The sequence below is a fragment of the Lupinus angustifolius genome, chromosome LG02, assembly GCF_001865875.1.
Source record: "Lupinus angustifolius cultivar Tanjil chromosome LG02, LupAngTanjil_v1.0, whole genome shotgun sequence".
Classification (NCBI taxonomy): domain Eukaryota; kingdom Viridiplantae; phylum Streptophyta; class Magnoliopsida; order Fabales; family Fabaceae; genus Lupinus; species Lupinus angustifolius.
Genome location: NC_032010.1, coordinates 11,508,476 through 11,580,564, shown reverse-complemented (window position 1 = coordinate 11,580,564; position 72,089 = coordinate 11,508,476). Strand labels below are relative to the sequence as shown.

General features: G+C 36.2%; 3 protein-coding genes and 1 pseudogene across 6 annotated transcripts in view; 2 read left to right on the top strand and 2 right to left on the bottom strand.

Moving 5' to 3' along the window:
• The window catches only part of LOC109335842 (crossover junction endonuclease MUS81), an 11,249-nt gene extending 10,463 nt beyond the window's left edge, over positions 1-786 (bottom strand). The window contains exon 1 of one of the 2 annotated variants that reach the window (XM_019572068.1): positions 489-786. In XM_019572068.1, coding sequence (XP_019427613.1) covers positions 489-676 — 188 coding nt within the window. In that variant the 5' untranslated portion in view covers positions 677-786. Of the gene's footprint in view, positions 312-488 lie in introns of those variants that run through there. The other variant, XM_019572075.1, reaches the window with a different exon arrangement.
• On the top strand, positions 19,801-27,752 carry LOC109326857 (annotated as a pseudogene).
• LOC109328979 lies at positions 35,559-36,354 on the top strand. Its single transcript, XM_019562636.1, has 2 exons — positions 35,559-35,910; positions 36,222-36,354. The coding sequence occupies exons 1-2, from the start codon at positions 35,592-35,594 to the stop codon at positions 36,236-36,238; spliced, it is 336 nt and encodes a 111-aa protein (XP_019418181.1). The 5' UTR covers positions 35,559-35,591; the 3' UTR covers positions 36,239-36,354.
• Positions 39,419-59,571, bottom strand: LOC109335827 (alpha-N-acetylglucosaminidase). 3 transcript variants are annotated; one of them, XM_019572038.1, is made up of 19 exons: positions 59,260-59,571; positions 58,462-58,535; positions 56,964-57,172; positions 56,300-56,421; positions 55,753-55,838; positions 54,901-54,995; positions 54,609-54,690; positions 53,449-53,555; positions 53,281-53,311; positions 52,499-52,616; positions 51,837-51,887; positions 50,924-51,033; positions 50,720-50,822; positions 50,195-50,293; positions 48,818-48,928; positions 48,102-48,346; positions 46,613-46,850; positions 39,950-40,028; positions 39,419-39,858 (listed from the first exon to the last, which is right to left on the bottom strand). In XM_019572038.1, the coding sequence occupies exons 1-19, from the start codon at positions 59,467-59,469 to the stop codon at positions 39,620-39,622; spliced, it is 2,409 nt and encodes an 802-aa protein (XP_019427583.1). In that variant the 5' UTR covers positions 59,470-59,571; the 3' UTR covers positions 39,419-39,619. The 3 variants fall into 3 exon arrangements, with proteins under 3 accessions (XP_019427583.1, XP_019427600.1, XP_019427591.1); XM_019572055.1 differs by lacking the exon at positions 56,964-57,172 and having other exon boundaries at positions 59,260-59,371; XM_019572046.1 differs by lacking the exons at positions 53,281-53,311; positions 53,449-53,555.

Here is a 72,089-nt window from a genome sequence, read left to right as displayed (position 1 = left end):
TTCTAATTTTTCAGGGACTAAGGAGTAAGGACCCATTTGGCTTATAGAAAGAGTGACTCTAAGATACTATAAAAATATGTTTCTACAAAAAGTGTTTTTTAGAAACTGAAAAATATAGTTTTTCATAACAGATGAGTTTCAGGTAATTTTTTCAACTTTTAAATCAACTAACATGTAAACCTGAGAGCAATCACTTTTTTCCTGCGTATAGAAAGCTTAAACAAAAGTTCTGGAATTAGATTATGGGCAATTTTTTATTAGACAAACACTCACAGTAAACCAATGAGTAAACACCCAGTTAGACTTTTACAATAAACCAATGGGTAAACAAATAAAAGTACCTATTACAATAAAATTGCAGCATTCAAAATCCACATATGCCAATGCCACAAAAAAAAAAGCAAAATTACAAAATCAGAAAAATTAAATTTTTACATACTTTTCAATAAATAAATAAAAGTACAATGTGGGAAAAATTTACTACATACTTGACCTGAGAGAAATCTTTGATGGTTAGAATTGGGTTTTTGGAGTTACAAACATTTAAGTGAGCCTTAGAGAGTGCCATTTCTATGTTATCCGAAATCCCTTTAGGCTTCTGTGCCATTTCCTTCCATTTGTTCCACATGTATGATGCCAGTTCCTGATTCTCTGGGCAATGAACCCGGTTCTCCATTGGGTTAAGATTTTCCAGAAAAAATCACTTTTTTGAAATCAAAATGAAAACTTTTCGATGTTTTTGTTTTGGGTTTATGATGGTTTGGTTTGGGATTGTGTAGAAAAGATCATTCAAGTGGTTGCAGAATCATGAACTATACCGCGCTAGGTGAGATACAGTTTCAAATCAAGCTTGTTTTCTGTGTGTTTCCATGATGGGCTTGGGCTTTTACAATGGGCCTAAGTTTTATCACCAAGGTTATTTTCTTTTTGATAAAATAGGAAATAAAGTAAAGGCTTATGGGAAATTATATCAATTACAGAAAAACATTAGAAGAAAGAGCAATTACTTTAGTAAGGTAATCTGCACATAAAGTTTCTAGCTCATGGCATAATTGTTAGATGAAGAATGGAATGTTTATGGGTTGTCAAATTTAATTCCAATCTTCTTTGTTATTGTTTGAGTTATGATTTTGCATTGTACCTATCTTTTGTTGCATATGTTCAATTTAGATTGTCAAGCATTAGGATGAAGATTGAGAGCAATATCTTGAATTTTGACCTAGAGATGAGGAGGGATGATGGTCATGAATATGTTGAGGTTTTATTTGTTATTTTGATAGACATCATTGAATCACATCTCAACCAATGTCTTATATATTGACGTAATCCACTAGAGTGTAAAGATGTCTCATATCCAATCATGTATCATATTAGAAAGAGATGTTTCCTCCTCCGATTTGAAGTTTGAAACCATCTCTCAAAACTTGTAAAGCCTTTTATATAATATTATTACATGATTGGGAGTCATTCTTTTTAAGGCAATTAGGAATAATGTGATCCTCAAATGTTTTGCTAAAAACAACTGAACATGATACTTGTCATAATTATGATGTAGAGCCCAAACAAGTTTTCCTATAAGTGATGTGTTATACTTTATTGTCGCTCTAGGCCCAAGCCTCCATTTGATTTGTTTGTAGTGATTTTTCCAACTCACCATATGCATGTCTTTCTAGTCGGCCTTTCCCAAATTAAAATCTTGAACGCAATTATCAACTATTAAGGAAATATACTGTGATAGTCAAGCCAATTGCATGTAGTATATGGGTATGGAAGATGTGAACACTCAATTTTGATCGAGGGTAATTTAATTGATAAGTAAAATTATTTTTGAAGTGAGAATAAGGGGGGAAATTATTTTGAAAGCGAGTTGGGCCTCTTTGGCCCAACCAAAAACCCTAATTCCCCACCCATTTATATAAGCGTAACTTAGAAACTAAGAGAACCCTAATCAGAAAATTGAAAAAGGAGGCAACCCTTATTTTGTAAAGAGAGAGAGAGAGAGAGAGAGAGAGCAAGAGAAGAGAAAACACTCAAAGGATTCCCTTGTTCTTCTTCTACACATTCTTAAAGATTCATTTTCGTTTTTTCATCATCTTGTTTATGTTGTTAACGTTTATTATTGGATGTATGTTTATATCTTTCTTAAATAAGAGTACATTGGTTTTTTTTGTTTACTATCAAGAAACAAGAAGCAGTGGTGGTACACCGCTGCCACAGTGATTACTGGACGGAGGCCAGAGAGGACTGCACGTCTCTAGCATCACAGCCACCTGGACTGTACTATCCAGGGGTGACAAGCCGTCACCCGCGGTCAGGCCACCGCTGTTGGCGGCGGCGGCAACAACGTTCCAACAACCCTTTCCTACAAAAGGGGTTACCTCCATGGTAACCCCTAACCCTAAACCCCAGTTTAATTTAACTCTAAACTCCAAATTGACTTTAGAAACCCAATTCCCAGATTGATTTTGAAACTTAATCCCCAAATTGATTTTGAAACCTAATCCCCAAATTGATTTTAAAAACAAATCCCAATTTAATTTTACTCTAACCCTAAACCCCCATATTAATTTAACCTAAACCTCAAATCAATTTCAAACCCTATACCCTAAATCCCCAATTTGTTTATTTTCATTTATTATTATTATTTATTTAATAACTGTTTACACTTCTGTTGTTTTTTTATTTTGATTTTTTTTTATTTTTTATTATGTTTTGTTATTTTGTTTTATAATAAATATTATTTGTTTATTTAGTAGTGTATGTATATATATATGAATGCAATAAAAAAATACTTTTAAAATGATGTGAAGTAATTCCACTATAGGCCAAGAGTTTTATCACATTACTTCATGTCATCTAAAATGAGGTAAAGTAACCTCATTATAGGTCCGGTGTCTTGTCATGTTACCTTATCTTCATAAATAAATTTTGAAATAAGTTTAAAGGTGATGTGTGAAAATGCAATAATAATTTTTTTTTTAAAAATGATATGAAGTAGTTCCATTATATGTCAAGTGTCTTGTCGCATTACTTCATGTCGTCTAAAATGAGGTAAAGTAACCCCACTATAGGCCTGATACATTGTCGTGTTACCTTATCTTCATAAATAAATTTAAAGGTGGCGTGTAAAATGCAATAAATAAAAAATATTTTAAAAATAATATGAAGTAGTTTCACTATATGCTGAGTGTCTTGTCACGCTACTTCATGTCATCTGAAACGAGGTAAGGTAACTTAACTATAGGTCTTGTATCTTATCGTGTTACCTTATCTTTTAAAATAATTTTTTTGAATAATTTTAAAAGTGAGGTGAAGTGGTTTCACTATAGGTTGAGCGCCTTGTCGCGCTACTTTATGTCGTCTAGACACAGTGAAGTGACTCCACTATAGGACTAGTACATTGTCGTGCCACCTTGCCTTGTTAATTTTTATATGGATAAAATAAAAAAATAAAAATATACCGACTAATCAACTATTTTCTGAAAGAACTACGTAGCCTTAATTTCTCTATTGTAGTTAGAGATATGTAGGAGCAGGTTTTATCTTGTCAGGCACAAAAAATAAAAATTGTTCTTTGGTGTTTTTTTTATGTGTTTTGTTTAATAATGTGTGAAAGGTAAAATTAATATTTTGAATAAAATATCCACGCAATCGATCTTGATACCGTTCTTTACAACGGGCAGTATGAGGTGCCTAACACCTTCCTCATCCGTAATCAACTCCCGAACTAGATTTCTATTTTTGAGCGAATCAAATATCATTTTCAAAAATTGGTTTTTCATGTTTTCCCACTTAAAAAACATTGATGGCGACTCCATTGCATTTATTTGCACATTTCTCGTCGCGCCTAGGAAAGAGGGGTAGCGACAGCATGATGACTCCACCGGGGATAGCTAAGAGTCAGGCATGTTAAGATTAATTGCATGAATATTTAGTTTATTATTTTAATTTTATCATTTCATTTTTGTTTTTGTTATTTGTTTTAAACTATTCATTTGTAAATAATCAATGTATATAAAATTTGTGTTTTATTGTCGCGTATAGGTTCTGGGGTTATTATTGGTTTTTATGCATTTGTGTTATCAAGATTTGTACACTCCCTCACACACTTCACTATCATGCATGGTTACTTTTGGCCGTCTATCGGGCCTATTTACCTAATGTTAGGGATACATTGGCTTGTCGTCATTGGGCCTTCGTGCACATTTCAATATTGCGTTGGTGTATCACTCAGATCATTACTGGGTATTATGGATACGACTAATATGGTGTCTTGTACATCTTCGTGTCGTATTTATGGTATATGGGTCGTCAACTTCCATTAGTGACAGCAATCCCGTGACCTAGAGGAAGTCTAGAACCACCAAATTCTGCATATATCGGACATTAGTACTTCGCCTTAGGGTTGGCCATTTAGACCTAAAGAAACCATGTAAGATGAACCACCTTTGTATAGGACACGAGAGTATACATTTTTTTACTGTATTATAGTATTCGGCAAGGAGTCGGGAAAACTTTTATCCCACAATCATAAGTGACTCGCCGTCACACAAGCCTAAGTGAATTAAGGTATCACTACACTTTGGTAACATTATGTCACGACGGAAGGCTTTTAAAATATATTCATTCCATCCACATGCATACCATGCATTCATAAAAAAAAAAAAAAAAAACCTTTTACTTCATGTGTTTGCATATCATACATTCAAAAAATGAAGAAAAAAAATCGCTTTATGCATATCATGCATTCAAATTTTTGTATGTAGTATCATTCTCATACATATCATGCATTAAAAAAATATGTGTTGTAAAAAATACTTACATGCATGTTATATATAAAAAAATTGAAATTTTTTGCTCGACATGCATATGCATCACTCATTGATCAAGTCAATACATGCATCACTTACACGTGTGTAGAGAAAAACTGACATTGTCTTATATTTTTTTAGGATCCTTAACCGACAATGTCTTGTTCTGCACAGTCAGAGGTCATGGATATGCATCCCAGTGTTAGTAATGCTAACGTGAAGAACAGAGTGAAGGCGGATTTTAAGGTTGCCAGACTAGGTAACATTCGGGTAATAGCTGAAAAGATTCTTTCTGAGGTTCAAGTTTAGTTCCTAGAATAGTATGGGAGGCTGTATGATCTGTTATTCGTTGACGTCAATGTTGCGACCCTTAATGCACTAACTCAATTCTGGAATAATGACTTGGGGGTTTTCGAGTTGCCTCATCTAGACACAGTCTCGGTGATCGAAGAGTATCAACATCTACTTTTAGTTTGTAGAGGTCAGGGATATATGTTCCAGGGGGAGAATCTCCAATTAATGCAGTCAAGAAAATCATCGGGTTGGTTTCTACTGATGATGTTGAGAAAGGGTTTCATCAGGGTTGGCAGCAGAGTACACTTGAAAGGCATTTACAAAGGTCAATAGGACAAAAAAACTGGGCATTCGTTAAACCTACGTTGGTACTTCTTGTTTATGGCTTGGTACTATTCCCATCAGTTCCTGATATGATTGGGCGGAAAACTCTAGGGGATTCTACAAGGTATCGAAATGGAGAGTCGACCCTGCACCGACAATCTTAGTGGATACATTCATTGCACTATCCAACTGCCACCAAAAGGGGTTTCGAAAAATCCGTTGTTGTGCTCACTTATTGTATGTGTGGATGGAGGAAGAATACTCAGAGGAAGAATTCTCAAAGAAAGAGGATGTCATTGTTCTAGATGATTATAATGGACTATTTGATTTTGTATAAAAAAGGTAGAGAGAAAAAAAAATGGAATATTGTAATCTCTCTCCTTTCAAAAAATAATAAATGAAAAAAAACATTGAATGAAGTCCATTTTACCTGTTTTGTTTCCCTAAAAATCCCTGCAATTCTCCCTTGTAATGATCTGTTGTAACACAAATTTCAAAGTCAAACCGGGCATAACGTAGGCCTCAATATAGCATTACTAGTAGGAAGCTAAAAAAATGCAATCATATTATGAAGCCCTTTGTGCTCTTTCTATGATTGTCATTAACTGCAACACGATCTAATGGCGTTATAACCTTAGAAAACGATTGCGGGATGGTCGTCAAGCGTTATGGGAACATTTCATCGTTGGATAAAAGGAACTAATCTTATATGAGTTAATCTTAAGAAAACAATGACTTAATGAATTTTAGAAAAAAAAAATGCAGGACTTTCACTAAGAACCATTGTGCATACTCGGAGTCACTCATATAACACCAAATCACGAGTAAGGATGGACACTAACTTCAAAAGCACTAAGAGAAATTTTGGGTTGGAAATTGACGAGGTCAAAGGGAAGATGGATGAAATGGCTCAGGCGTATAAAAGGATGGAAGACTCGTTGAAGGACATCAAGAATGTTCTTGCCCTTCTAGAAGCCAACCAAGAAGGAGCAAACGCTGGAAGTCAACAAGGGAATGCTACCCCTATTACGGAAGGATATCGTCCCATTGGAAATGTCTGGCAGGATGGAGAAGGCTCCAATGTGCCTCGTTTTGAACAGCCTCAAAGGCCCGTATTCGGCCCACCAAATGAGGAAGGGAACAAGACGTATGAGGAGTGAATGTCGAAGGTAGAAGAACAACTAAAGACTATTCGGGGGGCCGATGCCCATGGGACCCTCCGAATTGAAGAATTATGTCATGCCACTAATGTAGTGATCCCGAAGGATTTCAGGGTACCAGATTTCTCCAAGTACGATGGAAGTGGCAACCCACGATTCCATCTAGTAAGTTATGCTACATAGGTGGCCATGTGGTCAAAGGAGGACGATTTCCTCATTTGTTTTTTCCACGAGAGTCTGACTGGCTCGACTCTGGAATGGTACTTAGAGCTGGATTTGAGTCACATCTCTAGATGGATTGTTCATGGATCAATATAAGTTTAATGTGGAATTACCGTAAGACTCGTGAGCAACTTGGGGCAATACAGAAGAAGAAGGTGGAGTCCTTTAGAGAGTATGCAATAATGTTGAGGGGTTTGGCAGTCCAAGTGCAACCCAAAATGGCCATACCAGAAATGTGCTCATATTTTATGGAGACCTTGAGGGGCCCTTACATCGAAATAATGGCAGGGTTGCATACAAAGATTTCCGAGAGTTGATAGATGCATGTGACAGGATTGAGATGTTGAAAAAGGCTGGAAAGTTATCAGTAGGTGAGGAGGATGGAAACAATACTAAAAAGAATGTGTTGTCGAGGAAAAAGGAGAACGAGGTGAATCGGTTACATCAACAACAATGGAGGTCCCAACGCACATCTTATAATCAAACACCAGTCTACCAAGTAAACAATGTCTCTCAACCCTATAATTACACTCACCCTCAATACACCAACCATCCTCGCCGTATATATCTAACCATATCAACCTTCTATACCAATCAAACCGTCATGCACCCACCAACACACAAGCCCAAACAAATCGCCACCAAAACACATTTTTCCCTAACCTACCCCATTTTCCAAAACTTGCTATATCCAATGCTGAACTTTTCTGCCAACTAGTTGATCGTTGCCTATTAGCACCATAGCCCGTCCGGCCTTTTGAGGGCAACTTGCCTTCTTGGTACGCTGCAAACCGCACATGTAGCTATCATATGGATGTGGCGGGATACTTCATTAAGGACTGTGGGCAGTTTAAATTGGCGGTAAGGAAACTCATGGCATGTGGGAAGCTTGAGTTTAAGGATGATGCTCGACCAAATATTAGTAAGAATCCGATCTCAAACCACAATCAGGGGGTAAATGTTATCGATGTGGATAAATTGCTAGTAAGGAGGGTGTGTGACTTGAGAATGTCAATGCAACACCTTTTTGATGTTTTGAGGAGGACTGACTATAACATAGTAGCACCAACCACAAATGTGTGTGATGAGAGGGGTTGTGACCCCGAATCTCATTGTGATTATCATCATGGCCAGACAGGACACTCCATAGAGGACTATTGGGGATATAAGGTGAGAGTGCAAGTCTTGCTAAATCTTAGGGTCATTCAGGTTAGAAAGGCTGATTCTGATGGTGAAGAAGTTGATATGGTTGAAAAGGTCACACTCAGAGTCCCACTCCTCAAAGATTCAAGTCTCGAGAGAGTGACTCTTAGGGTTAGAAAGTCTCAGCCCTTCACCTATGAGAGCACACATATTGTCCATGAAGTTATTAGGTTAAGGTTGACGCAACGGGGGAGGTCCCTGAGGTTCAAGTGTCGAAGGCGGTAATGACTGGTGAAATCACAAGGAGCAGCAGGTGTTATGGTCCATCAGAGTGAGATTTTCGGAAAGTAAGAAAGAAAGTTGGAGGGAAAGATGACATGATAGAAGAAGTCGCTGAAAGGGAGTGAGTATGATATGGTGGAGCAGTTGGGGAAAACCCCTTCTTAGATATCTTTGTTGGGTTTGGTATTATCCTCATATTTACACAGAAAAGCGTTATTGAGGGTGCTTAACGAGGCTTGCGTTAACCCCGCTGTCATGCCTAGCAAGATGGTTAACATGGTAGATCCTGTGAAACATGATAACATTCTTTGATGAAGAAATAGTGAGGAGGTTAGAGAAAATACCTCGTGCACTGCTCATTACTCCAAATGTCGAGGTCATATTGTCAACAAAATATTGATTGATGGAGGGTTAGCTCTGAATGTCTTACCGCTGTCTACCTTGGTGTCTATGGGGGTTAGTAGAGATGAAATTGCTCTGAGGCAGATGATTGTGCACACCTTCGATGGGAATCAAAGGAGTATATTAGGTGAGATCACATTGCCATTGGAAATCGGACCTAGTGTCTTTCAGGTTTTGTTTGTAATCATGGATGTGGATTCTTCATATACAATGGTACTAGGAAGAACCTGGACTCATGAAGCAGGAGCTCTACCATCCACTCTACATCAGGCGGTGAAATTTGTCAATGATGGAATAGTGATCATGGGGGACCTACAAGGCCAAAACCATTTTTATCACCTCGTGGGGGACCTATTGTTATAGGGTCATGTCTTTTGGACTAAAGAATGCATGGGCAACATATCAACGTGCTATGGTGGCCCTATTTTATGATATGATGCACAAGGAAGTGGAGGTATATGTTGATGATATTATCGCCAAATCTAAAGAGGGGGACAATCATGTCGCAATCTTACGAAAGTTATTCGAAAGGCTGAGAAAATATCAAATTAAGTTAAATCCTGAGAAGTGCACGCTTGGAGCATCTTTAGGGAACATGTTAGGATTTGTCGTCAGTAGGGAAGGCATAAGGGTAGACCCCAAGAAGGTAGAAGCGATACAAGAGATTCCAACTCCAAAGATTGAGAAGGAAGTGAGAAGTTTTCTAGGCAAACTGAATTACATTACAAGATTTATTGCCAACCTGACCAGCACCTATGAGCCCAAGTTTACGCTGTTGAAGAAGAAACAGCCAAGCAACTAGGATACAGATTGTCTGGAGGCTTTCGATAAACTAAAGGCTTACTTGGTAAATCTGTCTGTCCTAGCACCGCCAACACCGGGCTGGCTGTTTATCTTATATATGACGATGTTGCAAACTTCGATGGGCGCAATGTTGGGACAGTATTGAGAAACGGGTAAGAAGGAGCAAGCAATCTACTATTTGAGCAAGAAGTTTAATGAATGTGAATCTCGATACTCGATGATAGAAAGGACTTGTTGCGCTCTAGTGTGGACATCCAAAAGGCTTCGGTAATACATGTTGTACTACACTACTTATATCGTTTCCTGAATGGATCCTTTGAGATATATCTTTGAGAGTCCTCATGTTTCTCTGAGAATGGCGAAATGGCATATGATGTTGTCCGTGTTCAACATTAAATATGTTACTCATAAATCTATCAAAGGTGGAGCAATCACATATCAATTAGCAGAAAGCCTTATATATGAAAGACGAGATACTGAATGAGTTCCCTGATGGTGGAGTATATGGGATAGATGAATTAGAGGAAAATGTTTGGGAGATCTACTTTGTTGGAGCAGTTAATATGCATGGGAGCGGTGTTGGGGTAGTAATCATCTCACCGGTCGGTAAGCAGTACCTAATGGTAGTCAAGCTAGACTTCGAATCCAATAACAATATAGTCGAATATGAAGCGTGTATCAATGGACTTCTCTTTGCATATGAGCTAAATGGCAAGAAGTTGAGGATGTTCGGAGACTCTACGCTTATCATTTATCAGGTCAATGGTGAGTGGCAAACTAAGGATACAAAGCTCATTCCATACCAGAAATACTTGTCTTCGTTAGACGAGAAATTTGAAAAAAATTGATTTACCCATGTGACTCGAGACAAGAATCAATTTGTAGACGCTCTAGCAACTTTGGCTGTAATGACTAAACTAGAGATACACACTAATGTACGACCAATTTGGGTGACTGCTCAAGATGAACCTTCTTATTATTGCGCAAACTTAGAGGCGAGTGGTGAACCTTGGTATCACGATGTAAAGAGGTATACCCAACACAGAGAGTACCCAGAGGGAGCTAGTGACGTAAATAAAAAGACAATTTGTCGTATGGCAATGACCTTCTTCATGAACAGAGAAGTGTTATACAAAAGGAGTCATGATGGTACACTCCTCATATGTGTTGATACTGAGGAAATCCAACTAATCATGACTGAAGTACATGAGGGGATCTGCAGGACTCATGAAAATGGCCACATGATGGCGACAAAAATTATGAGAATTGGGTACTATTGGACCACTATGGAGGCAGACTGTATGGGATACGTCAGAAAATGCCAAAAATGTCAGGTGCACACAAATAGAATCAATGCACCTCATTTCCCATTATAGAGTATGGTTGCCCCCTGGCCTTTCTCCATGTGGGGAATTGATGTGATTGGACCCATAAATCCCAAGGCTTCCAATGGTCATCACTTCATTCTGGTGGCAATCGACTACTTCACCAAGTGGGTAGAAGTTGCATCATATAGTAGTATCACTCGCAAGGTATTCGTTAGGTTCCTCCGAAGAGAGATCATTTGCAGATATGGGATCCCTGAAAGGATAATCACAGATAATGACACCAATCTCAACGGTGGCGAAGTGGAGGGGTTGTGTGACAAATTTAAGATCAAACATCATAATTCGACCCCGTACAGGCCAAAGATGAATGGCGCAGTTGAAGCGGCCAATAAGAACATCAAAAAGATAGTTGCAAAGATGGTGGAGAACTAAAAAGATCGGCATGAAAAGTTATCATATACTTTGCACGCATATCACACCAACATTCGGTCAAGTAATGGGGCAACCTCGTTCTCACTAGTGTACGGAATGGAAGATGTCTCTTCAATCAAAGTAGAAATACCTTCGTTGAAGGTCCTGATAGAAGCAGCGATAGAAAAGTCTGAATGGGTCAAGGTAAGGTATGAGAAGTTGAATATGATCGAAGAGAAAATATTGGCGGCCATTTGTCATGGCCAGTTATACTAGGGAAGGGTGGCAAGAGCTTTCAACAAGAATGTTCATCCTAGACAGTTCAAAGCTGGAGACTTGGTGCTTAAAAAGATCCTCCCAAATGAGGAATATGCTCGCGGAAAATGGGATCCAAAATATGAAGGCCCTTATATTGTCAAGAATGAATTCTCAAGAGGTGCTCTGATCATGCAAGACATGGATGAAAATATTTTAGCCAGACCTGTAAACACAGATGTGGTAAAGAGATTCTATGCCTAAAAAGATGAGAAAAGAAAGAAAAGAAAAGGAGCCTGTTAGGTTGAAAACCCGAAAGGGCGGCCTAAGCAAAAATTAGTGTAAGGATAAAAGCCTATTAGGTGGAAAACCCAAAAGGGCAACCTAAGCAGAAATTAAGGCAAATGAAAAGGGCATTTTCTCTCGCAAGTTTACCATACTAGAGGCAAATCAAGATCCTTCATGCGCTTGTGCGCGTAGTAGAAACCATAAATGTTGCGAGCAATATGGGGAGGAAATGAGAGTTCTCAGAAGAGTCCTGTCAGCCTGGTGTTATGGGCTAATTACTCGGCTGTTGCAGAAGATTGATGGATGGATTAACAATTACTTTATACTGGGGCAAAATATTTTGCAATTTTTTTGTAACTTGTAGTATATATGCTCTTAAACCTTCCCATGTGCAACTTTTTGAATATCAATAGACGAAAGTTCTTTTATATTCCTATTTACCTTTGTGCATGCATGTTTTCATAGATAAATCTCAAGTCATATAATTTTAATACTCGTACTTCATGATCAAATAACTTTTATGATAATCTATTTCATCAAGTGATTCAGGATAATAAAACTCATCGAAACTCGACCCCGATGTATATGTCATTAGTGAAGTGAATGCTACATCTACTAGTGAAAAGAAGGTAACCCAAAATGGATCCGTTAAATTGTGAAGATGAGGAATGGAAGTGTGACAGGTTCTGATTGGATTAATTGTTGCCTACCGAGAAGGCGTTGTGGTTTCACGTCAAACTTCATAATGACAATTAAGTTATTCTCATACACGTAAATTACCGTACATACATTATCATAGACATCTTTGCATTACTCATGCATCATTAGCATCTACACTATCATATGCATTCACAACCGAGTTTTTGACTCGAAATATCCTTCTAAGTTTTGATCCAGGGTCCCTTGTTGTTCATGTGTTCTTGTGATTCCTCTTGCACCCTGACCCCTCAGTGGTCATGTGATTGTGCTTTGACCCCTCAGTTGTCTCTTCTATCCTTTTGTACTCCAACCCCTCAACGATCGTGTGATTGTGTTTTGACCTCTCAATGGTCTTTTTTATCTTTTTGCACCCCGACCTCTCAACGGTTGTGTAATTGTGTTTCGACCCCTCAGTGGACAATTTTATCCTTATGTACCTTGATCCCTCAGTGATCGTGTGATCATGCTTTGACCCATTAACGGTCTCTTTATCCTTTTGCACCCCGACCCCTCAGCGGTCACGTGATTGTGCTTTGATTCCTTAATGGTCTCTTTTATCCTTTTGCACCCTGACCCCTCAGGGGTCGTGTGATTGTGCTTCGACCCCTTAGTGGTCTCTTTAATCCATTTGCACCCCGGCCCCTCAGAGGTTGTGTGATCGTGCTTTGACCCCTTAGTGGTCTCTTTATCCTTTTGCACCCCGACCCCTCAGCGGTCACGGGATTGTGCATCGACCCCTTAGTGGTCTCTTTTATCCTTTTGCACCATGACCCCTCAGCAGTCGTGTGATTGTGCTTTGACCCCTCAGTGGTCTCTTTTACCCTTTGCACCCGACCCCTCAGCGGTTGTGTGATTCTGCTTTGACCCCTCAGTGGTCTCTTTTATCCTTTTGGACCCCGGCCCCTCAGCGGTTGTGTGATTGTGCTTCAACCCCTCAGTGTCTCTTTATCCTTTTGCACCCCGACCCCTCAGCGGTCGCGTGTTCGTGCTTTGACCCCTCAGTGGTCTCTTTATCTTTTTGTACCCCGACCCTTCAGCGGTCATGTGATTGTGCTTTGACCCCTTGGTGGTCTCTTTTATCCTTTTGCACCTCGACCCCTCAGCCGTCGCGTGATAGTGCTTCGACCCCTCAGTGGTCTCTATATTCTTTTGCACCAAAACCCCTTAGCGTTTACGTGATTGTGCTTTGACCCTCAGTGATCTCTTGTATCCTTTTGCACCCCGACCCCTTAGCGGTCCGTGATCGTGCTTGTACCCCTCAGTGGGCTCCTCTACCTTTTGCATTCTGACCCTCAACGGTCATGTGATTGTGCTTTGATCCCTCAGTGGTCTCTTTGGTCAACCTTTAGACTCGTGAGCTCTTTACCCACTAACCTCGAGCTCATGTTGTGTGCTTGAGCTTGAGGCTTTTTCCTCGGTGTGTTATTCCTCAGTCAGAATTTGGTCTTTTTTATTTTTACTTCCTTTTCACCATGATAACTTTAACAACACTCGTTGCTCCTATTATCTAATGGAAAGCGAGTAAAGAGGAGCAACTATAAACACCCAATTTTGACCGAGAGTGTGAACGCCCAATTTTGTCCGGCCCAAAAATACTTCAAAACTAATTTTTCCATAAATAATGCTTTGGGATGCAAATCTCATCAAATCAAATAAATTTTATATGAATTTGGTTAGGTTGCATGATTTATTTTAAATACAAAATTAAATCTCTAAATGATTCCATTTTTACTCAGATTTGACCAAGACTTTAACTCATGGATTGCAATCTCTCAATTTGCAAACCAAGTAAATTCGATATTAAATTGATTGAGATTGCATTTTTTAAATAACAAAAGAATAAAAAATGTTTCTTAATTAATTAGTTTAAATGGTCTATATGACCCAATGCATCAAAAACAATCTCAACTCAAATTTTCAAAAGATTTTAAGTGAATATTTAATAATTTTATCTCAATTCGGTCCCAAAGTTTAATTTCGAAGCAAAATAAAAGAAGTTTTAAAGTGACTTAATGGGTTCTGTATCATATGGAATCAATTAAAAAATTATGATTATGATGAATATCCCATTTATTTTCGTTTATGATATTCAACACCAAAACAAAAAAAAACAAAGACAATTCTGATTTGAATAATATGTGTCATAGTGATATAAGGTCAAATTTTTACTCCGCATTAATTTGCAAGATCATATTTATTCTAATCCTTAGAGACCTAACAACCTTGAAATCCGCTAGTGATAAAGAGTATTAAGTTAGATTAATGGAATGAAACAATTAACATTAAAGGAGTGGTATTTCAAATTTTGAATATAGACTCTCAGCATGAAGCACGTGTGTTTTTGTGAATACATTGCCAAAGGCAAATTTCAAAGCTGCAGTATCCTTATTTGAATTAATGACATTTCATATCAAATGAATAGTGCTGCAATTTAGGATATATTGTTTTTGCTGCACCACATATCAGGGGGCGTTAAGGTCAGATTATGAATCTGATTTAAGCAAATCAAATATTCCCCCTTAACTTCCTCCAATGCCTTAAATGGGAGGATTCTCTCTTGTAATATAAAAAGGCAGTACACACAGAGACAAAGGGACAAGGAAAAACACGAAAAAACAATCTGCATATAGAAAAAACCAAAGTCTTCAAAAAAGTAGCCACAAAACCAAAAACAAAATACCCAAAAGATCATACCATCTCATTTTGGCAACTTATAACATCCCAAAACAATTCATAAAAATCTTAAACCCATTTCCGAACAAAAATCCAAAAATCTAGATACCATAAAATTCTCAACCATTGATAATCGCCAAGCACCTAAAAACATCCATCAACATCCTGCAGAAAATATTCTACACATTCAAATTAGTCCCGAGAACAAGAAGGATAATAAGGTTCATTAGCTACTACAAAGTATCAAAAGGAGTGGCAACATATAAAGCACTATCGTGTTTGCCAGGTTAGTCATTCACTATATAATGAATAAACTTTATGCATAAATGTGTTCTCCATACACTGTTTACATTCAATTCATACATATAATGTTTTCAGAAACATACGGAATACATATTCAGAAACACCTATACATTATAATACTACTCGCAAAAACACCTTTTTTTTATAAATCAGAATAGTGTTCCACATACTCATAATTTTAAATATTCAAGAACACTTTTAGCTTCAAGGGCCAAAAAGAAACAGTTCTTAATCCCAATAAGGTAACGAAAAAAATGATCATATGAATTCTAAAGCAAAATCTCTATAATATCCAATTGTACAATATAAGCAAAAAATATTACCCGTTCCTCAACGCCACCACCATTGTTGGTTCGTGAACACCGAGCAAGGATAATAGGGATATTGTACCCCTGGCCAATCTCACCGCATCCCTCAGGATCCCCCTTTCCTCATCGCGCAAGTCTTCACCAAGCTTCGTTCTCGTAGGTCTGACCGTCCCAATCGTGGAACTTCAAAGCCACCATTATTAGCGGCACAATTCCTTCAAACCTGCAACCCTCTGCCTTTGAGCTATGGCTGCTGTCAGAGATGAGAGAGTGAAGATGAGAGTTTATGAGTGAAATGAGATATTAGGGATTTCAAATTCCCTTTGCTTACCTCCACCCCTTTCTTAAAAAAACCCGTATGCCTATTCCTAATACCCACGTTCTTTTTCCCCTTTTTAAGCCATTTCATGCCTTTTTACTTTGTTTGTGTTTTATTAGTTAGGCAAATTGGTGGCCCATTATGAAGCCCATAGCTCTTCTTTCTTTAAGCCATTAGGATGACATTATGAATTGGCGGAGCATATGATGCATCAGTCTTAGTTTGCTTATAAATTAACCCAAATAGTTAATTATAGTTTAACTAAATATCACTCTTTTAAACTTTAAGAAAGGGTATAATATTAGTAATAGGAAGCATTTTAAAATGGGAATTCGGAAACGATGTTATGACTCGTGTTGCATCTTTCTATCCATTCAAGTCAAGAAGCGGTTGCAGTCATTAGTACTGTCTCTGTCATTTATCGAAGAAAATAGAAGGTAAGTAACCCAAGTCAACTCTTCGTTTCTTAATTCTCCCAACCATCTTAAATATTTGTAGGCTTTTAATCAATTAAAATTAACCAAATTAATCATTTTTTAAAAAAGAACTACGTAGTTTTGATTTCCCTATTGCACCTGGGAATATGTAGGAGCAATATGAACTTGTCAGAAACAAATAAAAAATATATTTTGTTTAAGCAATTTAATATTATTAAATTAAGGGTATTCAATTTATGCAATTAGCTAGGGTACCGTTTTATTACGGGCGAACGGGGTGCTAATACCTTCCCCAATTCATAACCGACTCCCGAACCTAGATATCAAAAATCCAAAAGCCCAATGTGATTGGGCTTTACAGATTTTTCTACATTTTTAACCATAAAATTTAGTGGCGACTTTAATAAGGTCGTGCAACCGAAAGTCAGGGCGCGACAGCTGGCGACTCTGTTGGGGACTTTTTTTTAAGAGAGTCAGGCCCAATAGTGCTATTTGCATGAATCCCAATACCCTCAATTTTTTTGCAACTAAAAAAATAATAATATAAAAAAATAATGCGTGCATTCTTCTTTTATCTTAATAATATTAATTATGTGAATGCACTTACCATATATCGGTGCAACTTTTGGGGGTGGGATACGTTTTATACAAAATATGTTATGCTTCTTCACACACTCACAATACGCTCGAGTTTACTAAAATGTATGCCCTATACCCGTGTATTAAAGATTAAGTTTGAAATAGGGGGACATCTACTTTGCCGGTAAGTGACTTCGCGTCACATCGGGTATTGGCGCGATGGACCACCCAGATTGTTCCCAAGTATTGTAAGCTAGTCGCTTGGGAGCTAGTCTCTTCTTGTAACTAGCCCATAATACTTTACGTTTTATACAAAATATGTTATGCTTCTTCACACACTCACAATACGCTCGAGTTTACTAAAATGTATGCCCTATACCCGTGTATTAAAGATTAAGTTTGAAATAGGGGGACATCTACTTTGCCGGTAAGTGACTTCGCGTCACATCGGGTATTGGCGCGATGGACCACCCAGATTGTTCCCAAGTATTGTAAGTTAGTCGCTTGGGAGCTAGTCTCTTCTCGTAACTAGCCCATAATACTTGGTTTCCTTTCCTTTAAAGATTGGATGCAATCTAGTGACCTTTAGAAGTCTAGAGCTTTATCGAGTTCACGTTAAATAAGACCTAATACCTTGCCCTAGGGTTATGAACTTTAGAGGTACCAAAAATCTTGTAGGATATACCTAACATAGGACACATGGAGCAAATCATGCTTACTTCTAATCCATCTCATGTCATGCATCACCATATATCATACATTCATATGTCATTGATTTAATATTATTTTTTTCTTTTCATATTTAATTATCAGATTCCTTTTCCAAAAATTCCTGGTATAGTAAGACATGGAGACTGTTTCTCTAGCTGTGAATAATAGCAGTAATCCTTTGGTAAAAAAAGGAGTGAGGGCAGAGTTGCAAATGGTGGACGTTTCTTACCTGACAGAGTTAATCCCCAAAATCCCTAAGGAAGTTCAAGAGAGGTTTGCTAAAGAATATGGAAGATTGCTCGATCTCCTCCTCATTCCCGTCGACACAGAGGCCTTGAAAGTGATGAGTGCCATGGTTCAATATTGGAGCCCAACTTTGAGAATATTTAAGAATATTTGAGTTTCCTGAGGTAGATGCATCCCCTACCATCGAAGAATACGAAGTTTTGCTGGATATTGAGGTGCCTAACAGAAGGTATACTTATTCACGGAAGTTCAAAATGTCAATGAAGATCTCATAGAAAGGCTTATTGGGGTACGCCCGTGTCAGAATAGCATCATCAAGCAAGGGATGGTCTATGGTCTCAAATTGAAATTTTTAAAGAAACATATCATTCAGATGGCTGAACAAGGTAAATGGGAGTTGTTCATACCAGCATTCGCTTTAGCAGTATATGGCATGGTTCTATTCCCATTTGTTCACGACATGATTGATCATGCCGCCATAGATGTTTTTTCAAAGTTCAAGTTCTTTGATGCCAACCCAGTCCCAACTATTGTTGCCGAAACTCTCCTATCATTCCAGAGATGCCATGGAAAGGGTCACTTCAAGGTCCGATGTTGTTTTCAGCTGTTGTATGTTTGGATCATCACAAGGTTCAAGCATCACCAGTATCCAGATTGGAGTAGATATCCACTTCGTAGGTTCTTGAAAATTGTGAACAAACCCATGCCATTGCCTGAATGGAAGAAGTTATTCAATGAGGTTACCCCTAAGAATTTTGGGAGTAAAAGTTGCATATATGACAGGAATGAGAAAATATGGTATTCTTGTGGCAAGTATCCCAACATGGTTCTGATGGGACCACGAGGTTGCATATCCTTCACCTCAGCTTTAGTACTTGGTCAAATGAAATGGGGTATGATGCCAATTCCAAAGGAACAACTACAAGGGTTTGCTATCTATTACAAAGACAACGATGCTGCTAGAGAAAAACTGGATGTTGTTCGGAACTCATTAAAGGACATTCACGTCTTTGGAAAAGCTGAATTAGGGGAGCACCAAACCTTCTATTCAGATGAGTATAAGTTGTGGCGTAATGAAAGAAGGAAAAGCAAAATAGTCTCACTCACCTCTCCACCACAAAGATCTTTGGGGCCATCAGAAAACGAACTACTAAAAGGACAAATCAGAATCTTAGAGGCAAAGCTAGAGGAAGCCAGAGACAAAAGTGAAAGGGATGATCTGAATAATGAGAAACTAAACAAAGTCATCATCACAGTGAGAAAAGAAAGTGTCAGCCTCAAAAGAGATTATGCCCAGATGTGCTCCCAGTCTGAAAAATTTCACTTAATCCGGGAGGTGAGAGAGAAGGATGCACAGATAGCTGACTACAGTGAGCGACTGAAGGCTTAAGGTCACGCCACAAGAAATGCCCAAGCTAAAGCATAAACTCTAGAGCATGAAATGGAGAAGTTACAACAAAGTGAGCGGCATGCTTGGACTGTAGTGAAGAATTACCAAGTGGCATTAAGTGAAGGTGAAAAAAGAGAAGACAATCTCAGAGCCAACCTGGAAAACTCAGAAAAGACTTGTTATGATGCTCTAACAGAAGCAACTCAGCTATCAGAGCAACTCTGGAAGCTCCGTACGATACATGATGAACTGATAGATAGTCAAGAAACCTGGTCAAATAACTAGAATGAAGCGCTCAATGAATGTCGATGGGAGAAAGACAAATGGGAAGAAAGATGTAGGCAAATAATCGATGGTCTTGGGGATTTCTCTGATGATTGGTTGAGGATGTTCCTTGAAGCTAGCCAAGAAATGACGGTGTATCCTGAAACAGAGCTCTTACCAGCGATGAAAGCATTCTTCGAAACTTGCAAAGGGGTACCCAAACAACTTAAGAGATGGAGAGATGAGGCGACAAGAGAATTTTAAATGTAGTAAAAGAAAAAAAAAAGAATAAAGAATATGTAGTTCCATATTTGAAATTTCAATAAAAATCTCTTAGTTTCGCAAATTCTCTATATTTATTTGTACCTATGCAAAATTATGTGCCCCTGTCCAATCAAAAAGATTTTGCCAAAGGATTAAAATGTCTTGTATTTAGATACAACCTTGGTCGAAAACTTCATGTTTTCTCTAAAGGTTGTCATCAACTGCACGCGGCCTTGATGGGTACGTCTACAAGCTACCAAATGTAGGTCAAGATATTCAATGCTAAAAATTCACAACAAGAGAAAAAACCTAGATATAATCATGGTCTGAAACTCAATATCTCGTTTAAAGATTGTCATCAACACACAGAGAAGCTAGTAGGGTACGCCTCATAGTCATCACATGCGGGTCAAAATGTCTTACTATACCAATCATCTCAATACAAAGGAATTCATGTTTGTTTCATGCATTTTTTATTTTTCATCATCTTAAGTAAAAAAATAAAATACATAACCAGGTACTTTCAGTCATTGCTCCCAAACATTCATACAACACTAGACTCCAATCCCGGATGATGTGGGACTCCGATTCAAGCAGTCATGAGAGCAGGTCAGAGCTAGCTGAAATAAAGGAGCAAATGAAGGAAATGATTAAGCTTATTCAGGGCCTGTAGAAGGCTCGGAAATCAGATGAGAATACCTTTGTCGCCGCCGTCAAACAACCTAGCGGTCAGCGCCCAGCTCCCAAGTCCGCGCCAAAAGCTAATCCTGATACAACTGCTGAAGCCAGTCAACGCTGGGAAACGGCTATGAAATGGCCCATGTACGGAATGCCGCCCAACTATAATCCTCTCTACGAGGATGCGCATGGAGAAGCTCCTCGTCATGAACAGCATGGAGACGTCATTAGGGAGGATGAGGACCCTACACATTGTCTCCCATCGGGAAATGCAAAAAATAAGATGGTGCATCCTAGCTATACCCAGGCAGCCCCGAAAGACTCTGCCCTAGGCCCAGTTTACCATAATTGTTCTCAGGCTCAAGACAAAGAGGAGATGGAGAGGATAAAGGAAAGATTGAGAGCAACTGAGGGAGCAAGCTACCCAGACTTAAAGAATGCCTTTGAAATGTGTTTGGTTCCGGATGTGGTGCAACCGCCCAAATTTAAGATATCAGAGTTTGAAAAATACAATGGGACTACATGCCCCAAAAGCCACCTGCACATGTACGTAAGGAAGATGTCGGCATACCATGGAAATGATAAGCTCCTTATACATTGCTTTCAGGATAGCTTGATAGGCATGGCTATGAACTGGTATATTCGTTTGGAAAAGGCATAAATCAGGACCTTCGCAGACTTATCTAACGCATTTGTCAAACAGTACAAGCACAATGAGGATGCAGCACCCGATAGGTCTCAACTACAAAGTATTTCTAAAAAGCCATCAGAAAACTTGCGGGAGTATGTCCAGCGGTGGAGAGGGTTAGCTTCTCAGGTACTTCCCCGTCTGGAAGAAGAGGAACAACTATCGATTTTCATCGACACCCTACAAATCCCATACTACGAACTCCTCATTGGAAATATAGCAACTAACTTCAATGCTCTAATCAAGGTCGGGGAAAAGTTGGAAGGAGGACTGAGGAGTGGGAAGATTGTCGAAGGAAAACAGGCTCAGGGAAGAAGCCCAATTTTTTAAAGAAGAATGAAGGTGAAACAAATTTTGTGGCCACCAAGCCCAAGAAATACCAAACCTGAAACACTCGAAATAACCACCGTGAGCCCTCTCGGTTCACACAAATCCAAAACCCAAACACATACACTCAACCAAATCAAAACGTTGATGTTTACACCCCGCCAAATGCCAACACATATATGCCGTACAACCCAAACACCAACCAATATCCATCCCAACACAATAAAACTCCCTATACAAGCCATAACACATTCCACCATAATCCTAGTGAAAAGAAAACTCCACAATTCGACCCCATCCCTGTCACCTATGCGGAGATCTTCGCTTATCTTATGGCAGGGGGGGGGGGTTCATAACCCCGATAGTAGGAAAGATTCCAGATTCACCAGGACCTTGGTTCAACCCAAATGTTACATGTGCATATCACTCCGGGATCATCGGTCCCTCCATTGAACATTGCCGAGCTCTCAAGTATAAGGTTCAACAACTAATAAACACTAAACAACTAATGTTTGATGAAAATACACCAGATGTGGACCGAAACCCATTGCCCAATCATGGCAGCCAAGGTGTTAATGCGGTAGAGGGTGTACAAGAGGGTTTGTATATTTGGGAAGTTCATGAGATAAAGACTCCGATGAAGGTTATTTACCAGGAGATGTGCAGACATGGGATGGTAGAAAGATTGAGGGAAGATGAGGATGATGGTAGTTGCGAGATGCACGGTCCAGAAGGACACATTCTAGAGGACTGCCCCGAGTTCAAATTGTTGCTGCAAAAGATGTTGGACATGAGATTAATCACTATATAGGGAGGTCCCAAGTGCCAAAGTGTAAATGTTGTTGCACAAGGCAAGGAGGAGAGGAGCCCAAAATGGAGACCATCAATGACCCGCTTCGTGCCTGTATTTAACATTCCGCATAGTACGTCGTTGCCCTCACCACGACGGGTACCAGTCCTTAGAGTGATGAAGCCCGTAATGGAGGCAAAGCCTCAAACCTTCCCCTACAATTCAGACAAGGCAATGCCGTGGATATATAGTGAGAATACTACCGAGAAATCAGAGCAACCCCCTTATGTCACCAATGTAGCTGGAGTTAGCAGAGTAACTAGAAGTGGACGTGTTTACGGTGCCCCAGACATAGAAAAAAATCCGATCAGCACCAGCAAAGGGAAAGCTAAGATGATCTTTCCCACAGAAGAAGAAGCGTAAGCGGATTTGGAAGAACTGTGCATGCCTCAAGATAAGAGTGGAGTATCTAATGAGGAAGCTTGTGAATTCCTGAAATTCATAAAGCAAAGTGAATATAAGGTGGTAGACCAGTTAAGTCGCACCCCAACTTGGATTTTCATACTCGCTTTATTGATGAGTTCTGAAGCCCACCGAAATGTACTCTTAAAGGTGCTAAACCAGGCACACGTCAGCCACGACATAACCACAGACAAGCTCGGTGGGATAATCAACAACATAGTGGCTGACAATTACATATCCTTTAGTGAACAAGAAATACACGCTGAAGGAATGGGGCACACTAGTCCATTCCACATCTCAGTAATGTACCGTGATTACTTAATCGGTAAGGTCCTAATAGACAATGGCTTTTCATTGAATGTCATGTCGAAAAGGACATTTTCCAGGCTCCCATTGGATTCCACATACATAGCGCCAAGCTCAATGATAGTAAGGGCGTTTGATGGATTGAAGAGTGACGTCATGGGAGAAATAGAGTTGCCCATAAAGATAGGGCCCTGTGTTTTTCAGATTTTATTCCATGTCATGGACATTAACCCTTCTTACAATTGTTTGTTGGGAAGGCCTTGGATCCATGCATAAGGAGCTATACCCTCTACTCTACACCAGCGGGTAAAATTCATAAGGGATGGGAAACTGCTGACCATTATGGGGGAGGAGGACATGTTGATATCGAAACCCTCTAGAACACCCTACATCGAGGCGACAGAAGAGGCTCTTGAAACCTCCTTCCAAGGACTCGAGATTACCAGTGCCTCCTCGGTGAATGAGGGAATGCAGACACTAAGGCACCAAACTTCTACGACATCATCGTTGATGGCTAAAGTAATGTTGAATAAGGGTTACCAACCAGGAAGAGGACTTGGAAAGTTTGATCAGGGAATTGAAATTATGATGGTGCCGCAAGGCATAAAAGGACGGTATGGTCTAGGCTACAGGCCTACTCGGAAGGATTGGGAAAGAGTTGCTGAAGAAAAAAGGAAGAAAAGATTGGCTAGACCAGGACAGTCTGAATACGCGGCTGGAGGTATTCCCATCCCACACATCAGTCAAACCTTCATCAGTGCTGGATTTGCGTCTGGGACAATTGCTATGGTGGAGGACAATGACCCAGAAGACCTGGTCGATTACATGATGCAATGCCCTCTTGGAACCCTGGTCGACTACTGGACAGAAGAGGATGTGTCACCACAAGTATTTTATAAGGACATGTAATAAAAATACTAGCAATATCTAGTGTTATTGACTTGCTTTTCATTTCATTTTTTAAGACATCTACTTGTATTTCCAGATAGTACAAGCAATAAACTCAATAAATGCATTTCATATATCATGTCTCATTTTCTCTATATATATTTTATTCCTCATACACACACATTACCCCAAAACAAGCAAAATAAAAATGAAAAATAATGAAACCAAGATAAAAAACTAATCATGCCATCCACCCCAATGCAGATCCAACGATAACCCCAGAAATAATAACCATGTTACTAGCCACTCATACGGTCATGACCATCTGGTCAGTTTAATCGATGAGGAAGACAGAGATGAAGAGTGGGAAGCCCCACCTGAGCTATTAAGGCTAGTTGAGCAAGAGTCCAGAGAAATTGAGCCACATGAGGAACCTATTCAACTGATAAATCTGGGAACAGAGGATGATAAGAAGGAGGTGAAAGTGGGTACCCTAATGAAAAAGGAAGAACATGAAAAGATAGTCCAACTTCTACACGAATTCAAGGATGTCTTTGCCTGGTCGTATAGCGACATGCCCGGATTGGATAGAAAGATAGTGGAGCATAAACTACCATTGAAGCAAAATTCTTATCCAGTCAAGCAAAAGTTGCAAAGAATGAGACCAGAAATCTCCCTGAGGGTGAAAGAAGAGGTCGAGAAATGGTTAGAAGCCAAGTTTGTAACAGTCTCCACATATCCCGTGTGGGTAGCTAACATCGTAGCGGTACTGAAAAAGGGGGACAAACTCAGGATCTGCATGGACTATCGAGACTTGAACAAAGCTAGCCCTAAGGATGACTTTCCAGTACCCCACATAGATGTCTTGGTCGACAACACTTCAGACCATGCTCTTTTCTCCTTCATGGATGGATATGCTGGTTATCACCAAATCAAAATGGCACCGGAGGACATAGAGAAAACTACTTTTATCACCCCTTGGGGGACCTTTTGCTATAAAGTCATGTCTTTTGGCCTAAAAAATGCCATGGCTACATACCAAAGAGCCATGGTGACTCTGTTCCATGACATGATGCACAAGGAAATAGAAGTCTATGTGGATGACATCATATGCAAGTCTAAGGTAGAAGGGGAACACGTAGTGAATTTGCGAAAGCTTTTCGAACGACTCGGGAAATATAGTCTCAAGTTAAATCCTACAAAATGTAGCTTTGGAGTCAAATCAGGTCGAGTTCTGGGCTTCATTGTTAGCCAAAAGGGGATTGAAGTAGATCCTGAGAAGGTAAAAGCAATTATCGAGATGCCAGCCCCACGAACGGAGAAAGAAGTCAGGGGTTTCCTAGGACGATTGAACTACATATCCAGATTCATTTCCCAGTTGACCACCACATGTGAACCCATCTTCAAGTTGTTAAGAAAGAACCAGCCCGTAAAGTGGAACAGTGATTGCCAAAGAGCCTTCGAGAGCATAAAGCAGTACCTGACAAGTCCCCCGATATTAATGCCTCCAGTACCCGGACGACCTCTGGTAATGTATCTAACAGTATTGGATGATTCTATGGGATGTGTGCTAGCTCAACATGATGATTCAGGAAGGAAGGAGCAAGCCATATACTATTTAAGCAAGAAGTTCACCGATTGTGAAACAAGATACTCGTTGTTGGAACGCACATGTTGTGAACTAGTTTGGGCATCCCGACGTCTGAGGCAATACATGTTAAGCCATACAACCTGGTTGATTTCCAAAATGGATCCAATCAAATACATCTTTGAAAACCCCATATTAACAGAGAGAATCACTATGTGGCAAGTCTTGTTATCAGAGTATGATATAATGTATGTGATACAAAAGGCAATCAAAGCCAGTGTTCTTGCAGATTACCTTGCTAATCAACCCATTGAGAGGCATGGGTCAATGCACCAAGAGTTCCCATATGAGAATACTATGAATCCTATCATCAGGAAAGTCGATAGAGGAAGAAGTATGGACACTGGTTTTTGATGGAGCATCCAACGCACTCGGACATGGAGTAGGGGCCGTGCTTGTTTCCCCAGAAAACAACTTTACTCCTATCACTGCCCGATTGTGTTTTGACTGCACCAACAACATAGCTGAGTATGAAGCATGTGCCTTGGGTTTACAAGCAGCTTTGGAAAGAAAGGTTAAAATAATAGAGGTCTTCGGAGATTCTGCCTTAGTCATCCACCAGCTGAAAGGGGAATGGGAAACTCGGGATGGAAAATTAATACCATACAAAGAATACATACAGAAAATGATGGAGCAATTCGAACGGATCCGCTTCTACCATATCCCACATGATGATAATAGGCTAGCTGATGCCTTATCCACACTTGCTTCAATGTTTCATACAAATGGTGATGATCAGCCAATCATAAGAATATAAAGTAAAGATCAACCAGCTTATTGTTGTGCTATCAGCACAAGTGAAGATGGAAAACCTTGGTATCATGACATCAAGAAATACCTCCAGAGAAAGGAATACCCTCGAGAGGCCTCCGAAACCAACAAAAGAACATTAAGAAGATTAGCCATGAGCTTCTTTCTAGATGGGGACGTTCTTTACAAAAGGAATCACGACATGGTACTTCTTAGATGTGGGATGAGAAAGAAGCAGAGATTATCCTCATGGACGTCCATGAAGGATCATTTGGAACACATGCAAATGGACACGCTATGGTCCGAAAGATCTTAAGGGCGGGATATTTTTGGTTGACAATGGAGACAGATTGTTGTGCGTATGTGAGGAAGTGCCACAAATGCCAAATATACACAGACAACATAAATGCTCCACCTAACCCCCTCAATGTCCTATCGGTGCCCTGGCCATTCTCCATGTGGGGAATGGATGTGATCGGACCAATCGAACCAAAATCCTCTAATGGACATTGCTTCATCCTCGTGGCAATCGACTACTTCACCAAATGGGTCGAAGCATGCTCATATGCCAGTGTGACCAGAAAAGTTGTGCTCAGATTTGTCAAGAAGGAGTTGGTGTGTAGATATGGGCTGCCTAGTAAAATTATTACAGACAATGCCACTAACCTAAATGATACGATGATGACGGAGATGTGTAATGAATTCAAAATCAAACATCACACTTCATCACCTTATCGCCCGCGGTAGAGGCAGCAAATAAGAACATCAAGAAGATTATTCAGAAGATGGTAGTAACCTATAAGGACTGGCATGAAATGTTACCTTTCGCCTTGCATGGGTATCGCACTTCAATCCGCACCTCCACCGAGGAAACACCATACTCATTAGTGTATGGGATGGAGGCAGTCCTCCCCGTCGAAGTGGAGATCCCTTCCCTCAGGATTATGGCAGAATCAGGGTTAGAAGAATTAGAGTGGGTTCAAGCCCGGTACGATCAGCTGAATATGATAGATGGTAAGAGGTTGGCTGCAATATGCCACGGTCAGTTATACCAAAAACGACTCATGAAAGCATTTGCGAAAAAGGTTTGTCCATGTTACTTTCAAGAAGGAGACATGGTGCTGAAGAAGATACTCCCAATCCAAAAGGACCGTAGAGGGAAATGGACCCCAAACTATGAAGGACCATTCGTCATAAAGAAGGCATTCTTGGGAGGGGCACTAATACTAACTACTATGGATGGAAATTACCTACCCCTGTCAGTAAATTTTGATGCTGTGAAGAAGTACTATGCTTAGGAGACCTTTCCACACAAAAAAAAACAAAAAAAAAAAGAAATGAAAAAAGCAAAAAGAAGAGTATTAGTGTATTGATCACGCGCGTCCCCACATACCTTTGCATTTTAAGGAGAATGATGTACAAATAAATCCATATGGTATAAATTCTTAGACAATTCTTTCTATGGATACCAGGCCTCCTTGTTATTACCCAAACATTATTGAAGATACCCCTAGTCACCCCCATTTGAGCCAAACAATAAAGAGAGGAGTTGTTTTTCAAAGAACCATAAAGAATTATATAATCGGGGAAAGGGTAGTATTCCAGCTTATCATATTAAAAGTAGAGCAATCGAGAATCGTGAAAGGCCCTCTAAGAAATAAAGGTCTTAGGCAAAAGTTAGGGCAAAGAAAAGTGGACACCAAATAAACGTGTAATTCTCTAAAAGCAACAATAGTAAAAAGTTGGAAGTAGGAAAAGGAGAAAGAGGAGATGGATGGTGGGAAACACATTTTGAGTCTTATACCTTTGTCTTTCAAAACCAAGTTTAGCCCAATACAAGCTTAAAAAGTCCTTGCAGAAGATTGATCTGTCTATGATTTATGTCAGGATAAAGAAAGCTGACTCCAAGGAAAACACAAAATTATCATTTGCATGTCATGATCAATACAAAAATACTCTACAAATGAATAAAGAAAATAGAAAGTGATGAAACACGTTAGGTCGAAAACCCACAAGGGCGGCCTAAGCAAAATTTAGGGGTACAAGTGGAAAGCATCTCATGAGTATCTCATGAGTATCTCATAAAGCGGCCATTGGGGCAAAGTTGTGGATGATACCCGAGAAGGCAAAGAAGGATATATTGGGGGCTATAAGGCAAATTCATCCTCCAGGGTCTGTAAACTGGGGCAATTTTTGGAAATAGGCAAAATTCACCTTGAAAATTGGGGCAAATCTTTGAGCATAATTCACCATGATGTGCTGGAAAATTTTGGGGTAGTCATAGACTATATGAAGACAAACTAACATGGGTGTTATTCTAAATCATTGCGCATTATTTCGGCCCAAAATCCAAATATAAGCTTTGTACTCATCGTGGTTGATATACGAAATAATTTTTGCATAATTTATTCCCTGCATTATCTCATGAAATTGAAACAAGTCAAATCAATATTTAATAAATCTCACGAATACAAGTGTGTGACCGTCCCCTAAGAAAAAAAAGATAACATCAAAACAATCACTGCCACCAGTAACAATCTCCAATAAGACCAAGTCGTCTCAACCGATTAAGTGTTGTGGATGTGACGGAGCAATGACGAGAAAATGGTAGCAAGTTATCTTGAAAAATAAATTCATAAACACTTAGTATAAATTATCATGTCATGCATACTCAGAACCTCATTCATCATAAGCATTGTTGTGCATAATCATGCCAATTAATGCATAGTCCAAACCACACATTAATCATTACAACACAAACATCCACACGAACTCCATGCACACATATCCCAAACAATCAAACCATTATACTATTCATCCGCACCATTTCAAATTGTACTTTCGAGGACCCCGTGCTTGACGTCCTCGAAGTCAATCTTTCCAAGCTCTGTGCTTGACCTTTTAAATTTTGAGGGGTCGTGCTTGACGACCTCAAATTCGTGCCTTCGAGGAGCCTCGTGCTTGACGACCTCAAAGTCAACCTTTCTAGGCTTCATGCCTAACGTTTTAAAATTTGAGGACCCCGTGCTTGACGACCTCAAATCGTGCTTTTGAGGGGCCCGTGCTTGACAACCTCAAATTCGTGCCTTCGAGGAGCCCCGTGCTTAACGACCTCGAAGTCAACCTTTCCAGGCTCCGTGCCCAACCTTTTAATATTTGAGGGGCCCGTGCTTGACGACCTCAAATTGTGCCTTAGAGGACCCCGTGCTTGATGACCTCAAATTCGTGCCTTCAAGGAGCCCCATGCTTAACGACCTCGAAGTCAACCTTTCCAGGCTCCATGCCTAACCTTTTAATATTTGAGGGGTCCGTGCTTGACGACCTCAAATTGTGCCTTAGAGGACCCCGTCCTTGATGACCTCAAATTCTACTTTCGAGGACCCCGTGCTTGACGACCTCGAAGTCAATCACTCTAGAACTCATGCATGTTGTAAATTATTTCCAAGCTTCGGCATCGCACAAACCTGCATTCTTGGTCAGATCTCACTCTCTATCACACCACAACATAAACTCTTTTTGGACCTTGACAAAATTAGCGTTCATTTCTTTACTAGTTACTTATCATGATAACACTCAAACCATGGTTTATGACTACCTAATAAGCAACAAGTAAAGGGCCCAAAAATACTTCAAAACTAATTTTTCCATAAATAATGCTTTGGGATGCAAATCTCATCAAATCAAATAAATTTTATATGAATTTGGTTAGGTTGCATGAGTTATTTTAAATAAAAAATTAAATCTCTAAATGATTCCATTTTTACTCAGATTTGACCAAGACTTTAACTCATGGATTGCAATCTCTCAATTTGCAAACCAAGTAAATTCGATATTAAATTGATTGAGATTGCATTTTTTAAATAAAAAAAGAATAAAAAATGTTTCTTAATTAATTAGTTTAAATGGTCTATATGACCCAATGCATCAAAAACAATCTCAATCAAATTTTCAAAAGATTTTAAGTGAATATTTAATAATTTTATCTCAATTCGGTCCCAAAGTTTAATTTCGAAGCAAAATAAAAGAAGTTTTAAAGTGACTTAATGGGTTCTGTATCATATGGAATCAATTAAAAAATTATGATTATGATGAATATCCCATTTATTTTCGTTTATGATATTCAACACCAAAACAAAAAAAAACAAAGACAATTCTGATTTGAATAATATGTGTCATAGTGATATAAGGTCAAATTTTTACTCCGCATTAATTTGCAAGATCATATTTATTCTAATCCTTAGAGACCTAACAACCTTGAAATCCGCTAGTGATAAAGAGTATTAAGTTAGATTAATGGAATGAAACAATTAACATTAAAGGAGTGGTATTTCAAATTTTGAATATAGACTCTCAGCATGAAGCACGTGTGTTTTTGTGAATACATTGCCAAAGGCAAATTTCAAAGCTGCAACATCCTTATTTGAATTAATGACATTTCATATCAAATGAATAGTGCTGCAATTTAGGATATATTGTTTTTGCTGCACCACATATCAGGGGGCGTTAAGGTCAGATTATGAATCTGATTTAAGCAAATCAAATATTCCCCCTTAACTTCCTCCAATGCCTTAAATGGGAGGATTCTCTCTTGTAATATAAAAAGGCAGTACACACAGAGACAAAGGGACAGAGAAAAAAACGAAAAAGCAATCTGCATATAGAAAAAACCAAAGTCTTCAAAAAAGTAGCCACAAAACCAAAAACAAAATACCCAAAAGATCATACCATCTCATTCTGGCAACTTATAATATCCCAAAACAATCCATAAAAATCATAAACCCTTTTCCGAACAAAAATCCAAAAATCTAGATACCATAAAATTCTCAACCATTGATAATCGCCAAGCACCTAAAAACATCCATCAACATCCTGCAGAAAATATTCTACACATTCAAATTAGTCCCGAGAACAAGAAGGATAATAAGGTTCATTAGCTACTACAAAGTATCAAAAGGAGTGGCAACATATAAAGCACTATCGTGTTTGCCAGGTTAGTCATTCACTATATAATGAATAAACTTTATGCATAAATGTGTTCTTCACAGTTCACACACTGTTTACATTCAATACATACATATAATGTTTTCAGAAACATACGGAATACATATTCAGAAACACCTATACATTATAATACTACTCGCAAAAACACCCTTTTTTTTTTATAAATCAAAATAGTGTTCCACATACTCATAATTTTAAATATTCAAGAACACTTTTAGCTTCAAGGGCCAAAAAGAAACAGTTCTTAATCCCAATAAGGTAATGAAAAAATGATCATATGAATTCTAAAGCAAAATCTCTATAATATCCAATTGTACAATATAAGCAAAAAATATTACCCGTTCCTCAACGCCACCACCATTGTTGGTTCGTGAACACCGAGCAAGGACAATAGGGATATTGTACCCCTGGCCAATCTCACCGCATCCCTCGGGATCCCCCTTTCCTCATCGCGCAAGTCTTCACCAAGCTTCGTTCTCTTAGGTCTGGCCGTCCCAATCGTGGAACTTCAAAGCCACCATTATTAGCGGCACAATTCCTTCAAACCTGCAACCCTCTGCCTTTGAGCTATGGCTGCTGTCAGAGATGAGAGAGTGAAGATGAGAGTTTATGAGTGAAATGAGATATTAGGGATTTCAAATTCCCTTTGCTTACCTCCACCCCTTTCTTAAAAAAAACCTGTATGCCTATTCCTAATGCCCACGTTCTTTTTCCCCCTTTTAAGCCATTTCATGCCTTTTTACTTTGTTTGTGTTTTATTAGTTAGGCAAATTGGTGGCCCATTATCAAGCCCATAGCTCTTCTTTCTTTAAGCCATTAGGATGAAGAGCCCATAACATCAGTCTTAGTTTGCTTATAAATTAACCCAAATAGTTAATTATAGTTTAACTAAATATCATTCTTTTAAACTATAAAAAAAAAGTATAATATTAGTAATAGGAAGCATTTTAAAATGGGAATTCGGCAACGATGTTATGACTCGTGTTGCATCTTTCTATCCATTCGAGTGAAGAAGCGGTTGCGGTCATTAGTACTGTCTCTGTCATTTATCGAAGCAAATAGAAGGTAAGTAACCCATGTCAACTCTTCGTTTATTAATTCTCCCAACCATCTTAAATATTTGTAGGCTTTTAATCAATTAAAATTAACCAAATTAATCATATTTTTTTAAAAAAAGAACTACGTAGTCTTGATTTCCCTATTGCACCCGGGATACGTAGGAGCAATATGAACTTGTCAGACACAAATAAAAAAAATAAAAAAATATTTTGTTTAAGCAATTTAATTTAAATAAATTAATGGTATTCAATTTATGCAATTAGCTAGGGTACCGTTTTATTACGGGCGAACGGGGTGCTAATACATTCTCCAATTCGTAACCGACTCCCGAACCTGGATATCAAAAATCCAAAAGCTCAATGCGATTGAGAGAGAGAGAGAGATCAACCAAAGAATTTCCTTGTTCTTCTTCTACACATTCTTAAAGGTTAGAGAGAGAGAGTAGGAGAAGAGAAAACACCCAAAGAATTTCCTTGTTCTTCTTCTACACATTCTTAAAGGTTCATTTTCTTTTTTCCATCATCTTGTTTATGTTTTTAACGTTTATTGTTAGATGTATGTTTGTAACTTGCTGAAATAAGAGTAAAATAAGCAAGGAGTAGCAGTGGTGCACCACTGCCATAGTGATTACCGGATGGCGGCCACGGAGGGTCGCACGTCTCTGACGTCATAGTCGGTTGGACTGTAGTGTCCAGGTGTGACAAACTGTCACCCACGGTCACGTCTCACAATCAGGCTGCCACTGTTGGTGGTTGCGCCACCAGCGACGGCAATGGCAACATTCCAATAGCCTTTTCCAGCAAAAGGGGTTACCTCAATGGTAACCCCCAACCCTAAATCCCAATTTAATTTAACCCTAAAGTCCAAATTGATTTTAGAAACCCAATTCCCAAATTGATTTTAGAAACCCAATTCCCAAATTGATTTTGAAACCTAATCCTCAAATTGATTTTAAAACCTAATCCCAAATTAATTTTACTCTAACCCTAAACCCCCAAATTAATTTAACCTAAACCCCAAAATCGATTTCAAACCATATACCCTAAATCCTCAATTTGTTTCTTTTCATTTTTTATTATTATTTATTTTATAACTGTTTACGTTTCTGTTGTTTTTTTTATTTTGATTTTTTATTTTTTATTATGTTTTATTATTTTGTTTTATAATAAATATTATTTGTTTATTTAGTAGTGTATGTATATATGTATGAATGCCATAAAAAAGTATTTTTAAAAGGATGTGAAATAGTTCCATAATAAACCAAGTGTCTTGTCGTATTACTTCATGTCATCTAAAATGAGATAAAGTAACCCCACTATAGGTCTGGTGCCTTGTCGTGTTACCTTATCTTCATAAATAAATTTCCAAATAAGTTTAAATGTGACGTGTGAAAATGCAATAAAAAAAATATTTTTTAAAATGATATGAAGTAGTTACATTATAGGCCAAGTATTTTGTCGCATTACTTCATGTCGTCTAAAATGAGATAAAGTAACCCCAATTATAGGGCTGGTGCCTTGTCGTGTTTCCTTATCTTCATAAATAAATTTTCAAATAAATTTAAAGGTGACGTGTAAAATGCAATAAAGAAAAAAATATTTTTAAAATCATATGAAGTAGTCCACTATAGGCTGCATGTCTTGTCGCGCTACTTTATGTCGTCTAAAATGGGGTAAGGTAACCCCACTATAGGCATTGTGTCTTATCGTTTTACCTTATCTTTTAAAATAAATTTTTCAAATAATTTTTAAAGTGACGTGAAGTGATTCCACTATAGGCTGAGTGCCTTGTCGCGCTACTTTATATCGTCTAGACAAGGTGAGGTGGTTCCACTATAGGACTAGTACCTTGTCGCGCCATCTTGCCTTGTTAATTTTTATATGGATAAAATAAAAAATAAAAATATATTGACTAATCAACTATTTTCTGAAAGAACTACGTAGCATTATTTTCTCTATTACAGCTAGAGGTACGTAGGAGCAGGTTTTATCCTCCTAGGCACAAAAAGATAAAATTGTTTTTTTGGTGTTTTTTATGTGTTTTTTTAATAATGTGTGAAAGGTAAAATTAATATTTTGAATAAAATATCAACGCAATCGATCTTGGTACCGTTTTTACAACGAGGGTTGAGGTGTCTAACACCTTCTTCATCCGTAACCGACTCCCGAACTAAATTTCTATTTTTCAGTGAATCAAATCTTATTTTCAAAAATTGGGTTTTTCATGTTTTCCCTCTAAAAAAACATCAATGACGACTCCATTACATTTATTTGCACATTTTTTCATCGCGCCCATGAAAAAGGGGTAGCGACAGAAGGTAACATGGATGTGGCTAGGGTCACTCTGCTAGGTTTGTTGTGAATGTTGAGTTTCCATGACGATAATCTAGTATGTATTTTCTCTATAATAAAATTAAAACCCTCTTAATCCACCATACCCCAACATTAAAGGTAAAAGTAAGTAATATCATGTATTAGTTGTGAAAGGAATCGATGTTATCGTTCTGAAATTAGTATTATTGGCGTTTGAACCATTTTGAACAAACAACTCTTAATTTAGATATATTAACCTTAAGGCCTGAAACATGACTGAAACTTTCAAATATTGAAGCAAAATAATAACCTGAGAGTATTTTGCCTTACCAATATAAAATTTAATTAGTGAACCACTAATTGAATGATTGTGTTACTAATAATAATAATTTTAATAGAAAATGTCTTCTATTCAATATAAATTTTGAACGACATATCCTTGTACCAATATCTTCTATTCAATATTTTATTTATTAATAATTGGTTTGTAAGAGGATTTGATAGAATGATATATCTTAACTTGAAAACCAAACTACTCCACTTGAGTTCCATTTCCCATAAGCAACAAGAACTCTTTCACATGCTTTTCCATTTTAAGCCCAAAAGGAAGCAATTTACAACAAACAAAAATGAAATCATCCAATATTCATGATCCTAATGCAATGCATGCGTCCCTCTTTTTATTACTCACCAAAAAAATACTATATATCTCTCTCTTCCATACCTTAAAATCAATCAGAAGAAAAAGCATATCATAAAATAAAAATGGCAAAGTTAACCAACACCAACATCATGGTTTTGGTCATCATTGAAATTTTACTATTTTATGGACCCAAACATAATGTTGTTGGCCAGTGTGATAGTGACATGCAAAGTTTGGTAACACAATGTGCTATGTATGTAGAGAAATTTCTCCCACAGTTTAATCCTTCAGAAGGGTGCTGCAATGTTATAAAAAATGCAAATTTTCCATGTGTGTGTCAACACATAACACAAGCAGTGTTACAGTTTATTGATATAAATAAGGTGGTTTATGTTGCTCAGACATGTGGAAAGCCATTACCCTCTGGAACCAATTGTGGAGGTATAAGATTAGTTAATTTAGAGAAAATAATGTATACAGTGATAATATATGAGTTTTATATTCAATCACTGTATTATCCACCGTTAATATTTAATCATAATTATTTTTTCAAAAAAAGGTAATATAAAAATGAATGATAGATGACGTATTGACTGCTTATAAATCTTCACATTTAGCGTATAAATATTATATTGTTTAATTTAATCAATTTTGTTTGAGCATGAATGTTATCTGCACTTATTATTTTATGAATCAAATCAAATGTGGTTGATTATGTCATTAGTATTAATTGAATGTTCTTTGTTTTGCAGGTATAACTGTGCCATGATTAAAAGTGGGAAGAAATGGGGTCCTTAATTTTATGCTGGCTATTATAACAACTTCTATGATGATTTGTAATATATGAAATAAATTTGCATGTATTTGGTGTATTAACTTAATGTTGTCTAACTATATATATCTCAAATGTAAACTTTACTAAAACCCTCAATAATACATCTTATCATGTGGACGAAATTAAGGTTTGAAAGTTGCTATGATTATATTATTTTATCTGCCATTTATTTTACTATACTTTAATCTCATTTTGTTCATGTTTAGCTCAAAACTACCTAACACACAAAGGTAATAAATACACACACTTAATCTGCCTCCTAAAAAGCAAATGCCTCAAAACTAGTGAAGGTAGGCCTTCCTGAAAGGTAAGACTAACAACACCCCTCTTTAATAATGGAAAGAAAAGTTATGTAAAAGAAAGAAAATATAGAATGAAATGACACTTGTATTCTTATTAATTATATTGAGATTACAATTTTATCCTTAAAACTTAACAAAAAAAAATCACTCTTTAGGGTTAGTTTGGGAGTTAGATTTTGGAGGGGAAGGGAAGGCTTTGGAGTCATCTCACAAATGTATTTTATGTCTCCTAAGCCTTCCCTTTCTCTTCCTTCCCCTCCAAAATCCAACTCTCAAACTAACCCTTAGAGTCTCACCCCAACTCAACCCCTTCCACCCTATACACACACTTAATCTGCAAGCTTGTCTTGAATAAGTACAATAATTATGAAACTCAACTTTAATTTTGTGTTCGCAAAACTTGCCAAGCCTTGCAGAAAATATACCAGTACCTATATGTATGTAGTAGAAACAATCGTAATTGTTAACAAAGTTTGATCAATTGTGCTTACAATGTTTTTAATTTGTGCTTACAATATTACTTTACTTTATAACAAGAAACTTGAGATCAATATATGACATTGATTTATTTCTCCCATTCCAATTTTAGGTAACATAAAGTTTCTTACAATAATATATTTCAAGCAAATCCCTGCTATTACCTTTGAAGCAAAAGGTGATGACACAAGTTAGAATTTTCAGGCTAAGTGGGAAGAAAATGTGTAGGGTAACGTCTACCTAACACATAATGTAATGAATATTATGATTCCATCCATAATCTATGTTTGATCAATATTCTGTGTGGATGGGTCTAGAAAACATTGTAGGTAGGGACCGAAATTGACTCAAAACTGATTATTTCAACTTAATATTATGATTCCATCCTTTTTATGTTTGCCCTATATGCTTAAAATTGCATGATTGTGGTTGTGATTATATTACTTTAATTTTGGAAATTTGACTTTCCAAATCACCATATTATAGTTGTAATTGTGAAATGCAATTTAAAACACTTTATTATGATGACACAACATTTATCAGGATTTGTTTGCAAGATGAGTTTTGGACGAAAAAAATAAAAAATAAAGGTTTTATCTCACATGTATATTTTATGACCTAAATAAAGTCTTCCTTTTCCTTCTTTCTCCTCCAAAACCCCACTCGGAAAAAAGTCTTAGTGCATCTACTATCCGTCCTCAAGTTGTATGGCACAATTCTACTCTCCCCGTTCCTCTAGAAATTGAATTAACCTCCATTTTATTTATTCTCCTTGTAGATTTTCTATCAATCTCTTACCATTGCCACAATCAGCAATATCCACAAGTTTGACATTCATATTATGACTACATGAGAATGCAGAGAATCCCCACATAGATGATGATTAAAGAAGCATAACTTACAAGAATCCTCATGGCATGGTAGCCACAAATAAGATTATACTGTAACTTGTAAGGATCCTATTTTTCAACTGCTCAGTTTAAGAAAATAAACATGATTGTTTTTTGTATAACCTGCAAATTTCTTAACTTCTTTAGGCTTCACTTAGTCCATCACCCTCTCTGCTTTGCAAAGATGACTCCAAGTTATAAAAACCGTATCGTACCGGCCGGTTCAACCGGAAAACCGATGAACCGGGCCCCTAACCGGTATGGTAAAGGTATTGAACGGGCCAAATATCAAAACCGGTCAAAAATCGATCAAAACTGGTCAAAGCCAGTGAACCGGCCAGTATTTTACTAAACCGGCCAGTATTTTACTAAACCGGCCGGTTTATACACATATTTTTTTTATAAAAAAAACTTAAAAATCCATTACAAGGTAACCCATCTTTCCAACCCTTCTTCAACCCTTTTCAAGACACATACTTCCAAGACATACTTAGATTACACATTTTGGTTCCCTAACATTCGTGTATAATCTCAGTGATATTTGTGTAATCTTGGAGTACTGTCTGAGATAGGATTTGGTAGAAAAGTATAATATTCATATGAAACAACTTTGACTCCTTGGTGTTAAATGTTAAAACTCCAAATTTATTTGTTTTGTAGAGTGAGTTGTGAACTTATGCCATTTATTTATATTTTGCAGTTGTTAAGTGATACTTTTGGATTGATATATGTTTTTTAATTTAGACTTTGAATTTGTCGGAGACTTAAAATTGTTTATTTATGTGAATTTTGAGTAGATTATAAATATGGATTATAAATTTGAGTATATACCTATTTGGAATTTTTTGTTGTAGGTTTTTATATATATAAATATAAGTAGGTATGTTCGGTTTAACCGGCATGCGGTTTAATTACTGAACCACTAGTTGAACCACTGTACCACTATACCAGTACCCTGACCGGTTTGATAACCGGTACGATTTTAACAACACTGCTCCAAGGTGTCATTTTTAAGTAATTTGAATGACTAGTAAATTTTAGAGTAAATATTTACTTTCTTTTTGTAAACTAGTTGTATCCCTAAAATAAAAAGTAAAAGTCCAAACTAGTATTAAAAGATTGCAAATGTAAGTTAAATTAGTTTTTGATAGAGACTAAGCATCACAAAAATTAGTCACAAAAATGCTAAAAATAACTAATTTGTCATACATTCAATATCTTTGAGGACTATTTCGGATTTTCCAAAATTTCAAGGATCAAAATGATACAAGCTAAAATTTTGAAGGACCAAAGTATATCTTTACTTGAATATTTTTATACCTTAACATATGTCCTTAGAATATGTAAATGTGCGTACATCTACCCTCCCCAAACCCCATTAGGTCATTGAGCTGCCCCTTTTTTTAACATGTGTCCTTAGAGGACATGTGCTATTAGTTTGCACATAACAAATCTCTTTAAAAATTGCAAATAGCAATTGTATCATAATTCAGTTGAAACACAGAACATTTATCTGCAAATTGGTTTTTGAGATAATTTCATTGGCAGTACAAAGCTTTGGTATTACTTGATTATCAACATTATCAAAGGATATAAAATAGTCCTCTGCATTGATAATCTCTAACCTTATGATGTTATTATCTGACTTAGTTTGCAAAATACTTCTCATAGAGAGCTTGAGAGATTGCAAGAGCATCTCCTTTGGCTTTCACAGGGTAGAGCTCATTACCTTCCTGCCATTTATTTGAATGTGAAATCCATTGTTTTCTCCACTCAACCAAGTTGAACTTCTTATTCTGCTTCAAGCTTTCTGACAAGTGACTAAAATATGTTGCAGCTCTTGGGAGATAGTAGTTTTCAACAATCCCACTCCAAAATTTGTTAGCTTATAAGGGACCATAGGGAAACAAAAAAAGAGGGTCAACCTTAAAATTAAGAGTGAGATAGGCATAACAAAGTTTAATGATGTATTTTACCATAGTCATGGAGCTTGCTCTGAGTGGTTCCATTTGTATCATACCACATGGTCACTTGTGTCCTAGCATTCCATTCATACTAGAGACAAAAGGTAAATAATGCCATTAAACAACCTTATTTAATTACTTTATTGTACTCTAATATGTAAACAAGATAAGAAGTATTCATAACAGTTGAAGTTGTATGACTTGTATTTACATAGTCAAAGAATATACACGCTCTGTCACGCTTATAACTAATTCAAACATATTAATAAAAATAGGTAAAAGTAGTTCTAACTCTCCAACTTAAAAAAAACATTAACATTCCAAAATTACCCGGTTCATGTTCCAAAAAATATTGCCCTGTTCATTATTAGGGGAAATGAAAAGTTTAATGGAACATGTAAGAATGATAGACACTGGTATCTATAGAGATAGAAAAGTAGAAGGAATTTAAAGGGAAATGCCCCTAACTCATAATCAAATTGATTCTGCTAGGGTTCTAGGAAATTTTATAGAATTTGAGAGAAGAATTACAAGATTTCAAGAAGAATGAAGGATCCCTCGATCCTACTCCACTGATTCCACAATCAGTTGGTTAACAACTCAAAACTGATTTTCCCTCATAAAACAATTCTATTTATAGCAATGCCTTTCTAATTAACTTAATTACCTAAGGGTAGAAAAGGAAAGTTTGTTATTCTAACCAAACTTTCCTCTTTCCCCTTTTATATACATTGGTAACCCTTAGTCTGGTATGAGCCTTATCAATACCCCCTAAAAGTTTTAACTTGTCCTCAAGTTGAAAGTTGAGAAATCTATCTTATAGAGTTGTTGCTGATTCCCAAGTAGACTCATATAGGTTGTTGATGTGGCTTTAATGCCTTCTTCAACAGAGACACATGAAAAACTGGATGGATCTTGGAATGTTTAGGCAATTCCAGATGATAAGCTACAGGCCCCACCATTTTAACCACCTGATAAGGCCCATAATATATAGGAGCCAACTTAGCATAAGGCCTAGAACCTAGGGATCTCATCTTGTAAGGTTATAGTTTAAGATAAATCCAATCACCAACCTCAAACTCTATTGACCTCCTATGCTTATCAGCATACTGTTTCATCACATTTTGGGCTTTAGCCAAATTACCTTTGAGTTCTTCTAGAATGTCATCCCTTAGAGTATATAACCTGTTTACTTCTTCTACTCTTGAAGGAATAGTCCCAGCCTTTATCAATAGAGGGATCTCTCTGTCATACAATACCTTGAAGAGAGTCATGCCTGCTGAACCATTGTAATTGGAGTTGAACCAAAATTCTGCCCAATGCAACCATCCTAGCCATTGTTTAGGTTTAGGCCCTGCAAAACATCTGAGATAAGTCTCCAAACATCTATTTGCCACCTCAGTTTGGCCATCTGTTTGGGGATGGTATGAGGTACTCAGTTTCAGCTGAGTCTCAGCCATCCTAAACAGTTCCTTCCAAAATTGGCTCAAGAAAATAGGGTCTCTGTCTGATACAATGATAGTAGGGAATCCATGCAACTTAACCACTTCCTTTATGAACAAAGCAGCCACATCTTTTGCTGAGAAAGGGTGCCCCAAAGCAAAGAAGTGTGCATACTTTGTAAGCTTGTCCACTACCATATAAATAGTGTCCTTCCCCTTCACCCTAGGTAGCCCCCCTATGAAATCCATAGAGATGTCCATCCAAACCTGTTGAGGGATAGGTAGAGGTTGTAGCAGCCCTACAGGAGTTAAAGTAGAGTATTTATTCCTTTGGCAAGTGTCACAATTCTCCACAAAGGCCTTAATATCAACCTTCATTCTCTCCCAGAATAAGAAACTAGAAACCTTCTTGTAAGTCCTGAAGTACCCTGAATGCCCACCTATAGGAGTCTCATGACATTCTGAGAGAATGAGAGGAACTCTTAGATAGCACCAATCTATCCTTATGAACAGAACTCCCTTCCTTAGTTCAAAACCAGGATGAGCCTTAGGACAAATAATTAATGTTCGCGTCACCCTTTTCCACTTAAGATCCAACTGTAGCTCTTGGATCCAATTATCCACCTCCTCATTGTTCAATATAGAAATAGTTGAATACATCATTCTCCTAGGCAAAGCATCTGCTGCAGAATTCTCCTTGTCTGGTTTGTATTGGATCTCAAAATCCAAGCCTACCAACTTGACTGCCCACGTGAATTGTTCATCTGAAAACAACCTCTGGTCAGTTAGGAATTTTAAGCTTTTTTGATATGTTTTGTTGATGAAGTGTCTTACCATAAGATAGTGGCTCAACTTCTGAATGGCTTGAACAAGGGCCATTAACTCTCTTTCATAGACTGACTTTTGTTGGGCCTTCAAAGACAATCCCTTACTCCAAAAGGCTATGGGCCTACCCTCCTGCATCAAATAGCCCTCAATCCTTTACTAGAGGCATCAGTTTCTACCACAAATTGTTTGCTGGAATTAGGAGCAGCCAACATAGGCAATTCTATCATGACAACCTTCAATCTCTCAAAAGCAATTGTAGCATCTTGAGTCCATGTGAATGAGTCTTTTTTGAGGAGATCAGTCAAGGGTTTGGCTAACCTCCCATAACTCTGTACAAACCTCCTATAATACCCTGTTAACCCAAGGAATCCTCCCAGGCTCTTAATATTGATTGGTTGAGGCCAAGTCTTCATAGCTTGTACCTTAGATATGTCAGCACCCACCCCATCTTTTGAAATAACATGTCCCAAATATTCAATACTAACTTGGCCAAAACTACACTTCTTCCTATTAGCTTGTAGAGAGTTCTGTTCCAACTGGGTTAAGACATCCCCTAAGTGTTTGATGTGTGAATCTAAATCAGAACTGTACACCAATATATCATCAAAGAAGACCAGAGTGAATTTCCTCAAAAAAGGCTTCAAAATCTCATTCATAAGAGATTGGAAGGTGGATGGGGCATTAGTCAGCCCAAAGGGCATGACTAAGAACTCATAGTGGCCCTCATGAGTTCTGAAAGCAGTTTTTCCCACATCCTCTGGCCTCATTCTTATCTAATGGTAGCCTGACTTCAAGTCTAGCTTGGAAAACACCCTTGCACCCCCTAGCTCATCCAGTAACTCCTCAATCAAGGGAATAGGAAACTTATTAGGAATAGTGATTCTGTTGAGTGCTCTGTAATCCACACAACTTCCACCCCCATCCTTCTTTCTTACTAATATGATAGGACTAGAGTAGGGGCTTATACTGGGTCTAATCACCCCATCTTCCAGCATTTCAGCTATCAACCTTTCTATCACAGATTTTGATAGTATGGACATCTATAAGGCTTGAGATTGGGTATTTCAGTCTCATCCTTTAGGTGTATGGCATGATCATGGCTCCTAGATGGAGGTAACCCTTTGATGTCTTGGAACACCTTTGTATGCTGCTGCAAAACGTCTTCTATCCTTGGAGGAACCACCCTTTCTGGACTTACTGCGTCAGGTGATTCACACTGGAGCAACAGTCCTTCTCCCTCATTCAGCAACATTTGCATGAAAGCTCCTAGGGATAATTTTGTTCTAGTCAAAGCAGGATCCCCCTTGAGGGTAACCACTGCATCCTCTTTCCTCATGGTCAGTGTCATCCTACCAAAATCAGCCTGTATTTCACCAAGGCTTGCTAGTCATTCCAATCCCAAAACCAAATCTACTCCTCTTAAAGCAAATAAGTAAAAAAATTGGGTTACCTCTAAGTGTTGCATCCTCAGACTGAGTTGTGGACACCTCCCTCTACAAGTAATATGGTGTCCATCCCCTACCTCCACCGCATAGGCTTTGGTATCCTCCATAGGTAACTATAACTTCTCTACCAGATCCCTTGATATGAAGTTATGTGATACTCCACAATCAATTAGTTTCATCACAGGGTGCCCTCCCAATATACCTCCAATTTTCCAGGACTTGGTGGATGTAAACCCCTTCATAGAATACAAAGAGAGCTATAATGAGTTAAAGATTTCAACCTCAGGGTCCACTTCTCCTTCTCCTTCAGCTTCTTCCTCATCAGCCATAAGAAGCATCTACAACTGCTTATTTTTGTACCTATGATCTCTGGAAAAGGGTTCATCACACCTAAAGCAAAGCCCGTTCTCCCTCTTATCCTTCATCTCAGCACTAGTCAATCTTCTATAGTCTCCACCAGTCTTAGAACTACCCATTTCTTGATTGTTCTTGAGGGGTGCAGCCACACTCCATATAGAGGAACCTTCCTTCCTATAGCTATTAGGAGCAGAGGGCTCTAATGTGACCACCTTGCTATAGGAATTAGTTTTGGTTGAGCCAAAAGACCTTGAATACCCAGATTGATTCCTTCTGTTCACCACCATGTTCCTCTGCTCAATCAAAATGGCTTTCTGAATCAACTCTCATAGAGTCTTTAACTCATACAACCTTACTTCCATCTGTATCTCTTCCTCTAGCCCATTCAAGAATACCCCCTAACAAAGTCCTGATTGATTCCCCTTAAGGCCCCTGTAAAATTTTCAAACTTCTCTACATACGCTTCTACTCCCCCTTCTTGCTCTAGAGATAGGAGTAATTCAAAGGGGTTTTGAGCCATGGTTGGCTGGAACCTTCTTACTACAACCAATTTGAAACTCTCCCAAGTAGGGTAGGGATTACAACCTTCCCACTATTGATACCAACTAAGGGCTTTCCCCTCCAAAGCCACCATAGTATCTCTCATTTTTTCAGTTTCAGAAATAGAACGTAGAGAGAAATACCTTTTCAGCTTCTGCACCAAACCATAAGCATCCTCTCCCATGAAGATAGGTATCTCCAATTTCTTCCGCCTATCATGGCTAGGACCTTGATTGTGGCTATCCACCTCTTCTTCGTTTTCGCTGCCTTCCCCCAACGAATGCTCCTCTGGAGTAACTCCCAGTTTCGTTGCTATGGCAGTCATCAAATCTTCAAGTTTCTTGGTGCGTGCCTCATTTAGTTCCATCCTCTTGCATATCTCTTCTCTTTCTTGGCGCAATTCATCCTTTTCTTGCATTCCACTATCATTCTCCTTGGCCATACTTCGAGTAGAAACCATACGATGAAACCCTAACGCAGCGTTGGTGGTTGCGATCCACATGCACCATAATGGTGCTCTGATACCAGTGATAGACACTGGTATCTATAGAGATAGAAAATTAGAAGGAATTTAAAGGGAAATTCTCCTAACTCAAAATCAAATTGATTCTGCTAAGGTTCTAGGAAATTTTATTGAATTTGAGATAAGAATGAGAGAAGAATTACAAGATTTCAAGAAGAATGAAGGATCCCTCGATCCTACTCCACTGATTCCACAATCAGTTGGTTAACAACTCAAAATTGATTTTCCCCCTAAAATAATTCTATTTATAGTAATGCCTTTCTAACTGACTTAACTACCCAAGGGTAGAAAAGGAAAGTTTGTTATTCTAACCAAACTTTCCTCTTTCCCCTTTTATATACATTGGTAACCCTTGGTCTAGTATGAGCCTTATCAAAGGATTAATAAATAATATACATCAAAATTATGGAGAGTTATATTTGGTATATATTATTGAGTATAATATCTATGCTCTATCAGTGTAAAGATTTATACATAAGTTGGTACATCATTTACCAGTCATTTGTATTACTTTTTTTAAAGAGTCAACGATGATTAAACATATGAATGATAAATGATGCACTGACAGTGTATAAAAACCATACACTGTCAGAGAGTACATTTTTTTCTCTATATTAATAAATTCTACCTAGATTTTATAAAGTGAATTATAAATAGGTTGCAGCTCTTGTGAGTTCTGAAAAGTGACTAAAATACTAAAAGATGACATAAATAGTGACAGAGGGAGTACATCTTACATTTCGCAGAAGAATAAATAGGAATGAAAACCATTTTCTATTATCCAAAATTTTCAATGCCTGATGAACTTGTATTGTATATAGGGTTTTGTAATCCTTGGCCTTAAGTTTAAGGTACCAAAAAAGGAAATGTTATGGAGAGGAAATAAGTAGATAAACCTTTTACTTAAATACATAATTCCCATTGCAACATATCCACTTTTGGGTTCCTTAACCTCAACCCTAACACTTTGGAAGGGTAGATTTTGGGAAGAAAGAGTTTAGGTTGAGAGAGAATGAGAGGAAGAAATAGAATCAAGCACTGATGATAATAAAACCATTTTCTTTTCAATAGGTGCTGTTTAATGATCTAATATTTCTAATACAATTCTATCACTATTTCCAACACAATCAGCAGAGACAGTTCAACACATCCATAATTGATGTGAGACGAAGCTCGTGAATGGATATCAAACATCCTCGGCTTCCTAGTGAGGTCATGAAACTTCTTAACGGGCAATCCTGTTGATAGCTTAGCACACTAACTGATGATCTGAGAGAAAAAAATATAGTAATCAAACCACTATCTAACTATCTTATAATTCAGGTTTGTGGATTTCCTAGACTATTTGGGTTCGAACCTTGGACTAACTAACCCTTAGGGAAGTTAATATGCCTTGCTTGACGAGAAAGTTGGCCAAAGATTGCCTTTACCGTACATCTAAAAACAAAACAAAAATAGCTAATATTGGACATGCTAGATAAGGAAAATTGTAATGATTCTTTTTAATAATGGGAAATGGCTTCATGAAACCAGTTCTTACCTGCTTTATCTCACTTGCAGTCACTGCCAGTTTCTTAGCACTTTCAAGCCATGTTCCAACTAGGAGGTTATCATCAGAAGCTAGCAGTACATCAATATCCTTGATCAGTTGAAGTAAATTATTGCTGTGAGAGCGCAAAGCATCGATATCCTTCTTCTGAAAAGAAGTAACTGCATTGATGTATACTTGGTTTGCCAACTTCGACAGTACTTGCCGCGTTAAGTCAACCAGGTCATACCTGTCAAAAAGACAACAGAGCTTTTGATCAACAGATTCTCAATTATTTTATTAATCCATTCAGTTTACCAATCCATTTTCTATTATTGTTTCACACATTAATGTTATATGATTGGTATTTCTTACCTTTTTTTATCCAACTCTCGGTATTTCAACCCATCCATCCCTCAGAAGTGATTAACCTTAAATTACATGGACTTTAATGTTTGTATATATCAACTGAAAAGTGCATGTTTGATTCCTTAGAGTAGCACATACATCATTTTGTTGTACCTCAAGACAAGAACATGTGAGTGTATGTTCTTTTATTCTATACTCAGAAATTCTTATTTCTTGGAAATTGACAAGCCATTTTTGTAGCATAACATATATACACAACCATATCGCTTTTTCAGGATGCTTAAAATTTGATGTCTGAAGTAGCATTTCATCAAACAATAGATGGTAAATTGTTGTCCTGACTACTACTCATAATGATGAGCCAGGGGCTAGTCACAATTGACTTCATTTAAAAGAATGAATCTTGTATCAATTGTTTAAACGGGAAATAAAAAAACCAGGAATGTTACTACGAAATACGGCTGGCAATAAACCGAACCAACTCGATATTTGTTCGAAACTCAACTTGTTATTTAGCTCGATAAACTTGGTTCATGAACCAAACGAGTCGAACTTGAGCTAAAAATTAAGCTCATTAAATAAACAAGTTGAACTTGATCCAAATACAGTTCGACTCGTTAGATTCATGAATATATATATATGTAAATATATATTTTATATATTTATGCGTGTATGTATATGCATCTTTAATTTTATATATATTGAATAAATAATCATCACCCGAGCTGACGAACTGAACCAATCGAGCTAATGAGTTTAACTAGTTCATGAACTCTTGACAAACCCAACCACCAATTTGAATGGAACAGTTCGTCAACTTCAATCGAGCCGAATTCGAGCTGGAACATAGCTCGAGTCGAGTTTCGAGCGGAGAAAATCCTTATTAGCTGAAATTTGATTTCACTCGGTTCGGCTCATTTCCATCCCTACTATGAAGAGAACATGTCTACCTCAATCAAGTATGGAGATGGGTGCCTACAGGCTATAAGGAACTGCAGAAGAACAGGGAATTTAACTGGAAACTAGGTAATTTATTACAATGAACAATTTATTATGGATAATATGCTTCATGGTAATTGAAACATGATTAATGCATAAAAACATTTAACATATATTAAGTACAATAAATTACCTATATGTGAGGCTTCCAGCAAAATTCTTCCCACCAGCAAGGAATAGTTGTAATGCTTTGATTACATCATCAGGGGAATACCACAAATGAACCTTTGGCATCTCAGACGGTGTTTCCTGGAATAGGTATCGTCTACTTCCAGGTGGCAAGAATTCAATCTTCTTTTGGTGATCTGGTATGCCAGACTTAAAATTTGTAGTTGGGTCCCAGTCGGGAAACACTACAATATAATCATGGTTATGGTCCTGTGGTAAAGTGAAGAGTTGTTTCAATCAGTATTCACTATTCAGGCCAAGATGCAGATCTCAGAAATAGGAAATGCAACATGTATAACAAAATCAAAGAAAATAGAAATTTAATCCGAAGCATAATTACAGAATATATAACTCCCGGTAGACGATATTTTTTTTTAAATATGAGACAGTGTCCAACATATATAATGCCCAATGACCTGTTTCTATTTTATTGACATGTCCTCATAAGCGAAAATTTGTTTCAATAATCTCCAATACAATTTTTGAAGAAAAGAAGCTTAGTCTCTGCCTAAAAATAATCTACCCTGTCTCTCTAATAACCCAGAGAAGAGAAACAAAAGTGTCATTGCTAAGATGTGTAAAACATTTCATTAAGTATAAAGTGCAGGTAATAAACAAGATGAATCTAAAGGGTACACAATCAAATCTATAAACTAGAATGACAGACAATAAAATACATACTGCAATCCCATCAGTACAATTGTAAATGGTATGATAAAGAATCTCCCAAGCTGCCTCAACTTGATGATCTGCTTTGCCATATCGTCTACGAGAATAACTCTTTAGCCATTCCTGCAAGAGAAATAAAGTTCAGTCCACCAACAAGGTTTCAATGATACACACACAATTGGATTACAACAATCATGATGCCCGATTATGTCTTCAAGTGTTCATAACAAACTTAGTTGCTACAATGTAGCCTGATTCCCACCCATATACATACATATTGTAAGACAAAAATGGGAAAATAAGATCAGAGATGGAAAAATATAGTACTTGACATTGCATTGACCTTATGCATAGGATCAAATCATCTAAGCAAGTGCCAATGTGCGATCATATCATTATTCCTTGCTACCCAAGTAGGCAAGTACCATGTTATCGTGTAGTTTTCCTAAACTTATTTTTTTATTTCAAATACAAATATGCATTCTACACATTTTTTAGTGAAGCACATATATTATCATTTCCCCAGGTACCAGGATACGTTTAATTATAAACATAGTTTTGAGAACATAAGGACCATTGTCTGGGTTTGGGTGCTACGAAAATAGAAATATTGTGGAGATTTAGACTTCTGATTAAGTAGTAACCCTTGATTGGGGATGACTAAGATACTTCGAATATTTTCTGGAAAAAAGAGAGTGAGAAAACAACAATATTATCTCAACAAAGTTATGTCTTTCTCTCCCACTATGTTGGATTGCTAAGAAGTTTGATTTTGCATATTAAATTGATATGTGCCATGCTTTTTATTATCCATATTTCAACACTTCCCTTTATAAAAGCTTAAGTTTTTGCAAAAGCCCAATATTATTCTCCAAACTGGAAGTACATATTCTTTGCTACATCTCCTAGGGACATTCATGAGATCCAATCATAACTAAAAACCAAGAAGAATTTCTTATTAATAAGTTTATGTTATAAATGCACGGTTGAGATATAATGTCCCATATATGATGTCATCAGAATATATCAGCAAATGTCATGTGAAAGAAATCAGCTACTGCAATACCGGAGGAGAAACTTGCTTTGAATGTTTGGGCTGTGATACATTTTGTCTTACAATCTACCTGAAACTTCATTCAGGCGAGTCTTACATCTAAGTAGGTTAAATTAGTGAAACATGATGAACTGAAAACAAGGTTTCAACTGCATTTTAATAAAGGACTAGTACCTTGAAGCTAGTACCCTATGCTGACACACATCATTTTTCTTTTAATACTAGTAGTATATCTATAACATGTATAACACAACCAATGATAAGAATGTGAAACAAACTAGTAAATACTAATTTTGACACTTGTAGTATAAGTAAATATCTAAAATAATAATTACCAGGACTTGAACTTTGTCATCACGAAATGCCATTTCAGGCATTAGCTCATAAACAACAGGATTGTGCTCTATTCCTTCCATGCACATACCAACACCTACCTACGTAAAATGTTAGCAAAAATAAGTTCAAATTTAGAATGCAGGAGCTATAAACAAGTATACATTAAAAAAGGACACCCTGGTGCATGAAGCTCCCACCTAATGAGATATAGGGAGGGTAGATGCGCATAGCCTTACTGCAAGTAAAAAGGTTCTTTTCAGGATTTGCACCCATGACCTCCAGGTCACAAACCATATACATTATTACTAAATATTTTTGTGCTTTAAATCTGAAGATATTTTATGCCAATGAAATGAAAAAAAGATAAAACATTAACTAACGATACATGCATGGAAGCATAATGAAGATAGGTTTTATAAGCATTGCTTTTGTCATTTAGGCTTCTAACAATATATAAACTATATTATTTCTTATATCATAATTAGCAGTATATTCATGTGTGATACTAGAAATGGAGGCAGTACCATTGTTGAGTTTGCACTAACACGAGCATCAACAGGCCCTGAAGAAATTGCATCCAAAACACCATACATTTCAATATTACCACCAAAATTATGTAGCATGCACCTGAACCAGAGTAAGATTGAGAAAGCATAATTGTCATTCAGAACATCATAGTATCATATATCTGTAGGAACTAATAGGCCGAGGTACCAATAGCTAGTTACCAGATATATGGAGTACCATAAAACTGAAAGGATGTTTTCCATATTGGTTTAACATCAGCAAATAGATCAAGGACAATCATCTTCCCAAATGGAACAGAATGTAAAAGTGCCTGCAAATATTATCAGAGTGAAAAATCGAAGTAAGAAGAGACATTTGCATTAAACAGCATTAGTATGTAGACTGTTTCAGGAAAATAGATGCTATACAAAGATTCATTGCATAAAGAATGTTGTTTGAGGAATAAGTTTGGATCCTACTCCCCTGAATAAACCAAGAGTACTCCTATACAGTGGAACGCTCCTTAGGCTCAAGTTTCAAATACTATTTGAATTTGGGAAATCAATATTCATTGATAATCCAATTTGTATAAATATTTACACAGAAGACCTGTTTATAGACCCACTAAAGACAAACATAATAAAAATTTAATCTTATTTCAAGCTGGAATAAGATAATCCACAACAGCATAAAAATTCTGTAACAAAATAATCTCAAATTAAAAACTCTGAACTATAAAAAGAAATCCCACAATCTAATAATAAATAAGTAGCCCAAACTACATAAGATGGATATCTATGCACCAATTTGAAGGGATGTGTCGAAGTTTATTAAGAATTTTAGAAAGATATGTCACAGTAAAATCCAAATCCGCTGATTCAGATGTTGAGGTAGTTTTTTTCATGGTTTTTATTCCATGTTTTGCTTTTTATTTTCTCATAATGTAGCAAATTGGTTATATTTAACCAGTTCTAACTATATTTTATACGTATGACTTAATAATCAATAAGACAATATAAGCCTTTTTCTCTCTAAAACCTACAGGTTCCATAATCTAACTAGTGGCTGAAAATTAAAAAAAATCATAAATACTAAGAATACAGAAAATATCTTGTTCGTTTAAGGACTCCATACTTTCATTTGAGGTGGCTTCCAAAATGACGAGTCGGAGTAGAATAGCCAGCCCTGCAAATTCACTGATACTTTTCAGCAACAAATCACTGCTCATCACAAATGGCACCAAAATATTGTCCAAAAGTACTGGAAATAATGGTAACTCCTCAACAATGCAAAGAATCAAGATAAAAAAACATTCACAGCAGAAGAAACACAGATACAATCATTTGTCTGGAAAATAAAATTCTACATTGAGAAAGTAAGAAAAAAAATTGAGGGTTGAAGAAAAAAAATTATAAATCACTGAAATTATCCATAGGTCTAAGAATTCTTGTCTAGAAAAGGCATGCATTCTCATAAAACTTTGGTTAACTAAATTATATTTATGTACCCTCTTAAAATTTTGCCTGTATTTCCCTCTTTCGAATAAAAAACAATGCAATTGACTTCAATCATAAAAAGGTAATAAGGTATCGTGAACAAATTTGATTAAGAATATAACACATCAAAAAGATATATAATAAGGTATCGTGAACAAATTTGATTAAGAAGGAGATTGCTAAAGACAAGTGAAGCATCAACTGAGATGTTAATAAAAAGATAATATGATTTTAACGAATACATGTTATTAAAGGAATAACAAAGGAATGGGAAAGATCCAAGAGTCTTTTGAAGCATACTTGCATTAACCACACAGCATTGCTATCACCTTTGGACATTGCTTTATATACAGCGGCTCCAAGAGTTGAGATGTATGTCGTATCATTGGTAGGTGGAGTGTTTTCATTAAATGTGTCACTGCAATCAAATATAAAATATGTATGTCAGAAACTGTCAGCGACCAAAATTAGATAAAGGAAAATTATGTATTTTATGGAAAATGAACAACAGAAGGAAAACCCATGTATCCCCATAGCCTAGCTCCTTCAGAGAGTGAAAAACATCTCTGCCCAGCACATAGCCGAAAAATCTGCAAAATGCAAAACTAGCTCCCACGAGCCTCTTCACCCCACTATAAGGAGGCTTACACATGACAAGCCCCTCCTCTAATTAACTCAGGCAACAGCTTATCCTTGTGCATTTCCCTTCTTAACCCTTCTAGTTATAGAAAATATACATTGGCCATGAGTTAGTTGTGCTAGGCGCATAATTGAATTTTGTCATTGGGCTTTCAAACTCCTTGGTCCTAACATTCACCCTACAGGTCCTGACAGCAACCCAAAGCAATCAAGCATGAAAGCTCACTCCATTCCAGGAATAATAATGTAATTATGTGGTTCAGGCCAGTATAGTTTTATTAACAAATGAGCAGCATGCCAACTCATTTATGACTCTGTATGCCCTTAAAGAAAATCCTAACTAGAAAAGGATGGATTGATAGATTAATATGGTAAATCACCAACTTGCAACCAAATCGACAAAGAAAAGAAGGATGTAAAGTATGGAGGATAAGTCAATCTACCAGTTGTAAATGTCTGTAACATCCCCGTATTCTGTACAAAAAAATAAAAAATAAGTTACAGAAAATATGTAAAACTGACATAATGCGAGCAGGAAAAGGAGGGAGGAAATACACAAGAGAAGTAGAAAATAAGATTGAGGAAGATTACATAAGAGAGATTAGGCAGACCTTTTATTTGTTTCTTGATGAAAGCTTCCCCGATTTCAACAAATAGAGGGTCAGAGGGATCTAGCAGGTATGTACAACACCAACGAGGATCACCGTCAACAGTGTTCCTTGAAGGAATAACAATGAAACACTTCAGATGATAAATACATAGAGAATTGAAGTTTTAAACTCCCAAAGAAGTTCTAAACTGGAATGTTTGCAATAAATCCAAAGCATACAAATTACTAATTATTAACAACACAAATTTCAAGCTCGGCTAAATAGCCAAAGTTATGATAGCAAGGCAGACCGTGTTAGCAGCTGCTGCCTGTTCCAGTTTATTGCCCCACCTGAATATAGGGCCTCTGCCTAGCGAGGAAGTGGGTTCCACATGTCAATGAGAATCTAGAAGGAATTTGGTGCTGGAAGGAGTGGATAAAGCATGTGAATGCCGCAAGTTAAATTATGTTTGAAGTAGAAAAAATGATTGAGGAAGATTACATAAGACACTCAGAAACTGAGCGGTAACCATCTTCCATTAACATAAGGATGAGGTTGAAGCAATCAGCTAGGGGATTAATTGTTCAGCTAACTGATGCAATGTATTTGGTCTCTAAAGGAACTTAACTGATTTGGCAGTCACCATCACTCTTATAGTTGGTGATAATTCCACAATGATAGAAATCGGGAAACGTGACAAACAGTTTTCTGGGGGATAATAGATAGCTTTAGGCTCTATAAAAAGCTATTGTGAACTCAATTATAAAAAACAATGAATTAAACATAAGCTTTTACATTTCATTATCCTTTATCTTTCAGCCTTATCACTTTATTTATACCTTTCTTTATCACTTTTTTTACCTCTTCCATGCCTTTAGTTTCGTTTTAAGTCGATTCCAGACTTAGTGTTTAGCTGATCTTCGAACAGATCTTCGAACTAGCTGCTTTTCTTTAGTAGCCAAGTGGCCCGTAGCTGAGAAATACTTAATTCTTTAGTGTATTGTCTGATTATTGGGAATCAACTATATTGCAAGTTAGCAAAAAATGATAAAACATTGCACACTTGTTTGGAACTTTTAAACTAGGTCATACAAAAGTCTTGCAATGATCACTGCACAAAAGCAACATAAAAAACAACTTTCTTGGGAAATGAGTAAGCTTATAAAAGAGAAGTGACATACCAGTCACCAAGTCTAGTTATTTTTGCTTTAGGGAATATTATTGCCAAAGCAGCTGGAACATTTCCAGCGAAGGATGGCAGCACTAGAATAAAAAAGAAACAAAAAACTCAATGTTATATGGCAGTATTAAATTTAGAAAATGTAGCGGAGAACTTTGAGACTCAAATTGTTTCCCCTTTGTAAATGTAGATTCTCTACCGAAAATCACAAAACAGATAGAGATAGGTATATGTGTTTGAATCAACAAAATGAATCTTATGTAAAGAAATCTATATGTACTATGAAAGTATACCTGGTGTCATGCCTAGCTCCAGCATTCGAGATATTATCTGTTTCTGTAAGACCAATTGTTGATCTAACCAATTTTGAGATAAAGGCCCACCCCAACTGTGAAAAGATAGATCTCATTAGAAACCGTATCACATGATTAGATAACAATTCCTTTTTATCCTAAACAATCAGAGAATGCAAAAGATTGAATGATATCCTGCACACACCATTAATAATATAAAAAGATAGATAGAGATCGAAAAGAGTTAGTACTAACTACTAGTCAACTACTAATACTACCATGTGGATCATGTAATGAAAGAAAAAAGATTTATTTATATTGAATTATACCTCCTAATAGAAAGACCACATTACTATAGGCACAGTGATTGTCTCATCTGTAAGGTCACCTATATACTGTAAATCGTCAAAAAAGTTTGGAAAACAATAATCAAAGTCTCACAATAACAATCAAGCCTTTATCCTACTAGGTGTGGTCGACTACATGGATCGAATGACGCCATAATGTTCTATCAACTTTGACATGATACTATTTTCAGCTAACACTCTACATTGGAATGAAACTGTAATTGGGAAAAATAATACTATTTTTAGCTAACATTCTGCAATCACGTATTTTCAAATGATAGGAAAACATTTTTTCTTGTTTATTCTTTCTCTCTAAGTATTATAATTTTTATGATATTTTTCATTGTATAAACTGTTCAAGATGGACTACCCTCCTTTCTATGAAATGAAATATGAATGAATAATCAACATGAATCACAAGATTGCACTATTCGCAAGACCATTTTCTCGGCTTTCTGTACAGATCACAAATCAACAGCAAGGTTTGAATACTGCCTTTACCTACCCATGTAAATTTCCCATGCGAGCCCAAGCAAGGAAAGCAGGTCCGCCAAAGAAATTATTCAAGTCTTCTGAACTAATGTTGAAGTCCTACAGTTTGAAGTTACTAGTCAAATTGCTATTGAAAGTGAAAAGAATGATTAAGTATATGCTTACTTTATGAGTATAAATGACACTGGTCAGAATGAAGCAATGCATCTAAAATTGGCACCTGATCAGGTAAGGATTCTAACAGCAACATGGTATGCAGAAGTTAGAAATAGAAAGATAAGACATGAGAAAAAGAAACAAAAACTAATGTATGTGACAAACCTTCATTTTAAAGAACACTATTAATGACAAGATAAGAAATAATGAATTTGTATCCTCTCGTCTATAATAAGTAGCTCGTTATCCGATTGGGGGGAGCGATGTAAAGCAGTTAATATAAAAATGTTTTCATATCTCTTTTTCTGTGAACCAATCTTTAACAAGGTAAATGTCATCAACTAAGGAATTCATTTATCTTAAACCAAACTTTACCTGATACAGAAACGTATAAAGCACTTTACCTTGAAAACCTTTTGCCAGATTGCTTCCTGCCCAGTAAATGCCAAGGGTAGGTTCACCCCCTGAAGTGCCATCCAATCTACCTCTTTTTCCCACCTTTCCCAGTCCCACCACACATAAGAATCTGTAAAGAACCAAGAAAAACGTTATTATATAACCTTACACAATGAAGCAACAAATTGTATCCCAGAGATGTATGGTGCCTAATAATATTTCCCTTATGACCCGGAATACTTTTGGTATAGTCTAAGGACAGTTAGCAATACCTTAAAGTTTAGCTTCCTAATTTTGCTTTTGTGAATTCTTTTTACAGGATTATGTGCTTTTGTTTTGGAGGGGAGGGGGTTCAGATCTTCTTACAGACATCATTATATGCTACCTATCTGATTCTGACCTTGAAAACATACTCAATTTTGATTTTTGCATGTTGATTATTCCCCTTCTAAATCAAGCCTAGGACTTGGTTAAAAACTTACCATTTACCAAAGTTAATTAACTTGCTTCAGAATGATTGAGTACCAAGAATATCCTCCTTTTCGAGATAAAGGTTTAAGCATTAAGGCTCATCGACTATTGAACTACATCACTTTGAATTTTCAATTTGCAGTGTACATAAAAATATGTGAGAAATGTGCCGTTTTATGGAAAGCTGATTTTAGAACTCACAGCTAGAAGTCACAACATTTTGGTAATAGTTCCAGGGAACCGGCCGTTTAATCAGAACCTCATCTTTCAAAAGGGGTAGGGACCCTGGCTTAGGGATTGAAGTTGTTTGAATGCCACCTGTCTTATCCCATGAGACATGAGCACCACACCAATACTTAAGATACCAATGGAGTCCAGATGCAATCTCAACAGCTGTTGTTCCTCTAATGCTGAGAAACATATACATCACAATGTCAGATAATACTGAAGGAGGAAGAAAAACCTTTATTTGATATGTTCTAAATAAAAAATATTCCATAAATGCATGATCTAATATAATTTTAGCTCCTTGAATAACACGTTACAGAAATAATTTGCTGTTTGAGGAATTACATGAAAGTGACATTAGCTTAAGCTGATCTCTATCGTTAGGAGAAGGATGTACTAGTGCTTGCTTTCTAATGCTTGAGTTCCATTCAGCAATTAAGGCTTGCATGCAAGTTCTTCCATTGCACAAGAAGTCTAAAGGTATCTTAATTTAGGAAGGTTGTTCGTAGAAATGGACAGGCACCGAAGCATATAATGGCACTATAACATGTATCATGGACCAGCAAGAGAAAAGAGTAAAATTCAACAAGGTTAAACAAAATCTCACTTATGCAGTAGTTTGATGATTTTTTATCAGAAACCCACTTTAAGGGAATATGTCTAGCTAGTTGAGAGACTTGGCCATTTCTTATTCAGATTAATGTCCAATAAGGATTAAAATCAGCATCAACCTTTACAAAACTTCTTCCTTTTCTTGGTACTAACTATTCTATCTTGATACTGATCAGCGATCATATCCAAATAAGGAGATAACTAATGAAAGTAAAAATGGACCACCACATTAAAAACCACATTATTTAGTTCTACGAAATATGCTAGAATTTGTTGCAGCGTGATTTAAGAACAAAATACAGCTGATGAATTTAAGATTTCCAAACAACATTGTAAAGATGTTTATTATCATTTCCTCAATGAAAATCAAGTTTAAATACATATGGTAAGTCTACATCGGTTGAATATATAAGTGCAGAACTACTTATAAACTATCATGACTTGGGCAACCCTCTCCTCATGAGCTAGATTTTAGGGTAGAGTTAAGTCTAGATATTCTAATATGATACAAGAGCCTATCTTGATGTTGGGCCACACGCAAATATTCAGTCCTTCAAATTTTGCATTCTAGATGCCTAGTCCTGGATGTGAGGAGTGTGTGTTAAGTGTAATTCCCATATTGGTTGAAAATACAGGTAAAGAATTATTTATAATGACTTGGACAACCCACCCCAAGAGCAAGCTTTTAGGATGAAATTTTGTCAAATTCTTCTAATAACATGAAAAGCAAGAGGAGCCAAAAGGAGTTGAAAATAAAAGTGACCCAAGCATCTCATAGTTTTAAAGAAAACTCGGAACTCATAAGGAATAAGAAGGAAATAATTGTCATATTATTCAGCATAAATTTCAGTGAACGTACATAATCTCAGGCCCATATTTCCCTGACTTGTTGTGATTGTTTATTAGAAAGCAACTGACTCCACCGCAGGCATCCTGAAATTTGTAGAAGTTATATTTTTACATCAGACCATAAAAAATAACAGAAGATGCAAACATTAAGTACTTTAGCCAGATAAAAGAATAGCACTGTATCAAATTGTGGACTACATGCCGCAACATTGCAGTTGCAGTGACATCCGCAACCACAGCACCCCGCAATTGTAGTGTGATATCAAATCACAATGATTTGGCCATATCAGGTCATATAACAAAATAGCTCATCTGAATTGTCAATCAGTTCATATAGAGTAAGCCAGCATAAAGAAGTTAGTCAGTCTCAAAAATGGTTTTAAATTGCAGTTCTAATCACGGTTTCGGAAACTCCCAAAACCTTGACGTTTCAAACAATTATGGGAAAATGTGGCCACGATATGGTTTCGGGTCGCAAACCCAGATTTAGAATCTTGGTCTTGAGCTTAGAAAACAAGATATAAGTTCAACCTCCACAATTAAAAAATAAAATTTATAAGAGAGAAAAGCTCCACCCAAATAAAAATAAGTATAAGATTCCACAAAAATTTTCTTCTTGCATCTACACCAGCAGAATCAGACGAAAAACTCCATCTTTCAAACCAGTGAAACAAAATATATCACTGTTTCCCTTTCATAGCATAATTATGAAACTAAAAACTAATTAAAACAAACCAATAAGCAACCATAAAATAAAGTCAAACATATAATTGAAACCATAAAACTGAGAAAGGAAAAGAGGAAACACCTTAGAAACTATGTTGAACTCAAAACTGGACAAATGGGTAGGAATCAATCTTTTCAGAACCCCTTTTGCTGCTGCTTCTTGCACTGATGGAGGAACCTTTTTGGAATCCAAGCGCTTGAGCAAAGGTTCTATGGCTTCAAACTTAGACAGTGCAGTGGGCACTATAATGGTTAGGATCAAAACCAGAAACTGAAACTTGAATTTGAACATTGTTCTTCACAAAAGAGGAACAAGTAACTGTGAATCAACGTGAGAACTGAGAAACAAAACATTTAGGATATCCATGTTTGTCTTTGTCTCTATCTGGTTCTAAATTCATAATCATGACTATGGGTTAATGATGTTATTATAATATTATAAGTAAATTATACGGACAACTTCAGTTTAGCAAAATGATACAAACTATCTCTCATATTTCTACACCTATATAACCCCTAATTTTTTTACTTTCATTATACTGAAGAACATGAGGGAATAAGTCAGAGTGGTCATGTTTTATTTAACTTATTTCTCCTGTTTTCTGACTCATTTGGACCTCCACAATATATCGATGTTTTATTTAACTTAATTGCATTTATCATATTTTTTGTTTAAAATATTACGCTTATTTATCATGCGGAAGTGATCATTGTAATGAAAGTATAAAAACTAGAAAAAATTTGTGTGGGTGTAAAATAGTGATGGTGATTTGTGTAATTTCACTAAAAGTCAGAGTGTCAATGTAATTAACTCTAATATTATTATTGTTCTTTTTGTTATGAAACAAAAATTAAGTGATATTTTATTTTTAATTAATTTATTAATTTCTTATCATACAGGCTATTAGATTAAAAGAAAAAATATGTATACACTGATAAAAAAAATTATATTATTATTGCATCATTAACCATTCATTTTTGTTAATCATTTTTGAGTAAAGTATTATAAATAGATTATGAATAATATATTGAATATGTATATTTTTTTTTAAATGTGTTTGATGTAATGAATATGCATAACTTTTTATAATTACAAATGTATAGATATTACACTATTAAATTAATCATTCATAAGTTATAATCGATCATAGTTATTAAACTTGACTTCGATTGGCTGATCCAACTGGTCTGACCGAGAATCAAGAAGTTGATCGGTCTGAGCCACCATTCAGACTAGTTATGCACCAAAATTAGTATGAACCGTTTTGTCTCAATTTGTTTGAAGATAAACCTGATAACTCAGTCGATTGGACTAGTTTAATCAATTTTAAAAACATTAAAACAACAATATTTTGAGAGAAAAATTTAGTATTTTTTTAATTTATTTGTAATTATAATTTTTATTTGATGGTTTATGTTGAGACAAAAGTGTTCTTATTCAATTAAATTTAAAATTTATTTGTGTGCTTTTGTTGTTATTAAAATGTATATATATCTTGTTTCTTGATTTTTCATCTTATTTATGACATTTTGTTATAAAAATTGTAGTAGTTGTTTAATCAGATATTTTATAATCAAAAAAATTATATTTGTAATAAAAAATTATTAAATAGTGATGTATTATTAATTTATTATATTTTTTTAATATGAAGTGAATCACAATCAATAATTACATGTCTAACTAGTAACTATTAACCTAATACCTTGAACGAATTAATGATTGACTTGAGTTTAACAAGAGTTAGATCATCTCCATTAATAGAGAAATAAATGCTTCAAAAAAAGGGAAATACAATTCTAATGATATCTTTATCCTTTTGATTATAATAAAATTACACTTTTATCATTAAAGATAAGTGCAAAAATATATAATTGCCTCCATTTAAGAGGATCATTGTTTGTTTAACAAAAGTGTAACAAATATCACCAATTTTTGTTCAGAGGTAGTGATTTTAGTTCTTATAAATAGGTTTTACTTAATTAATTTTCAAAAGCTTGATTTTACTCTTGGATGTTAATTAGGTGATAGTTCATTGCCACTATTATTAACTATATCTCTATTTAACTATCAATAAAATTAAAATCAATTTTGGGAACATATATATTTAAGGATCAAACTGACCAAAAAAACTAGGAAGAAGTTGGTTTAGTGGTGTAAACCCTACTAAATCAATAGGATGACCACCACAAGGTTAATAGTTTAATGTTTGGGAGGGATATTTGTTGGGGGATAATCATGCATTTCGAAAGAGATTAATTCTTTTTTAAAAGATAAAGGAATACCTTTGGTAGAACAAAAAAAATTACCCAAAAAAATATTAACGACTAAAACTAAATTGAGTAAATTTTCTAAAAGTAAATCATATTTAAGTGAGGCTAACATAGAGAACATAAGGGACACGTGAATTTTGGAGTTCCTATCTACTGACCAAGTCAATTCAACTCACTATTAGAATAAAAAGAATTAGACTAATCAAATATATTTAATCCAAAAAGACTCCAACAAACTCGACCCATCATTATGAGTTAGCTAGGACTAGCATTTAAATGGGGTAATTTTTCTAGAATCATTCACAAATGGATTGATTCTTTAGTCTGACTTTTGTGGAGTCCAACCAATTCATAAACCCATTAGAACAATATTATTTTGACATTAGAAGCGTAGAAATGAAATCACTTTCAGGATTCATGCAACACATAAACCATTTCAAAAGTTGGGTATTCATGACTAACAACACAAAATGCCATTTGTGTGGATTTAAAGGATAAATAATAACAATTTATCTATTAAACCCAAAAACACACAAAAATAAGACATGTAATCACAATTATATTTAATCACTATATAAAATATCAACAAATGGGATTAAGATCTTCTCTATTAATAGAGAGGAAAATACATTAAAAAAAACAAAGGATAAAATTATATAATGTGACATTTTTACCCTTTACATACATTATGATAACATTTTTATTCTTAAATACACATACTAAATAAATTTGTCTATCTATTACTAGAGAGGATTATTATAGGAATGACAATTGGCATGGCCAGACACAAATGATAGCTACCCGCTACCTGCTTTTTAAATTGTGAGCATTACACCTAGTCGCCCATATTTTCATTAGTTTTTATGGATAGTCATGAATATAACTGATACCCACAGGTATATATTGTGTTTTTGTAATGATTTTATGTTGTTCTTGAAACGAGAGAATCAGGCATACATACATTGAACAGAAAATCATCCTAGTCTGAGAAATATGGAACACGTTAGGAGAAAGGATATAGCAAAAAATTATCCCCTTTCTTTAATACAAATCATGTTTTTCTTTTCTTTTTAAATGATTTTATAGATATGAAACAAACTCGTAGAGTTTGTGCAAATATATATTTGCATCAAGATGAATGAATGAATTCCCTTTCTTTTTTCTCTTTTTTTTGCCTTGTGCATCTTTTAACCCACACTAATTAAACATAAAGTATATATCATCTAGTACAAGTACCCCCAAAAAAACAATTGTGTTGAAGAAGGTTATATCTTCAAATAGATGACATCCATAAAAGAGATTTAACCAAAGGAAGAAGATGATGGTCTGTGTGCTCTGCTCACAACAAACCAGAAAACAACTAAACACGAATGAATGAGAAAATTAAAGAATGAGAGGAGGATTCTTGAATAATTCTTCCATGTAAACTTTATTATTGATTGGTATGGATAATCAATCCAAATGAAGTATTTATATCCACAACTTGGAAGCAGAGAAAACAAAAAATAAAAAATAAAAGCTTACCCAAAAAAGAAAACTAAGAAAGCAGAAAAATTGTTTTAACAAAAATAGTTTTCCATAAAAGGAAATAAAGAAAGAAAATCAATTTTGAGCCTTTTTTACCCCCCGCTACTAGAATGTGGACGTTGTGCATTTCAAGCTTGGAAATTAATAAATGGACAGAACCTTTAGCTAGAGCCTTAGTAAGGCAATCTGCAAGTTGTTTGCTGGATGAAACAGGTAGGAGATGAACCACTCCTTCTCGAACTTTTTCACAAATAGAATAACAATCAATATCTATGTGTTTTGTTCTTTCATATAACACATGATTAGCTGCAATATAGGGATGATTGGTTGTCAGAATAGATCAAAATTGGAGTGACATTGCTAACTTGTAAATCTGGCAGAAGAAAACTTAACCACCTAGCTTCACAACCAGCCAAGGCCCTGTACTTAGCCTTTGTAGAAGATTTGGACATTGTTTTCTGTCTCTTACTTTTTCCAGGAAATCAATGAATTTCCAATGAAGAAATAAAACCCACTGATAGACCTCCTAGTGTCCATACAAGATCCCCAATCTAAATCACTAAAACCCTTTACTTTGACACTATTTTGTGATGGAAAGAATAGACCTTTTCATGGTTCATTTTAAAGATATTTGATAACTCTTAAGGCTGTTTGGTAATGTATGTTTGTAGGAGTTACAATAAACTGACTTAGATGCCCCACAGAATAAGCTATATCAGGTGTTGTATGAGTCAAGTAAATCAGTCTTCCAACCAATCTTCTATATTAGGAATGATCTCTAAGTTGATTTCCACAGTTCCCATAGAGCTTGATTATAGGATCCATGGAAGTAGAACAAGGCTTTGCACCTAGAAAAACTGTGTCATGTAGAAGGTCCAAAGTATATTTTCTTTTATAAAGATTGATGTCATATTTTCCTCTTGCAACTTCCATACCAAGGAAGTATTTGAGTTCCCCCAGATCCTTGATGTTGAATTCTTTATTGATGAGATGCTTTAATTAAGTGATATCCTTCATGTTATTCCTTACTACAAGTAAATCATCCACATACACAAGAATTGTAATGAAATTATCTAGGACAATTTAAAAAATTAAAGTATAATCATCTTTGGATTGAGTATATCCATATTGGATTAGAACATAAGTGAGCTTGACATTCCATTGCATGTTTTCTTGTTTTAATCCATAAAGAGACTTTTGTAATTTACAGACTAATGAATTGGGAACAAACAAACCCAGTGGAGGTTTCATATAGACTTCCTCCAATAAGTCTCCATGCAAAAAAGCATTATTCACATCCATTTGATGGATGTACCACTAGTTGATGGAATAAAAGGCTAGTAAGACTCTAATAGTGGCCATTTAAATGACATGACTAAAAGTTTCAAAATAATCTAGACCAACAGTTTGATTATACTCTTTTGCAACTAATCTAGTCTTGTATCTATCTATAGATCCACCAGCCTTATTCTTAATCTTGAAGATCCATTTACAATCTATAACCCTTTTGTGACTAAGTAGTTTAGTGAAAATCCATGTATTATTGTTGGTTAAGGCTTGGAGTTCAATGTTTATTGCCCTTCTCCAATATTCTTGTTGCATAGCTTCTACATAAGTGGCGGGTTCAATGTGGGTATTAAGATTGAGTAGGAAGTGTTTATGCTTAGAGGATAGTATGTGATAAGACATATAGTTAGATAGTGGGTATTTGACCTTATTTGTATTGGAATGGTTAAAGTTTTGGGACAAGAAGCAATGGTAATCTTAAAGATGTGTAGAGGGGCCCTTAATCCTGGTTGATCTCCTAAGGTTAGGTGCATTATCCTCATAAGGTATGTGTTGGTCATGATGAATAGGTTCATTGTGTTCAGTTATCGGTGTATGATTGATATCCAAGGTTGAGGAGTAATCCAAGAAATCATCACGAGATGTGTAGGATGATGTAGACAGAGAAACTTCTTGTTGTTTTCTATTAATGCAAACATTGTTATAAAATGGAAAAGAGTGTTAATGAAAAATCACATTTCTAGACATAAAGGTTTCTCTAGAGTTCAAGTCATAAAGCATATAGTCTTTTGTGTCAATTTTAAAGCCTAGGAACATACATCTTCTAGACCTAGGGTTAAGTTTTTGTCTATGATTAACAAGAGTAGAAGCAAAGCATAAACAATCAAAAAATATCAGAATGAGCAAATTAGGATTCTGCTTAAACATAGTCTGATAAGGAGATTTGTTGAAAAATAAGGGTTTGACACCCTATTAATCAAATAAACAACATGACTAACAACATAATTCCAAAAATACTTGGAAATATGTGATTGAAAAATTAGAGATCTTGCTATTCCCAATATGTGTTGATGTTTTCTTTCAACTTCACCATTTTTTTGGGGAGTTTCAACACATATGGTTTAATGCAAGATCCCTTTTGCAGCATAGAAATCTAGGAGTTTGAATCCGAGTCCATTATCTAATCTTATGCACTTTGTTTTGATGTGAAATTGTGTTTCAAAAAAAATTCACAATTTTTTTTCCAGAAGTGCAGAAGATTCAAATTTTAATTTCATTAGGTATATCCAAGTATGTCTAGATTTATCATCAACTATAATCAAGAAATATCTATGAACTAATATAGAGGGAATGGAAAGAGACCCACATATGTCTACATGTATAAGATCAAAACAATTTGATGATTCATAAGCACTATGTTGAAAGTGGATTATCTTTTGTTTAATAAATGACAAACTTCACAAGGATCAAAATTATACTTAGATTGAATGCAAGGAAATTGCTTATTCATAGCAGTTAATTTTGTAGAAGATGAATGTCCTAATCTTTTGTGCCATATATTATTATTGCAATTACTAATATGGTATATACATGAAGGTGTATCAATAACTAAACAAGTGTTATTAAGGGCATACAATCCTTTCCTAATTTCAGCTGCATCAATCATCTTTAAGGAATTCTAGTCCTGAATCAAGTATTTCATAGTCGTGAAGATCAACTTGCAATCAAGAGTATTGGTTAGCTTATGAACAAAAATGATATTAAAAGCAAAGTTAGGTATATATAAGACATTGGATAGGTATAGTTGGCTTGAAAAAATTATAGTGCCAGAGATTGAGGTTATAACCTCACTTCCATTAAGTGGTTTGACAGAAATTGGTTCATGTTAGAACTTGGTTTGTTAAAAGTCATTAGTAAGAACTTTTGGGTGTGAAATCAAAAAAACTCTCAAGTCCCACATTGAAGAGTTTGGAATAAACAACTCTCAAGTCCCACATAGGAGAGATGAGGAACTTGGAAAAAATCTCATGCTATAAATAGAAGTCTCCTCCCTTCATATTTTCTTGGCTTTCATTCAACTTTTTCTTTCTCCCTCATATTTTTGCTGATGCATTTCCGACAAACTTCTTCCCCTTTCTTTCCGTGACACTAAGAACTGGCACAAACAAACTAATTATGGAAATTTCGAGAACTGATATTGGTAGTCAGTATTGTGGGAAAAGAATTGGCACGGGTAGTCATATTGTAGGAATTTCGAGAATTGGCACTGGTAGCCATATTGTGGTGGGTGTATTCGAGATTGGTTCTTACAGTTAGGGATGGCAATATGGGCATTGCCCATGGGCCATCCCGTATTGCCCGCAAAAAACTACGGGCATGGCATGATATTTTTGCCTGTTAGCCCATATTGCTCGACCCATTTGCCCGCTTTATTAGCGGACATTTTAAACGGCTTTTGCGAGCCGCCCGCATGCATTACTTCCAATCCTTTTAATTTTTAAATGTGGCCTAGTGGCCCAACTCCATTCACGTATTCACCCACCCAACTCCTTACTTTATTTCATTTGTTAATTTTTACAGCAGCGTTACATCTTCACTATTCATTTACCCAATTTCATTCCTTCTTTATTTCATTTCCACTTCCATTCATATTTCACTTCCATCTTCATTCTTCAAAGCTTGAAGCTTTAACATTCAACATTCAACATTCATCAATTCTCAGTTCAACACCTTCCATCTTCGTTTCTACTTCTTCTTCCTCCAACTCTCATTCTCCACCATGACAACCAGATTTCACGACTACAACGAGGATGAACCACCAACTACCCACAATGATGGCGACTGTGATCTCATCCAACAAAGACAACGGTCACGACCATCACTACAAGTGGATGCAGGTTTGATTTTCCCTAATTTAGTTTTTCCCAGATCAATTTTACCCTAATTTAATTCCCTCAAATTAATGTTTTTTTCTACAACTTCCCCCAAATTAATCTTTGTATTTACTGTTTAGTATTGTGTTTATGCCAACCATAATTTTTATTAGGTCATTAAGCATTTCTTGCCTGAGAGTAGTAACATTTATTAATAAGTAAGAGCTAAAATTGCAAACTTCTGCCAACTAATCATTATTCACTAACTAAAAGCAACATCTTTGAAACATTACTAATGCTAGTACAACTAAAAAAAATCGAGAACAACAAGAGCTAAATGTTGGAATTTCTTCACAATTTTAGAAGAGTTGCTTGATAGGGTTAAGAGGGTTGAGTGCAATGCTTGTAATGCACAGTACAAAACTGGTGGAAATAAATATGGGACACATTCTATGATTCGTCATTTAGATGATTGTTCATAAACTATGTTTGAAGATGTGGGAAAATGATGATAGATGGACTAGGAAAATTGAAGTCTCACACTATAGATCAATTGGTATATCATGACACGTGTGTTGCTACAATAATTGAGCATGTTTGTCATTTAAGTATAGAAAGATTAGAGCTTGATTGAAGTACTTGAATCCAAATTATGCTCACATTAGTATAAATACGGCAAAGACTGATGTATTAAAAGCTTACAAGAGTGAGAAGGAGAAGCTTCGACAGACATTGGCTAGCAATTCCTAATAGGATATGCTTAACTTCTTATATGTGGATAACTTGTACAATTTAGGGCTATTTATGCTTGACCGCTCACTATGTTGACTTAGATCGGAAGTTAAATAGTAAAATTCTCAACTTTTGCCACATACCTCCTCCTCATATTGTCTTTGAAATATGTGCAACGATATTACAGATTTTGAAAGAGTGGAAAATTGATAAGATTTTCTCTCTAACTTTGAATATTGCTAGTGCAAATGACACATTGGTGAGAATATTGAGGAATAAACTTGTTCAGGATGATAATAGGTTGGTGGCTGGTAGAAAGTTTTTCCATATGCGTTGTTCTGCATATATTCTGAATTTGATTGTCCAAGATGGTTTGAAAGTTGTTGATGAAGTCTTGCATAAAATCAGAGAAAGCGTCAAATATGTGAAAGGTTAGGAACAAGAAAGATCACCTTAAAAAATGTATTGTAGAGTCGGGGCCTTATTGACACTTCTGTTGAATTGAAACTCGATATGCCTATAAGATGAAATTCAAATTATATATTATTTGAAAGTGCTCTCAAATACAAATATATTTAGTAAGTTTCCAATATATGATTCTAATTACCGATACTGTCTTTCAGAAGAAGAGTGTACAAGAGCACAACGAATTTGTGATGTCCTGTGTCCAATCTTTCAGATTACTGAATTGATTTCTGGTACATCATACCCAACATCTAACTTGTATTTCATGCAAGTTTGGAAAATTCACTGAGTTCTACTTCAAATTGTAAAAGATGAAGATGAAGTCATAAGGGGAATGAGTGAGAAAATGATTGTGAAGTTTGAAAAAATATTGGAATAATTATAGTGTCACACTTGCTATGGAAGCAGTTTTGGACCCACAAATGAAGTTGTAAATATTGAGATGTTGTTATTCATAAATTAATGTTGGTATTGCTGATAAAAAAAGTAGCACATGTGAAGTCAAACTTGTACATGCTTTTTGAGAAATATACAGCTAATACAAGCAACGGTCAATCTAACTCCAATGTGCAAACCAATCTTACAAGTGGCCCACTTTCAAGTACATCAAGGGCTACAAGTTCAGTCAAATGAGGCATGTTTGATGTAAGTTTAATTTGTTTACTGCGACTTAGATTTATTCGTTATTATTTGTTTCTATTTTTTATGGTTAGTTTTAGTAAGTGTTTTCTATTGTCTGATTTTAATGGTATGAATTAAAAAAAAAACATAATATGATTCTTATAAGTCAAGTTGGGAAGTCTCAACTAGATGTCTACTTAGATGAACCAATCATAAAGTTGGATTAAGAATCAGATGTCTTGAAATGGTGGAAGGATAAAGTTACTCGTTTTCCTGATTTATCATTATTGGCTCGTAACTTTTTAAGCATTCTCATTACTATTGTTGCATCTGAATCTGTATTTAGCATTGGTGCATGTGTCCTTAACAAATATAGGAGTCATCTTTTGCCAAAAAATGTACAAGCTTTGATTTGTACTTGCAATTGGTTGCACGACTTTTCTAACAATGGTAAATTGGTAAATTGTTAAATGCAACCTAACCTAAATTTTGATTATTTCTTCTTATAATTGTTCAATGTGAGTTTAACTATTTCAATCTTCTAATTTTGTTACTATATGTAGATGAAGATGATGACGAATCAAATGATATTGGGAATGGTACAAGTTCAAGGATGGTTGATTCTAATTCTGTTTGGTTATTTTACAATTATTATTGCAGACTTGTTAGTAGATTGTTATCCATTGCACTAGTTAGAGACTTAGAGAGAATTATTATCTAATGTGGTTAGAGATACGTGTTTTGAATTATTCTTGTGGAGACTTTTAATTGTTATATAATGTGGTTATATACAATCTATTGATTTATTGCCTATTGTACTGCATAGGAATGATTCACACTTCACAGGAACATTGCATTGATATTTGATAACTTAGCATTCACTATTGAGTCACTTCTATTTTTATATTTTAATGTAAATAGGAAAATGCATGCAGGCTGCTCGTTAGCCCGTTTTAAAACGAGCATGGCATGACATTTTGTCTGTTAACTCATTGTGGGCATGCCCACACCCGCTTAAGTTGTTGCGGGCATGGACAAAACGGGTTGAGCGGCCTGTTTTGCCATCTCTACTTATAGTACTGTAAGAATTTGATAACATATATATGGGTTATTTTATCCTGGGGACGACGTGGTTGATAGTCTGCTTGCATATTTTGGAAAGTGTCACGAAACGTCTTAAAGAGAGCGACTTAGTTGTGACTCAGTCAATAAGTATTATTTCGTGTCATTTAGAATTGTTGCAAGCTGCGGTAATAAAAATTTACCTTGCTTAAAGGATTGGAATTCTGATATTGAATAATACACATAGTTTGTGGCCCTAGTGTCAAGAATCCAATCATTTGACTTCAAAGAATGGGATAAAATGTGTTTATTACCTAGTGGATTGGTACAAATTTGATTGGTTAAGTGAGGAGTCTAATTGCCATTTTGTTTCAGCATACTCATGATGGCTTGTTTTTGTTCCAAAGTGAATGGCATAGCAGTCACATTACATTCATTCTTTTGAGTCTTGTCAGGAATCTTGTGATCATCTTCTTCAATTTCAGTATGGTCTGCTATGTTGTTTACATTACTGTTTGATTTAAAGCTTAGTGAAAATCTATGTTTTTGATAGCAAACATCTATGTGGTGTCCACTTCTGTTGCAGAAAGTGCAAAATCTGCTATTGTTTCCCCTTTTAGTGTATCCTCTTCCTCTAAAAGGGGAAACATTACATTCATTCTTTTGAGTCTTGTTAGGAATCTTGTGATCATCTTCTTCAATTTCAGTATGGTCTGCTATGTTGTTTACATTAATGTTTGATTTAAAGCTTAGTGAGAATCCATGTTTTGATAGCAAACATCTATGTGGAGTCCACTTCTATTGCAGAAAGTGCAAAATCTGCTATTGTTTCTCCTTTTAGTGTATCCTCTTCCTCTGCAAAGAGAGCTTGAAGCAGAACCTCTTAATCTTCTTCCTCTTCCACTATAGGTGTCTTCTGTATTGTTGGCAAAATTTTGGATTCTTCATAGACCATATTCCTTTGTCTTTCCTACTACATCAGGAGAGAAAATGCCTTTTTTATGGTAGGCAAGGGCTCCATAAGCATAATCTAAGATCTAACTACAGAATACTGCTCATTGAGTCTTTTTAAAAATCTTATAACATAGTCATTTTCTCTATAAGATTTCACAATAGGAACTAGATGGCAATGACATTTAACTTCACATAGACATGAGGGTATTGGTCTGAAATTCTCAAGTTCTTGCCACAAACTCTTTAGTTGAGTGTAGTAAGCATCAATTGAGAGATTACCTTATTTCTTGCTATAGAGTTCTTGTTGGAACTTGATTTGTTGGAAGCCATTTGTGGGAACTTTTGCGTGTGAAATCTAAAAAACTCTCAAGTCTCACATAGAAGAATTTTGAAAAAAAACAATTCTCAAGTCTCATATTGGATGGTGAAGAAACTTAGAAAAAAACCCATGTTATAAATAGAGACATCCTCCCCTTATTATAACTCGCCCCAAGTTGAATGCGCTTTCATTCAACGTTTTCTTTCTCTCTCATATTTTCTGTCGATGCATTTCTGGCAAACTTCTCCCCTTTTCTTTTTGTGGCACTAAGAATTAGCACAAGTAGCCAAATTGTGGGAATTTCGAGAACTATCACTAGTAGTCAGTGTTGAGGGAGAAGAATTGGCATGAGTAGTCATATTATGGACCTTTCGAGAACTGACATTGGTAGTGATATTGTGGAAAAAGAATTGGCATGGGTAGCCATATTATGGGCATTTCAAGAACTAACACTGGAAGTCATATTGTGGAAAAAGAATTGGCGCAGGTAGCCATATTGTGAGCATTTCGAGAACTAACACTGATAGTCAGATTGTGGAAAAGGAATTGACACGGTAGTCATATTGTACGAATTTCTAGAATTAGCATTGTTAGCCATATTGTGAGAATTTCAAGAATTGGTACTAGTAGTCATATTGTGGTGGGTGTATTCGAGATAAGTTCTTATAGTGTAGTAAGAATTTGATAACAAAGATCTAAGCTGTTTTATCCTGAGGATGACGTGATTGATAGTTTGCTTGCACATTTTGAACAGTGACATTATATGTCTTAAAGAGAGCGACCTGATCGTGACTCAACCAG

What these genes read in the sequence shown, in the direction of transcription:
- LOC109328979 (XM_019562636.1), top strand. Translation starts at nt 35,592, where the DNA reads ATGGCAAAGTTAACCAACACCAACATCATGGTTTTGGTCATCATTGAA.
- LOC109335827 (XM_019572038.1), bottom strand. Translation starts at nt 59,469, where the DNA reads ATGTTCAAATTCAAGTTTCAGTTTCTGGTTTTGATCCTAACCATTATA. An exon ending in GTTACAGACATTTACAACTG is followed by an intron (nt 52,617 to 53,280) that starts GTAGATTGACTT and finishes ATTTGATTGCAG; the next exon opens with TGACACATTTAATGAAAACA. An exon ending in GCTGGAAGCCTCACATATAG is followed by an intron (nt 46,851 to 48,101) that starts GTAATTTATTGT and finishes TCTTTTTGACAG; the next exon opens with GTATGACCTGGTTGACTTAA.